The 57,499-nt window shown below is 37.7% G+C and overlaps 1 protein-coding gene across 1 annotated transcript; it reads right to left on the reverse strand.

The window, feature by feature from the left end:
• Positions 1-283: 283 nt before the first annotated feature.
• On the reverse strand, positions 284-28,358 carry LOC129282068 (bifunctional heparan sulfate N-deacetylase/N-sulfotransferase 2-like). The gene is made up of 6 exons (XM_064113112.1): positions 26,888-28,358; positions 21,253-21,495; positions 11,025-11,210; positions 9,292-9,420; positions 1,361-1,543; positions 284-416 (listed from the first exon to the last, which is right to left on the reverse strand). The coding sequence occupies exons 1-6, from the start codon at positions 27,995-27,997 to the stop codon at positions 312-314; spliced, it is 1,956 nt and encodes a 651-aa protein (XP_063969182.1). The 5' UTR covers positions 27,998-28,358; the 3' UTR covers positions 284-311.
• Between the last annotated feature and the right edge of the window lie 29,141 nt (positions 28,359-57,499).

Here is a 57,499-nt window from a genome sequence, read left to right on the forward strand (position 1 = left end):
TTTTACATAGGACTGTACATTACTTAGTTGAGAATTTTCTCTTATGACCAAAACTGCTATTCAAATTTGTAGAGCAAAATTATTCCCTGTATTTCCTTTTCTGCATTTCCATATCTTCAAATATTTAAGAAAGTTTGTTGACATCTATCCTCTATTTTCCATGTTCTATAATTGACCTGTCGGCAACAAAAATTCATTAAATTCTTGATGAAAAATAATCATTCAGGAAAAAAAAACTGAAAAAAGCCACAATTAATTAGAATGGTTCAAAAGGAGTTTTTATTAGAAGTAAATGAATAGAAAGATTTTTGCTATATACCTGTTTTTTGAGGACCAAGTATGAGAGAGTTGGGTAATCTGGAACAGTCTTTGTTCTCGGCCCATACTTCCATCAGTCTGTGATCATCACAGGGATTCTACATGTTAAAATGGTACATCGTGAACAATCTTTAAGAAATGGGCCAGAGCTAGAACATAGGAATCCACACAAGAACTTTCCATGTTGGGTTGGTCTAACTTGCAAGTTTTAAGACTGTGTTCCAAGCCCATATAGTACATGAAAAAACCTGAGCTTTGACCTGAAGGATGGGTCTAAACAACTGATTTATGACCTAATGACTCAAACATGAATTATTCACCTGTGCTATTGTAAAATCCTGCAAAATTGCCACATTTAAAAAAGGGATCTCTTTAAATAACAAATTTGCTAAGACATTTGTTTGAGTAATGAATAAGAGGAATTTTTTATGTGGATAGAAGATCCCAAATGCAACGTTTCATGGTGATGAAAACTCGCTTTCAAATTAAAAAAATGTACAAGGAATATGCTTGACCCTTCATTTACTTCCCTCTCTACACTTTCGCATGATCATTTCATTATTTCTTGCAAAAATTTGATATGATTATTTCGATAACAAGAATTCTGGCACACTGTCTTTCCTGAGTCAAGAAGTATCCGCAGAACCTATCAGGATATTTGGATGCTCATAAACTTGTAAACCTGGGGGTGTTTCACAAAGAGTTATGTTTGACTTAGAATCATACTCATCAATTGATGGTTATGATCTGGGCCCTGTTTCATAAAGACTTGTTATAGTAACATTTCGATAAAAAATTGACCATCAGCCAATCAGACAGAAGGATTTCAGTACCTTTTAACTGTTATTGTAAATTTGATATTATAACAAGTTTTTCGAAACAGGTCCCTGAACAATGATGTGATGAGTTACACATCACACACAACTGGGAATATAAGTTTGATTTTTAGTCAAGCCTAAGTGTTTGTGAAACACCTGCCTATGTACCACCCATAAATGATTCCAATTCCTTTGCAGACTGGCTACATCTGATTAATACTTACACCCCAGAGAGGTTGCTTTTCCTGCGGATACAGCTCAAAATATTTCTTGGCAGTGGGAACAGGGGGAAGCGTCTGAAGCCTGAGGTTGGTGTAGGTGTGAACGAACTGGAAAGCGTGCTTGAACATGTAGGTAGCCAGTCGGTCGCTGCCGTAGTTGGACATGTGAGTCATGAAGATGTTCACCTGGAATGAGATGACGATTTCGATTTCGATTAAAGTGTGAACATGCTGAACATTATGAAATACCACATGGACTTAGATTATGAGTGTAAAAGCTTGGTCCCACTGCACTTACGGATGCAGAGAGGATGTAAAACGAAAAAGAATCTTGCCATCCGTTGGAAAACGTAATGTATCTGTTGTGTATTCCTTGCATACATGTTCTATACGCTCTATATCAATCGAGCATCCGTCCACTGTTATTTCATTGTTCGCCCATTTTGTCCCTTGTCTTGAGCAGATGAAAACGGATGGAGCCACCCCGAAATTCTGCTTGTCCGGCCAGTGGGACCAGGCCTTCAGGGAAAGAGTGGCATTCAAGGACGTGGAGTCAAGGTAGATATGTCTTGGTACGCAAACCCAAAATTTCTCTTGATTCTCTAAGCTCAGTTCTTTCAAATCGAGTTTTTATTTGCTCAGACTGATAAACTTTATTTGATAAACTTTGGTAAATACAGAACATGTGCTCAAAAGTCAGGGAACCCCACCACAGAATGCACTCCTTCATGCAGAGAGTTCAATGTAGACAACAACACTACAATGTCCAGAGCCCAGAGAAACAAAAATATTTTATCACCTGACTTCACAATTAAATATCTAAAACATTGCCGACCTGGAACACTTTATTACCTGTATAAATGTATGTTCATTTTCTGGTGGGGGTTTACTAGCTTTTGGGCACCACAGTATATGTTCCCATCCTCGCTTTGATAGAAAAAAATGTAATCATTATCACCTAAGTGTATACATGAGGGATGTAAAACTCTGTCAAAGGCAGCATTCAATATATATATTACTGAATGTTTTTTTGAGCACCCCTTCTCCCCCACCATACTTCCTTTCCTAGACAGTGTATGTATTGTATCTGAGTTGATTGTAATTCAATCTCAAGCTTATAAGAGCTGCTGATTCGCCACTCTGTCAGTGTTACCACAGTAGTCTGAAATCAGAATGAGTCAGTCTTTGTATGAACAAGGTACATTATGAAATTGTATTCAAATTATATTGATTAATGTGCAAGTGTCCACATTTAGTCTAAATTGTCTATTTCTGAGGGCTCTTCTTAAATAAAGAAAGGCAGATTAGGGGAAAGGCTGGACTGCAACCTTTGGGGTCCTGTATTGCAGGTTGTGTCCACATGCAAAAAAGGTTTGATTGGTTGAATTTTATTGGAAAGTGACAGTCAAAATAGCTAGTCCTAATAATTACCATATTTTAAAAGGGTGCGGAGCCTTCTATTTTGTAGCTCTCATGTACTCTATATGTCAGTATAAGTTGTGGAATGACCTGTGTTTTTCAGAGCAATGGCTAAACAGGGTTGAATTATAAAGGCTACTTTCATTCATTTTCTATATAATATTGTTGTAGATTATGCCATTGTTTAGTCATTAAGGATGTGAGATAACTTGGCGATATACACGTGTTTGATTGAAAAAATCACTAGATAGTATGCCAGAGACATATTGTAAACTTGTTTGTAAACTTGGTGTTCAATATTTGACACTGGCCCCAAAAGTTATCTAACTTAATTTTCATAATTTTTGTAATGTAATTTTTTGTTTGTTTTTACATTCATATTCATTAACTTGGTGTTGCTTCATGATGTTTGACAATGGTTGTATATAAGTGGACATCCTCAGAATGGATGGACTTGAAATTATGTTAAAAATAAAACCACTTTGAAAGGGAATCCATAGGTAGGCTTATAATAAGAAAAATCAAAAGAATACATCTCTCAAGTTATTTAACAATACCATGATTTGTAAAAAAAAATTCCAGTCACCTTTATTTAAATCAGATGAATAATTAATTTTAGTGCGGCAAACTCCAGGCCATTCCTAATAATAATACCAGGTATTTTGGTAATGTGAAAGCAAACTACGCGTAGTTTCCCCGAAAGAAAATACCCGCTAAATAGTAGGTACTTGGCAAAATTACGAGAACTTTCGCGGGGATTTTTCCAAGGTCGCAGGTATTTTGGCAATGTGAAAGCAATTTACGGGAACTTTTAGCCCAGCGTGTCGTTGGGCGCGGGCGCCGTGGGTGGCTGCTGGGCTAGTGGTTTTGAATCTCGCGCCTTGCCTGCTTATTAGACCATACTGCGCATGCTCCTAACTTCAGGAATTTATCCCGAAGAGTATGTTTCGGGGCGGTGTGAATGCAGGAATAATTAATGGGTATTTTTTAGCCTAAAGATTCTTGTGATCGAGGCGGTTTGAAACCACCTAAAGTAATGTCTGTCCAATTGCATTTTTTTTTCTTCAAAGTCCATGTTTGATTCCAGAAAGCTTTAATGTGTAGAATAGAAAATGTTGTCATAAAAATCTATGAAAATAATGTTTACGAACACATATGCTATTAAAGGAAAAGGTCAGCTTGGATATATAGTGCTCGTTGAATGAAAGCAGGAAAAATAAAGAAGATTTGGATGGTAGAGTTTGAGAAAGTCGTATGAGAGTCATAAGAGAATTACCTAACCTCCTTATTTCCAAACTTAACTATGAATTCAAAAGTATTCCTCCTTTCTGCGGTCAAGAAAAATGTCATACAAAATTGGCAAAGGGTTGTCAATAATGAAAATCCATATAAAGTGTAATACACTTGTAAAAGATAATTGTGAATTGGTGAAAACACAAGCTACACTGGCTATTTTGTTCCTTTCCCATAATGAAAATGGTGAATAACGAAGGGGTATTCTTCAATTGAAGTATATGAACATTCTTCATCATGCAATGTTAGCAGAAAGAAGATCGATTGTACATCCAAATCTGGATGTTACCTTATTATTTCAAACTGCTGATGCTTGCTGATGGTTGAATGACTGCATGAACCTTTAATTTCCACAAACGTTACAGAAAAATCAATGTAGTGTAACATTTCATTTTCATACCAACAATACTCCTTCCACAAAAAAAAAATACAAATCACAATTCGTTTATAAAGCGTAGTAAGGTATAAATTAAGGTACAGGTTTAGGAAATTAGATGGGCCTGCTAAGAATCAGAGCTTATAGACTGTAGGACACTAAGAATGATGCGATCAAGCAATCAATACTATAACGATCAAAAGAGCAATTTGAGAATGCATGCATGTAACAATGAAAGGAGAAACATATATTTATGAAAGGAAAGATAACAGGATGTTTGATTGTAATCGTAGAAAGGGACATTTATAAGAGAAGGAAGCTAAAGAACTTGGATACTTGTTGCATGTAAAGAAATCCACCAACATCTCATAATATTCAGAGGTCAGTTAACCTTGCCCCTGTGCATTGTGGGTAATCATGTGTGTCTTAGTGGTGTTGAAAGAGCAAGGGGGCTTGTGAGAGGGGGCAGAGCGATATGCATCATTCAACGTACTTCAGACGCCTGATGGTGAGATTAGGGGGAGCTCGATTAGGACGTCAACCTCGAGAAATTGAATGGAAGGGAAATTGGAGGATGAGTATTCTATCAGATTACTCGCTGACTCTCCCTTTGAGATGTCTGTCAAAAACCAGACAGGGAAATACATACGTGGGACTGAATTACTGAGATCGTTCAGATGGAATGCATGACATGATCAGGATGTTTTTCATTCACCCATAAAAACTGTTGCATAACTTGATACATTCATTGTTTTATAGGCAACATGTGTTGTACATGTCATTCCGCCAAGAATTAACATGCCCATGTACATTATCAAATCATGAAAGCTATTTTAAGACAAAATATAGGAAGAGGGATTGGCCGGAGAGAAGAGACCGTAGGAAAGTGATAGTGGAGAAAAGGAGAGAGGGGGAAGAAATAAAGAGAAAGAAATAGAATGAGAGAACGAGGAAGAGAGTGATTGCAAATGAACGTTATAGGGGAAGTTCACTCTCACATAAGTTGGTGTTGCTGTTGAAATCATAAAAAATTAGAGAAAAAAATGAAGGTGTGACGAGAATACATCAATGACTTGCAGAGTCACAATTTGTGACATTACATTCGAGGAGCTATTAAACCCATATTGGTTCATGATGGTAATAATCTCCCCCCCCCCCTGAAGCTTGATGAAATAATGTCTCAAATCAAATATTGAATGCACACGTAAAATCATTATTGATACTTCCTGAGATAGTGGTATATTCTCATGGAATTCATATCATACGATTTAGTCTGCTATTATTGGTAGTTTTTCGCTAAACGTGAAATATGTTTATCTCATTTTTCAATTTAAATTGAAACCAGTTTTACATGGGAGCAAACTTACCCTTTAAAAGGATACCAGTACTCTCTGTTGAGTGTGTTCATATTTTTTTATTTGGAATATATATATATATATATATATATATATATATACATAGACTATTGCAAATGTGTTGTGTTTTCTAGATGTCTCTTAACAGTATTTAAGTTGAGCTTGCTATTAAGGCAGCCTAAATCAGCTTGCCTGTTGGGTTTTCTACTTTAGTAGCTGTCGGCCTAGACACATGGCTTAACTTGAGTGCGATAATCTCTATATTAGTTTCCTGTCATGGTTAATTGATAAAGATGTAACTACTTCTTCCCTGGCAGATTCCGATGATATTTTAAGCCGATAAACATCAACCAGAAATCTTTTAATCCTGTCATATGAACCAATGTTTGATGATTTCCAAGTACGATCTAGCCTTTCAGTGATTAGTAGTACTTGTGTGGCTTTTACATTGATAACTTATGTGGATATATACAAGTATTAGGTATCAGTTCTGTTGAATATATATATACCTGCCAATTGTCCCTATTAAATAGGTGTATTTTGGGGAAACCTCTCTGTTCCTGGTTTTTAATCATTTTTCTGCAGTAAAGGACAAAAAAGTCAGTAATGTTATTTTTTTTTTAATTATATCATTTTTCTATTTGCTGCCAGACTTCTATCTTGTGCCATTTCCCAGTTATATGCATGAGTCACATATCAAGATAAGGCTGATGCATGCTTCAGAATATCAGTCTAATTTTACACATCATATTTATTGTATTTTTCATCATCATTTTCAACATCATCATCATCAATTTACAATCTAATATCAGGTTTAAATTGACATATTTCTTACAAACGAGAAAATCTAAAATGATCATTGTAACACATCAGGTATATTTACATGTACTTTGCATATTTTCCTATTTGATCAGTGAGCATCGATTTAAATTAATTTATGATATACTTTGTTACATATATGTCTATATTGAAATTTGTCCGTAGTACTATAAGTTATTTTTACCTTGTTATTAATGATTTTGTTAGAAATGTAAACTTTTGCAATTCAGCTTTTGCCGCAAAGAAAGTATTTTTAATAAACCATTTTGAATTGAATGAATGAATTGAATCATCACCACCTTCATTTTCATCCTCATCACCATCACCACCGTTGTCATCATCATCATCACCATCACCATCACCATTACCACCACCACCACCATCATCATCATCATCATCAACACCATCATCACCACCACCATCATCATCATCATCCTCCTCCTCCTCCTCTCCATCATCATCATCAATTCAATTTTTTCCCAATAACTTTTGAGATTGGCATTTAGATTCCTCTGTTGCCCCATGTTTCATCTCGTTGGATTCTACTGCAACTTGGGTAAAGCTGTGTGCTGTTTTTTAAATTTTGATTTTAATTTTTTACTTTTATGATTTTGCAATGACAATGATCCATTCCACAGGTGCGTGTGACTCATATAATCCAGTATTGGCTGTTGGATATCATATTCAAAACATAAAGCCATTCTGAAAATTAAATATCTAATTAAGAGAACTTCTATGAAAAGCCAAGAGAGAGTAAAATCTCAACTTATCACTGGAGATTGTAAAAGAAAGTTAAGTTTATTTCTCATCATTCAAGTAAAATCATATAAAACATATATATTCCTGCACTCTACCACTGTGTGTAAGTTTGTGTAATTGAGTTTTAACAGATGTGTATCAATTATCGATGTCTAGGACTGACATTGAACATCACCATCCATAAGACATAACCAGGGCTTGAATTTCAAACCTTTGCATCAAGTAGTAACTTCCCCCATGTAACGTGGATTACAGGCTAATACCACAAAGCAAAGCAATACAAACACTTTTTACCAAATAATCCATTTCAAATTAAAGCTCTTTTGAAGTAGAAAACGATGGTAAATGGTAAATGATGGTGATTTTTTACCTTATAGCTAAGAAATCATAAATGCTTGTAAGCAAGCAACCAGAGGACCGACTGCTTAAAGTCCTCTCCGAGGGACCTGGTAATGAGGATTGATGCTTATCAAAGGGCACTAGCGCATCAAGTGGGAATCGAACCTGGGTCACCGGAATTCCGAAACCCTCGCTCTCTACCAACTGAGCTATCGAGGAGTGCATCTGATTTTCAACAATACTTCTAATCTTAATAAAACACCCTCCATAACAACTGGGCCCATCGACTGTCCAATTCAGTCAATATATGAATAGGCATGATCTTGACAATAGCCAAAGGGAAACAGACACCATCTACAAATATCCTTCATGTTATCCCAATAACAAGATTGTTATCATTAAACGACGATCTCCATCAATGCTTGTCGATCTCGGTTTATTATTCCGCAATCCTGATCTCCAAACAGGATGGATGCTAACGATGTTGTGTCTCTCTCTCATGATTGCTATAAAATGAAGTCATTGGCTGCACAGACCATCAGGTCCTGCACAGAGCCTAGATTTCAAGAAGATCATAATGATCTTTAAGACAAGTCTCTGTGTTGTCTTGGGCCACAGATGAAAAGGTAAAATATGAGGGAATGAGGAATATCATCATGTACAAGAAGATGATCTTAATTTCTTTGGAAGACAAGCAAGGCATGGAAAGTCTCAAATACAAGCCCAGGGCATGAAAGTCAATTTACAGTTGATTCAAAGTGGAATTTGAAAAGTTCCACCGTACCAATTAGAGAAACTGTTTATATTACATTGCATATGGTAGATCAATCTTCAATATTGTATGCTTCATCTCAAGGTCACTATAATGACATAGAAGTACATCTACTTGAGACAACAGTACATGAATGTCAACAAAATTGTGTGTTTTGCTTCATACATGCAGATGCTCAATCATTTTAAAGTTGTTTTCACCAGGCGCTTGTCCGCTGCACACCGATGTTGAGTGTCATAGTAAATGGGTCTTGCCTGATATATCAACCTTGATAATCAGCAGTCTCTAGAAAATGCTTTGAGTTTTAACCACTCATCAGTCCAGAAGCTTCTCATGCAGTACATTCATTATTTAATTTAATTCAAATGCCCACAGTTTTGAACAATTAGAAACCTAAAATATTCTTATTGGGTGAATATTCAAAACTATAAACCATGAAATAGTCAATATTATATCCCTTTATTTAGATTGTTGCACTGTGAGTGCACAAAAGGAGGAAACAAATAGGTTTATTAGGGAAAAACGTTTGCCATGTTCATATTCCCTGCTGACGTCACGCACAGTCCATTTTTTCCCTAGGAAAAAAATGAACTTTACGTTTTTCCGACCCCCCTCCCCCTATAGGCGTACTGCGCTCAAACGTGTACACTGCCACACATGGCAGCTTAAGCCTTTGTGCACATCTCACTGGGTGTGCCTAGCTAGCACGGGGGGGGGGGGGGGGGCAGGGGGCTGCCATCCGAAGAATTTGATGAAATTTTTCATAACCATGAAATAGTAAAAGCAATAAACCACTACTTACAGGGTTGCTAACAATTGTTGCAAAGAGCTCTCCACCCTGGATGTTGGCATCTAGAGCTGTTTTGCCTCCGTTGTATTCACTGAAGAAGTTTGTCTTGGTGAACAAAGAACAGGTTTGTCTTGGCAAAACCTACATGTAATAACATAAACATAAGCATCTGGTAAGGCGTAAGCTATGGAATGGTATGAATAGTACAATTTAAAAAATGAATCTAAACAATAGAAATCCATCCTAGAGCTTAAGCATGATAGTGAGTGGCGTTGGTTTAAAATTTTAAGCAGTTATGATTACATAATAATAATATGCAAAATTTATATAGCGCTTAATACAAATGTTTCCAAGCACAGCATACTATTACCCCGGCTTTAGCACAGCTACCCTGATCGGGCGCATTAAAAATAAAGAGAGTTGTGAATCTTTGAAATAATTTTGAATTATGATCAATCAAACACAAATAGAGAACCCTCACAATCTACCATCCTATAATTTATAAAGATTGCCACAATTCCCTCTATTAAAACTGACAACAGAATGTATAACATGCATATTTGCAATAATGTGTAACTGAAGTTTTCCAGAAAGCAAATGAAAACTTCTTATTTTTCAATGCAAGCCTGTGAGATTTCACGTGTTAAAAATATGTTAAAATTGATGAAATCTTTCAGAGAAAATTGTTCTTACTTTCACTGGCCTGTTCTGATTATCTTTTCCCTATTTTTTATTCATATATTATTTTTTTTGCTGAGAATACTTAATATCCTCTCATTATCTCAGTCTTTCATGTGAATTAGACATATTGGAAATTGACTGTACAAAGTAAAAAAAAAAAAAAAGCATGGTTGTAATTCATAAATGCATTCTTGAGCTATTTGATACAAGGAACAGTTTTGGAAGAATGGCCAGATTTGTCCACATTTTTATAAGTCATTGTTATACAAATTCCACAAACAATGTATTAAGATGACGTCTTCATGTCTATAGCTATTTTTCTCTTAACTCTTCAAGGCTTTATGATCTAGTTCAGAAAGCTGAAACTCAACAAAGACATCAAAAAAGATCAGCAACCATACTTGAAAGACTTCTCCTTCATCTAAGATTTTGGAAACCATTACAGAGATATAACTTGCATCCTTTAATTCTTGGATTAATTGTGGTTTCCCCTCTCTTCATAAGTAGTTGAATAATGAGCTTAGTGTTGTAATCATATAATCAGTTAACCAAACTTAACAAAATGTCAAAATTGGCTTCTCACCATTCTTTATGTGTAAGGTCAGGTAAAATTAATAGATGTTGATTTTTTAATTAGCAGGGAGTACCATTTTATTGGATATTTCATTTTTTTTTAATCTAACTTCTTTACAGTTGTCATCTTCTGTATTTTTATCTAGCATCCCATTAAAAATGAACATATAAAAAAAGGACGTGGCTGCAAAAAAAGGGAAGAGGGAAGGGACTATCAACAACTTCTTTCGTTGAAGACCAAACTCACTGATATAACTTCGATTATACATCTCATTTTTCTTCACTCACATTTTAAAAGATAACACCTACAAAACCTAGTACAAGTGAAGAAGGACAACACTTTGGTTTAACACTTGCAAAGTGATACACAATGGATGAAAAGAAGTCTTGATAATTGGGCATGGATCAAAACTGACTGAATGATTTGGAGGTAGGGGTAGATAACCTTTTTTTCTTAAAATGAACATCATTCAAGTATGAAATCAACTTACCATGATATCCTTATGAATAAAACCTCTCCTCCTGTGGGAAGGGCGGAGGTGAGGGTACTCTTCGGTGCTTGTGGCATCGATCCCCCAGACCTCCTTCCAAACATCATAGAGGTCCTCATGGACAGGGTAGACACCGGAGTGATGGGGGGCGACAGAGTACCCCTTCATCATTGGGATGTTGTGGTCCTGGGGTCAGAATGAGGAGATGGGGAGCGAGAGAGAAGAAGACGGAGATATGGAGGGATGGAAAGTGACAAGGGAGAAAGCAGGCAGATGGAGAAGAAATGAGGGAGAGAGAAAGATATAGAAAGAGGGGTAGGAAGAGAGAAGATAAGAGAAAATAAAAAGAGAGAGAGACATTAGTAAGCAAAACTTGAAAAATTAATCATTACAAAAACTGTTTAGGGTCCTTGGTCTGTATGACAGACCCTCAGCAACTGGCCAACAACTACACACATACTCCAGACTTCATTTTTTAATCCTAAATACGAGTGTAATTAAAACTACTGTTGTTGAATTAGGGGGGGGGGGCAGTCAAATGTATTGCTGTACACACGCGTGGCCAAATTATTTCCAAACACCCCCTAAACAAGTTTTTCTCTGTGTGCAAAATAACCCCCGAAACAAGTTTTTCGCGGGCTTTATTTACACATTTTGGCCCCTAAACAAGTTATCGCCAGAATATGACCCCGGGGAAAAAGCTTAGGGAAAAAAAAACATACCCTTAACACGTTTGGCTAGTCTTTAAAAAAAAGCTTTGGAAAAAAAACATACCCTAAATACGTTTGACCCCGCGATTGACCAGTCTTTCAAAAGGACCCCTTTTTCTTGAAAATCAGTGTTTTTGATACCCTTAACAAGTCCATGCGCGGCCCATGTCCAAAACTGAAAAATCACCCCTTTAAACACGTTTTTTGGGTCACGCATGTGTCCAGCAATATATTTGACTGGCCCCCCGGGACACATGTAAGGGGCAGACTGGAGATATTTTTTGTTTTAAATATCGCGTGCAAATTAAATGACTATAAAATTCAATGTGGAGCACTTCTCTTGATGATGACTTGAATTTGCTCTGTCCCACAGAGTGTGTTTCCTGTGTTTTGATAAAGCCTGTGATAAAATGAAACTAAGGCAGGATATCCACCTTCAGTCAAACAATACTGTAAATGGCAACAATATACTGCTGGAATTTTGAAAATCGCATGATGATAACCAGTTCTCTGGCATGTGCACCAAACATGTCATATTAAATGTTCATGTTGTACAGTCTAGTCTACTTGTATCATTTGGCGTTTACTGTTCTCTCTGATATATTTCAGAATGCAAATGACTGCACTTATACACAAAGTGAATTAATTGCCCTTTTTTCATAATCATCAGGAAATTAGTAATTAATGCCATGAAAATAATTATTTGATCCATAGGATGAGTTTACCTGATCTCCCATAAAACCAGCATTCACCGATGGACATGAAGGAGTATATATGCAGCCAAATTGTGGTTTGTTTTGTTTGTTGTTTGCTTCAATTATATGTTTAGTTTTTTTTCTTCATTTTTCATTTTCTTGTTGAGACAGGGAATGATGGATATAGCATAGAGTGACTGATTGCTCTCCCAGTCATTTGACCTTGCAGTTGGGACACTACTTGCTAAACATGCAATTTCACTGAAATGTTGCCAAAGGATCACTTACACCTCCCCCGGGGGGGCCACTTACATTGACGAGTGGATACCATGCGCGACCAAAAAAACACGTAAAAAGGATGTCTTTTTCACGATAGGGCACGTTACGTACGTAACGTGATAAGGGTGTCAAAAACACAAAAATAATGAAAAAAGGGTATCTATTTCGCTAGGAAAATTACGTGTTTAGGGTCGATTTCGCGGGGATGATAAAACAAAATTAAAATGTTTTATAAAGGATGTCCTTTTTGCCCCAACACGTCGTGTTTAGAGTCCGATTTGCGCGAGGTGTACTAGGTGGGGTCGTACTAAACCAAATAAGGTAAAGCCGACGACCGAAGGACCCGTAACAATAAAACATTCCTGTACTTGTTTAGGGGTTCATTTCAGGGAACATTTGCCAAGAGTATCGTTTTGTTTCCAATACTTGTTAAGGGTAGGGTTTCACACGCCAATACTTGTTATAGGGTGCATTTTCCGAATATGGAAATTACGTGTTTAGGGTGCTTTTCGAGACCCCATGGTCGCGCATGGTATCCACTCGTGAATGGAAGTGGCCCCCCCGGGACACCTCCACTACATGCAAACATACCATATCACCAATGCAGTATATATACTGAATGAGTCTACATGTTTAGTCTGCAGGCACAGAATCTGATTGGTAGAACAAGAGGGTCTTGAAAAATATGTGTAGCAAAAGTTCAAACTTGGTGTGACTGTTAGAGGCCACAGTAGACAATGCCATTCAACCCCCCCCCCCCCCCATTGGCTTGATTGATTCACATGTGACAAGGTCTTGTGCATTCAAGCTATAATACCTACCTATCATAATATATCGTGACTACCCCCCCCCCCTTTCACTTTCTCTCAAACTACAGGCATATTTCCTAATACCTTGGTCACATTTGCTCTACGGTGGCCGTACGGCGAGTCGAAAACAGCTGTTTTATTAATTTTAATTCAAATCACCTATATGCAGATGATACAAAAAATGTTAAAACGGCTGTTTTTGACTCGCCGTACGGCCGCCGTAGAGCAAATGTGACCAAGGTATTATACCGGTACATCTAGGCCTATACATATAAAAAAATATATGCATTTTATTTATTCAGATGAGATGATGATGATGGTAATAGTGGTGGTAGCTGTGGTGATGGTGGTGATGATGATGATGATGATGATATGAAGATGATGATGATGATGATATGAAGATGATATGATGATGATGATATGAAGATGATGATGATGATATGAAGATGATGATGATGATAATGGTGGTGGTGGTGATGATGATGATGTGATGATGATGATAATGATTATGATGATTATGACATTGACGATATCAACAATGACATCAATTATCAATACCAATTAAAAACAATAATAAAAGCTGGTAAAAATCTGTACCAGCTCATGAGTTTACTGATTAATGAATAGAATGTAGGCCTATACATGTTGAATGCATGTGAATTTAAAATTTCGGAGACTTTAATAACTGTTTGAAAACAGGAATTCTGCCCATATGCATTCCACATGTCAGTTCATAAACATGTACACAGTCAGTATTGATTTTATTTTCCATTCTCCTTTCTTGGTAGAGGTCAATGTCTCATTATTATGGTAGGATCGATGTGGGGGTCTGTAGTAATGTATGCACAGTTTAGTTTAGTGTCAAGGTAGCTGTGTAACACCAACTGCCCTTTACAGTTTTCTATAAAATAAAATTATACATATCATCGTAGCTTCATGCTTTTTTTTGTATTTTTGTGTGAAAAAGACAATATTTATGGAAGAACTGCTGATACTTTTGGGAAAGGTTACCCACGTGTTATATACCTCATCTTAATTTCCCTAAGTCAGCAGATGGGTTGATGATAATGTTCAGACACACCCAGGCCATTGTTTTGCACGTACAGGATTTACAGTTTTCTGAGTTCAATTAAAATACACATTATCTTCACATTTTAAAAACCTTTTTGGAAGAACTGGTAATAAAACATGTATCAACAGTTGATATCTTAAAATCTCCGAAGATATGGCTCTATAAGGTAAGAGTTAGATGCAGGGGCCCATTTTATAAAACTTGTTATAATAACAAATTTGCAATAACAGTTAAAAGCTACTGAAATCCTTCAATCTGATTGGCTGATAGTAAACTTGCTATAGAAAATGTGTATTTTCAATATTATAACTCGTCTTTATGAAACAGGGCACTGAATTATAATGATCTAATCACACAAACAAAACCCGACTCCAAACCGGGTCATTGGAAATGACAAAATAACTTTTTGCCGGTCTGGGGTCGGCCTTGCCAGTGAGATAGTAGAGCACAACCCCACCCCCTCCAATCTGTACACTGTACCTCCCTACTCACTGCGGCATACATCTCCTTTTCCCTAATCCCATTCCTTTCCTCACATTCGATCGCACTGTAATCCCCTTATGATATCCAGTCTGCTCCATGCATCAAAACGGGGGAATAAACTGCCAAGTCACTCCGTGTAGAATATCTAGCTGTCAACAATTTTGGGTAGAATCCCACTTTGACAGCACTGCAATGGAAGGGGTTGGATTTGTTCCACATTGATAACGATTGCAGGACATAATCTAGTCATGGCTGATGCACGCATAACGCCTACATGTGTTTGATTTGATATTGATACCGTATTCGTACTGGTTTTGAAATACTTTGAGACTTGAAACGGAGCCTTTCTATTGCCAACCTGTTTCAGGTGCTCCGCAAGTTTACACTACACCACATCAAAACTCAAAAGCAGAACTTCATCAGCATTGCAGATGAACATATTCAAGACCAAAAGTACATGTAGATAAGCCTACAACATGAACATTTTGAAAGAACAGATCATTATGCATAGGAGCATTTCAAAGATTAATATAATATAAATTTCTGTGAAGCACCAAGATATGTTTTTTAAGTATTTAGCACTTTTATTTCAAATTCTGCTCATGAGATCTTTCTATTTTTGCTGCAAAGTCACATAATTACTGACCACACAAATAAATTCATACAGAACTAAAAGAGTTCAGCCTGGAAACGTTAGCTGTTTGTTTGGTCATCTTAAGATAAATCATTGTTCTTTCTAAAAAAAAACACATAATGATTTTCATCTAATTCCCTAATAAACATGAGTTCCATTCCAAACTGGCCTATAGTCCACTGTACATGTACTTCATAAAAATTATTTGCATAAATTTTGACTTTCACCTTTCATCACTTTGTTATTTTTTTTCTGCTTCTTTTATCAAATGCACTGAATTTGGGAAGTTTGTTCTCCTAAAATATACAAAACGAATACAACCATTCAGAACAAAATTACTGATTGAAGCCAAATTTTATTGAAGACTAGCATAATGTCTCTTCATCTGGCTTGCTGGTTTTGAGATTTCCACCGGTTACCAGCTCAACAATAGGAAAGGGTGTTAGATTACAGCTCTTCTGAGGTTCAGTTACACAGGTTTATTACAGAAGAACATTCAGGGAATTAAACAGGAGAGAACACAAGTACTTCCGTTCTGGGAAGGCACCAAGTGGTGGCTGGCTGATCCTGCTGCCTTGGAGGCTTTAAATCATGTTATTAATACCACTGCAGTTGTCGACTGCTGTTCGTGTGGAGAACACTGCCAGCGTTTTAGAAATATACACAAAACCATAAGTGAAAAGATAAAGGTCAGTTAGGCGTATGTACATGTAGCTGATATACGTGTACTGTTTAGTTAGGAAAAAAATAATTGAATAGACTATGAAATAATTAATTTAAAGTAATTATTTACATGTATATCTCATGTCATTTTTTCCCATCAATTTCAAAAGCAACATTATTTTTTCAGACATGATGGAACTGTTGGCTATCATTTCCTTTAATTCCATTCAATCCATACAAAAATATTGCCAAAAATCGATAGACAGGAATTCAAAATGAATTCTGACCGGTACACAAACCTTATAATTTGTAGTTTAATTGTATTAGAAAATCATCCAGTTTGTCCACAAAAATAGTGATAGATACAAAAGAATTGTGCCAAATTTTGTCCATATTAGCATCAGTATGGCTACTCACATATTCCAAGTTCTTGTCCAATCAACCTCTTTCACAAACACCAAATATATGATTTTAAATATGACATGTTATAATGATACAAGCAGCATGTTTTTTTTTAATTCTCCTTCGTATAGATTATCATGTGTTCTTTGATCTGTTGTTACTTTGTCTCCTGGCTACATATATTGATTAATTTATTATTGCCAGTGCCCCCTTAAAGGGATGCTCCGGGCTGAGAAGAATATGATTAAAACAGATAAAGAAAAATCAGACAAACAAAACACTGAAAATTTGATCAAAATCAGACTAGGAATAACAAAGTTATGGCACTTTCAAGATTTGCATTATTCCGGTGAAACATTTCTAGGAATGTCTTCATGAATATTCAATGAACAACTTGATGATGTCATATCCCAACTTGTTCTTTTGTATTTTATTGTATGAAATTAGGTTTATTCACATTTTTCTACCAAGAACTGAAAAAAATAGATTGACGACTGATTAGATATTCATTGCTGCAACTTATTTCATTATAAAGGAGTCACATTATTCACCCATGTATGAAAAAAATGAAACAATTATAATTTCATGTAATAACATAAGAAAAGGAAAGTGGGGATGTGACATCATCAGCCCACCTAATGAATGACATGCATATAACTATTTTCACAAAATATTGCTAAACTTTAAAATTCAATAACTTTGTTACTTTTCATCCGATTTTTGATGAGATTTTCAGCATTTAGCTCTGTGAATTTTACTCCATTTATTTAGATATAAATATATTCAGTCCAGAGTAGCCCTTTAAATTTTTTTCTCTCTCCATACCATATAACTCCCTCATCTCCATCTTATAAACATGTATGCTGTTATTCAGTATGGGGCTATACCTATTGCGGCACTTGTAGTAAGCAGGCTGAAAAGCAGGCCCGATGACATCAACAGAAGCAAAGCTTGATGGAATGAATATTAGGATATTCTTGATAAACCATGCTAGCCCTAGGGGAAACCAAATCGTTCCTGCCTGCCTGTTTCTAGAATGCATAATAACTCAATAATACACTGCACTCACCATCCAAAAGATTTATATTGAATCTACTTTCTGAACCCCGGACCACTGGGAGAATGACAAATGTGCATATGCATAGGGGTGGGGTAGGCAATCGATCTACACGTACATGTAGGTGTACAATGTATTTTGCGTCTTTGGATGTTTAGGAAGATGCGCTCAAGTCAGCCTTTGTAACCCTGTGATCGCAATTTTACAGAGTTCGAAACATGATCATGCTTGAGCAATTTCTTATCAGTCATCATTGAAAGCATATATAGGCCAACATGTACTTAAAACGCTAAAAAGATGCATTATGAGATGAAATGGAGAATTAATATTTTTTCAAGAATGGTCTCATGTAGTGACTCTGTTATGTTTTAGAATGTTGATTTGTGAAAAGATGCACTGTTTAAAGCCATTTTTTTAATAATACTAACATAAAGATTGATTAATTACACTCCAAACTGATTAAAATTATATATACATGTACCTCTCTCCCTCTCACCCCCTTTTCTGTCTACAAAAAGTCGAAAGGAGGGTGCGCATTGGGGGAGGAGAGGGGGGCGCGATGATGGATGTGACTGTATGGTGTCTTGCGATGTCTAAGCGAAGGAGAAATGAGTCATAAATCATGGACTGGATCCGTAGTTGATGGGAAATGAATAATGCCTTTTATCTTGTCTTAGTCACTCCATTAACCACAGACAGGTCCCCTGTAAAGATCAAACTCTAGAGGAAGGGGGATAACTTCAAACATATACCACATGTAAACAATTTCTTAAAGCCTTAAAGGGTTATGCAGTCAACAAAATCTTTTTTTCACTGGTGTAATTTTAATGGAGGATTACTTTCATTAAATTTGAATATCAAACTGCCTTATTTGTAGGTGCTACACCTGTGTGTACATGTACATAAAGTTCATTCAAAAGAAATAAAAACACAACTTTTCATTTTATCTTTGATTTACATGTAGAACAGGTGTCAAAACTTGGACTGTTGGCCTACATGTAGATATCTTAGGTTTGATTGATATAAATGAGCGAGAAATTAATTTTTTCTGTTCTTTTACTTTCAAATAAAAACAAATTTGTCCAAAAGGTCTTTGGCAAAATATTTGGTCTCTTATTATTGTTCTTTTATCTTGAAGAGGAAAAACACTTCTCATTTTGGCTCTTTGTGATTGCTTTACTTCTGGCTACCTAAAAAAAAATTATGTCCCAATGCCAAAAATAATGAAATTTAATATATATGTAGGCCTACATATTTTACAATGAATGTATGATTGAACAACGTGTCATTTATTGTTTTCCAGAAGCAATGCAATGTGACTCTGCTTTGTGTATCCTTTAAACTACAGAGTGTATTCGACGTGTATTGTCAATGTTTCCTTATTATGCCTTTCTAACTTCCACTGTGAATTAAAATAAAAACCCAAATGCATAAAATATGAACATAAATTGCATGCTTCTGAGCTGTATGATCCAATTTATTAATGTGTACATGCATGTACATGATGGTGTACATGTAAAAGAGTTACTTCGTCATCATGATTCATGTAGTTGCTCAAAGGCACTATTTTGGAGACCTGCTTGAAGCTTGCAAGAATGTAAGATAAGGCCTCTGTCTTATTGACCACTATCAGAGCCATTGGCTTTATAACATTAAGAATGTTAAAAAATGTAAGAATGAAAAACTGTCTTGATGTCCTGTGAACAGCTAAAACACTAATAATAATAATATTGATAACAATGACAATTATAATAGACAATTGTTGCTGTGATTTATAGTACTGATTTTATCTCAATTCCAATTTAAATTTCTTTACAATTTCCAATATTAGTTTAAGTTCGAATTTTAATGACAATTCCAATTTCAATCTTAATTTTAATGTCAATTTATTAACACAAAAATATTTCATATCCTATGAACATACTGTATATATTATAATTGTCTATACATATATATGTCAGTGTTTGACTTTTTGTAAATATGTTCGTTTTCTATGTTATGTTATGTCTGTTCAATACCATGTAAAAATGCAAATTTCCATTTATCTATTTATTTGGACAATAAATACTACTTTATGAACATTATGAATGCAAATATCTCCAGGACAAGTGTCCATACCAGAATGTGTACAAATAATGAGGTGGGATTTGAACCCGCACCCCACTCAATGAAAGGCAAGAGTCGGTACCGCTTCACCACTGTGTATCCAAATACACCACTTCCTTTCAAAACTTACCACTGCAAACGGTTTGTTCTGCAGCATCAGATCCTTCAGCTGACCCTGGTCTTGAGGTGAGGTTTGAACTCATGCCCCACTCAATGAAAAGCATGTTTCATTACCTCTATGAAACATGCATACAAAACTTCCTTATACATGTAAGACTAATTATATAATCTCTTTTTGTTTTGCAGCATCACATTCTTCAGCTGAGCCTTGGCCTTGAGGTGGGATTTGAACCAATATCCCTCTCAATGATAGGCAAGAATCATTACCACTATACCACTGTTTCTAAGTACACCAGTTCCTTGCAAGCCTTACCACAGCAAATTGCTTAGATCCTTCAGCTGAGCCATGAACTTTAGGTGGGATTTTAACCCATGTCCCTCCGAACGAACGAAAGTCCAGAATCATTACCACTACACCACGATTTAAAATACACCATTTCCTTGCAAGACTTACCACTGCAAACTGTTCTGCAGTGGCTCATCAGGTCTTCCAGCTGAGCCCTGTTCTCAAGGTGGGGTTTGAACCCATGCCCCACTCAATGAAAGGCAAGCATCATTACCACTACACCACTCTGTTACCACAAATTCCTTGCAAGATTTACCACAGCAAATTGCTTATTCTGCAGCATAAGATCCTTCAGCTGAGCCATGAACTTTAGGTGGGATTTTAACCCATGTCCCTCCCAACGAAAGTCCAGAATCATTACCACTACACCACGATTTAAAATACACCATTTCCTTGCAAGACTTACCACTGCAAACTGTTCTGCAGTGGCTCATCAGGTCTTCCAGCTGAGCCCTGGACTCAAGGTGGGGTTTGAACCCATGCCCCACTCAATGAAAGGCAAGCATCATTACCACTACACCACTCTGTTACCACAAATTCCTTGCAAGATTTACCACAGCAAATTGCTTATTCTGCAGCATAAGATCCTTCAGCTGAGCCATGAACTTTAGGTGGGATTTTAACCCATGTCCCTCCCAACGAAAGTCCAGAATCATTACCACTACACCACGATTTAAAATACACCATTTCCTTGCAAGACTTACCACTGCAAACTGTTCTGCAGTGGCTCATCAGGTCTTCCAGCTGAGCCCTGTTCTCAAGGTGGGGTTTGAACCCATGCCCCAATCAATGAAAGGCAAGCATCATTACCACTACACCACTCTGCTACCACAAATTCCTTGCAAGACTTACCACTGCAAACTGTTTGTTCTGCAGCATCAGATCCTTCAGCTTGGCCTTGGTCTTGATGAGATGGGGCTGCATATGATCCCACATATGAGGGAACCACCAAAAGTGCTTGGCCTCCTCCAAGAGCTTGCGGTCTCCTGCGTTCTCCTCCTCATCTCCATGCTGGTAGTACTTGCCGGAGAAGCCCAGGTTGAATCGGAAACCTTTGACAAGCTCCTGCAACTCCCCTTGGACCTTGATCATGTTCTGTGAGGATCAGAGAGAATACAACAGGTGATGACGAACATTTATCTGAAAAAAGTAACTTCATATAGTCATGACACATTGGAGGGGCAAAAAAACAACAAATGAAATGCCTCATTCACTTTTAAATCTGCAGTACATGTTTGCAAATCTCAGAAATTCATTCAAGCACATACTGTACCAGTTGCGAAATAAAGAAACTTTTCTAGATCCATTGTGGGTGAAAGCATATGAATGAAAGTTATGAAAACATAACCATGGAGATGAAATTTGTCTTGTGGCTAAATACTGTTAGTATAAAGTATTTTTATTCATTCACTTTTTTTTATCTACATGTATTTTTCCTATTTGATTTTTTGGGAGAATATGGTTTGAAAGATTCATACGTAACCCCTGCCTCCATACCATTCCCAAGGTGATATGCAGGTAATCAGGTATCATTATTAAACTTTAGATTGTTTTTCCTGTTACATGTACATTTGTTTAACCAAGTCTGTCTTGAGCCAGTATTACAGGCTCTCTCTATAGAATGGTTTCTCAAATGAAGGAAGGCTTTATTATTTACATACTGTACGCAAGAAATTCAGTTGATGACAACCTGTACGGCAAAAATATTGTTTTAAGTCAGTCAAAGATCCTGTAAGCCAGGTTCCAAACTGGGACATGATCATGTAAAAAAAAAAGACAGTTAATACAGTAGTTCCTCGAGGCCTTCAGTTGCCTCGATATAATTAGTCATACACAGCAGGGAGACAAATCACATTTCGGAAACATTGTCACAGTGCTGCTCAACATTGCCAACTTTATTCCCCCCCCCCTCCCATCCCTGGAACCTTGTTTTCTCTCCCTATAAACTCTCTTTGACAATACAACTACATGTACAGCGATCGATTTTATGCATAATTTTTCACCCAAGGATCCACTGACATACTAATTTGTGAGGTTTGCCAGACATAGCAATATTACTATTTTAGCTCAAACGGCATGTTGACCCATTTACACTTACAGTATGGATTTTCAAACTAGGAGGCCTTTAGACAAATTACATTTCAGAAACACAGTCATAGTAAAAACTGTCAACTTTATTTTCTCGTTATCGATCCACCCTGCCTCCAACCTCCTTTTGAAACCCCAAACACTGTTCATTATTAAAAACAATACAACTGTCTGTAGCCACTAAATCTATGTGCATATTTTCTCAACCAAGAATTCCCTGACACCCTAAAGCTTGTCAGAGATTGCCGGACATATCACCAAGCAAGGTTTTTTATTATGGAGGCTGATTTCAACTAGTGTAGTTTGGACCTTGGATATTAGTTTATCATTGGCATGCTATCCTAAACTACTTCCCTCCAGGAGAGCATTCCATCACCATTTTCCTCAGAAATGTTGTCACCTCTGACAACTTTCCTTGATTTTGATTGGCTGAGAAGCATGATTCCTATGCAGGGAAACAAATAATTATTGTTTCTCTGGGGCTACTAATTTGCCACATTTTGGGGGCAATTTCGCCCCGAGCCCCTGTCTAATTTGTTTCCGTTCCTAATGTATGGTAACTGTCGGATAAAACTGAACTTGTTGGGTAAATTGTCCAACAAGTCCTTTCATAAAATGCTTCCCAGGTCCCTGTGTGAGAAAAGGGCTATACATGTACATGTACTTCATTTCATGAACAAAGGATTTTATAATAAGTTTAACGGCATATTTTTAGGAATGTGATTTACAATGAAATATAGGCCTACTTTTTCTCAATTTGAATGTTTAGATGCCTACCTAGTATAGCAATACTACATCAGGGCTCCACACTAACCCTTTTTTCTAATGGTCCAACCTGTTCATGTCGGACCAGTAGATACCATGTTTTTCAAATTTTTACTGGTCTGAACCTGAAATTACTGGTCCCCAAAAATAAAGAAAACCATAACAAAAGACGTAAGTTTATTTTGCTGTCTTGTATTGCTTTTATTGCCCCCCCCCCCCAGAAAAAAAAAACATACAAACAGTACACACAACATGATATATGAGAGCCATTTATTACAACTTACAAAAGAGGAGAAAATATGACTTGTATCAGCTTTTTTACAGGTCATGTCGGACTAGTAAATCTGGGTATTTCTGAAAAGTTACTGGTCTGGGACCGTCGGACTGGTGCCAGTGTCGCGCGATGTCTACATGCATGTCGTCTGTCCCTGTGAAGACTGCTGACTGGACATAACCAAATACATCAATAATAATTTATGAAATTGATATTTGATAGTGTCTTTTTAAAAATATCCACAAGGAATGCCAATTGTGTCTGATACCTCTACTTGTTCTCATTGCCATTTCTAACTTCCTTTCTCTCTGGTTTGTAGCTCAATCAGCGCAGAATGAAAAGTAGGTCTTACGACTGACTGAAGCGCAGGATGCACCATGCAAATCATCATTTCCTCACTCCAATATCCTGCACAAAGCCATCTTCATTTGGTTTGCTCCCACCCTACAAGCCCCAAACTCACATAAACTTACTTAATGGTAACAAAAATGTGCATGTTGTTGTATGTACATGTACATGTAGGCCTACATTTTTTTGGGTATTTTTTTTATTGAAAGAATCAAACATATTTACATAGAGAAAAAAACATAATCGTATTACAATTTCTAAGTAAAAAACGTAAAACGAAAAAGGACAACACAACACACCACAATATATACAAAACTGGATTGTCTCCCTTTTGTGAATAGACTTCCCCACTACCTGCAGTTTCGCACACTGACAACACGCACCGCCTGACCAGAACCAGCTTAGCCAGGCGGAGTCCGCGCCAGTGCTTGGAAAGCCCTCCTTGCGAGTGAAATAAGAATGTGCAGCGGAAAAATCTACCCTAATTAGTAAACCATTTTATGAACAATGTCTCCCTTATTACAAATTTATTAATCATACAAATCTTCAATCTTACTGCCAGATGGTCATCGAAGATGGAAGGTCATACCTAGATGAAGTTTTATAAATCACACTTGGCCACTGGCCAACTGACCATACCGGTGATTGAATGCCTGAAAATAATGAGTGCTACACCGTGTACATCATACCTTCAATCACATTAATATATTCCATGCCCATGCACTTTTGAAGATTCTTCATCAGAAGATAAAATTTTTTAGATTTCTTTTTCACGCAAAAAAAATCTAGCCAACCAAAATGTATGTTTTACCAAGAGTTCATCCAAATTAATCAAAGTGGTTCATGTGGTTGGCTGAAGAGCATAACATATATATCTACCAGCCATATTTTGTTTACTTCGGTTGTGCATTATACATGTACTACATATGTTTCAATTGTCATTTATCATGTTTACAGTAACACCTCCCTCTCTTTCATCCTGAAGTATTTTTCCTTTCTCACTCAAGTACAGTACATTACACCATTACAATTTCCTTCTACATACATGTATACACAAGGCTATAATTAGAGTATACACATTTTGTATCTTTGAATATTATAGTACAGAGACTCTCATACATGTGGATAACTAGATTTTCAGCATGAAATATTGAATCTGAAACGGCACCACAGACAATACATGTTCACGTACATGTAAATACATAGAGCTGACCTTTCTCTACTTTAGATTTTAAATTTCTCAGCCCTTTGCAAAAGTAGAATACACCTGCCCCTCCCCCATTCCCGCTCTAGACCTTCACTTGATCACTTTTCCTTCACATATAACATCTACATTGCAGAAAGTTTCATATGTCCCCTTCCTTTTCCTTTGTCTCGCACAATAGGGATATTTCCTTTCACTGTGTGTAATCCTCTCGTCATTCAGCGAATGTGAATCATATCACCTTCCTCATCCTTTCAGATATGACAATGCCAAAGTTTTAGAAACTTTACGAGTAATCCTAGATGTCAACCGAGTCAAATAGGTGCAAAACGACTTTGGAGATTACAATAAAGATCTAGAATGTGTTTTGCGTTTTTACAGATGGGTACCAATCAGATGATAATTTACATCTGGGACCGACCTTCAATGTAAATGTAGATATGTAATATATCTTGCTCAGCAGGGTTATACAAAATGTAAGTGCCTTGGCAGGGTATCAAACCCTAGAATTTCATGTATCCAGTCTTTGCATTAAACCACTCGGCCACAGTAACTCCAAGTGTAGCTTAACATACATGTACACACAAAAAATGTTTTGTTCTAATATTAGCATACTTGAATACGTTTTAAAAAATAAACTATTCCTACACAGCGGTGCTAAAAAGTTAGCAAACCCCATCACAAAATGTACTACTTCATGCCAAGTGCTGAATGTAGGCAACAACACTACAAAGTTGGATGAGCTTAGATAAACAAACTTAATTGAATGTAATATTTTAGCACCTGACTTTAAATATCTATAACAATACATGGCAGAACTTGAACTTTTAAATATGTTTATTACATGTATCTGGTGGGGTTCACAAACGTTTTAGCACCACAGTACATACAAGTACAGGTGTCACGCGCGTAAAACATTCCCCATAGACTTGTGTGTTAAAATGGCACTTTTTAAAAATTCATAAAAAATAAAAGTGAAATTAGAGGGTCGAATTTTTACTACCATTGGATAGGATATATATCTGACATTCCATATCTGACCAGAGAAGGGTATCGTAGCCAGCTCATTTTAAAAATAAATCGCCATTTATGAAGATAACTATGATGGGATCAAATTTATCACCTGAAACAGTAAAATAGCCCTAATTCTTCCGCCAGTCAAAAAATAGTTCCAAAGTCTTTTTATATCTTCCCAATTTGGGCAAAGGAAGTTCAGTAGTTACAATTTCTAGAATCAGTGTTAGATTTTCAATTATTTTCATACACTTTGGTCAATCAGCAATCTCAAATTGAAAAAAATTTGAATGGGTTGGGTCAAACAAATATCTTTAGCTTTCCTGTTGTAATTAGGCTCATGGAACCTATATATCATACATGTGAAGGCAGAGACCAGTAACATTACAGTGTAATAGCAGTGCATGAAGTGCACGTCTGTAGAAGAAACTGTAATACCTGCACATGTACACTGTAGGTACAAACAACGTGGGCACAGCCATGTACAGTGTATGTGTTCAGTACTGGTAGTTGAGGTATACAGTATTCAATTTCAGTTTCTGATAGTAAAAAAGTAAAAGCACAGAAGTAGAAGTAAATGGTACAAGTATGTGGAAATGCAGGAATTGCAGGTAGTAGATGTGCAAGTGGTAGTAGAGATGGTAATAGTGGGTGAGGGCTTGGGAGAGGGTTTAGTGTACATGTACATGCAACAATGCTTAGCAAGAATGGCAACCATCTTTTTCGTACAATACCCATTTTCAGTAGTAGGCAAATGATTACAATAACTTACATTAAATTGAATGACTTCTTACCTCAACATCTGAAACTTTGAGACGAATGCCAGTCTTCCCAACAAAGATGTCATCAATGTCGATGAGAAAGTACCGATCCAGATCAGTCTGGAGCTTCCCAGAAGTCAAATGAGCTATGCTGTCCAACAAAAGCATCATGTGCAAGAAGTGGTTTGAAGAGTAACCAAAGAATATCCTCTTAATTCCATCCATCCATCCCCTGTCATACACAATGCATATCTTATTACTCAGTCTGGCTCTCTCCTCAGGGTTGGTAACTACTTGGGGTGGTACTGCTAAGTGTGCTTCCATCACAGGAACGTATGTTGAGTGGTTTGTTCTGAAGGTGGTCCACTGGTCGCCTGGAAGATTACCGAAGAATCTTAGGTTGGACCTTATGATGCGAGGAACATTGCTGCTCTGGTTGACAATAGGGTTTTTTAACCTCACATGTTGTTCGATATACAAGGGAAAGTTTCTGACTTGGGCAAAATCGCTTGTCATCTCTGGCTGTGTAAATATAATAATACCAACATTAAATGCTCTGCAGTACTCTTGAAGAACCTTCGTCTTGACGCTGCTTAGATGCCCATAGGATCTCAGGCTCTCAAAAATGATAACACTAAATATGCCCTTCTCATCATGGGTAAATGAAGGCCATACACTATCATGCACCAAAGCAACTTTCACATTGAACCTGTGCGAAAGCAGAATATTTACGAGGCTTCGTCCAGAGTCTGATGCCTCAAGGAAAACTAGTACCAACCCTTCTGTGTCCTTGATATGTCTCTCTGCCATTTGATAAACTGGCTCTCCTTTTAAGAGCCTCTGGTGTAATTTAGTTCCTTCCTCCTCAAACTCCGGAGGACTGTCCATTGGTGATCCACCATGTGCTTCATTAGCTAAACGATGCCCGCTGGTTTTAGGCGACTTAGTCCTTGATATAGAAGCGTCTGGCAATCCTCTAGACTGCACATCCGGTAGATTGGTCTGAGGCCGCACTTGGATGACTTGCATGGTGAGCATCCACAGAGAGGTCAAACTGACCGCAACAATGACCATGAAGCACCGACGTGCCCGACCTGGGATGAAACAGCGGCGCACTGCCAACTTGACACTGCTGCAGATCATGGTTGCCGTTATTTTCTGAATCAATCACGGAAGAAATGCTATGTGCCCTTCTAAACGCACTTGCTGGTTATCGAGAGACTACATGTATATGAATTCATTGTCTGGTATTAAATCTCTGAATTGAATTCAAAGGTTTTCAACAGCTATCGCAGGTTACAGCTTACTAACTCTCCAGGTGCTCTTCAATCTCATAAAGTAATCTTTAATCAGAAGAGCCTCCATCTTCATCAGATTCCCACGTTGTTCTTCTCCTCTGCTTAGAAACAGCTTCACATGATTGTTTGGGTTAGGTTAGATGTTTTCTAAACAAGACAGTCCACTGCAGTATTTCCCATCTTAAAGAACTGTCCAAATCATTACCTAAAAAAAATAAAGAAGAAATAAAGATTGTTAATAGATCATTGAAATAAATGAGAATAAATAAACTACAAGTTACAACCAGAACAACATGCCCGAACTTTGACATGTTAGTTTTTCTGCAATATTTTTCATTCTAAAATGTTCCCAAAAATATTTGCATCAATGTTTGTTGAATATTTGTCTAATTTTAACTACAATGTTTATTTTCAAATTCATCTCAATATTTCATAAAATCCTGAAATGTATTGCCATGTTTTGCAACCGCGATTCAACAGCCATGCACGTGAAATTCAACCCGGAAGTTGCAGTGGCCATTCCCTCACACATAATGTTCAGACCCCCTGTCAAATGAAGGCAACCTGCTAGCATGCCATCGACTGATTTCTGTGCAAATGCAATGAGGACCTTTGCGTTTTTCAATGGATTGTTTTTTGATTTGTCATTCTGAAGATACTGTAGTGTCAGTAGTGATATGACTGGGGGATTTCATCAACATTTTCGTGTAACAAGTTGTCAGGTCTGACAACTTTCCTTGATTATGATTGGCTGAAAGGCACTATTCTGACGGGTTCTTTCATGAAATGCTCCCCAGCCAGGTCCTTTGCATGACTATTTCTTTCATTCAGACTATGTCTATAAAAATGCTTGCACCCGGTCAGCCTGTATTAAATGCATGCACCAGGCCATGTGTTTAATGATTGAATGGGATAACTTCTTGGTTGGTTGAATTTGAGCATGAAAAAATGTGGGAAAACTCATTGGTGGGTGAAATCTGAGGATTGGGATTTTGAATGAGGATTCATGTGGGGCTTGTGGGGAGTAGACTTTCAAGGTGTGTCCTTGAGAGGACCATTGATACTGAGTATGTAGTACCACTAGCTTTGAGAGAAAGCTTGTGAACTCAGAACAAAATCACAGATTTCTTTAGTTTAGTTTTAGAAAAAAAATTTGTTGACCCTGTTTCGAAATCTGAGATAAGTCAAAGCTTGCTCTGGAAATATGACACAGATACAGATTCTGCATTTTTAAGGGAAAAATTTGACTTTTGGAGTTGAAATTGGGACTTTCATTTGGTGAGTGATAGTGCCTAATTGTGTTTAATGTGTGCAGTGGTGATTGACTGTTCTGACTTGTAAAAAAATGTCTGACATGTTGAATCAAACCAAGACATATATTATAAATCAAAATTTTTTCGAGGAATATGGAAAATACATGACATGTAGATGGCCAGTTCATAGATTTAAAATAAGATGCAAAATGTGACATTTTAGCAACTTTTGGTAAAGGTATTTGTTTTTTTTACCCTGCCAGTTAACCATATAAATGCCTGTTTATTAATAGCATTTAAACATTTTTCAAAATAAACATAATGAGTCATGCGACTTTGTGAAGTTCGAGTCAAGAGACAAGTCAAGAGAATCGAGAACTGGCCTAGCTACCGTAAGTAACGGTCTATTAACCGCACCTTTTTCTCGGCGGGATAGAAGCAAAAGTCGGGGGTGCGGTTTATCCACGGTGACAGGTCTGAGCCAGCCCGCTGTAACCCCTCCCGAACATGTAAGACGCCTGCCAGTTCACAACACATCGAGTGGCCGGGCGTAGCCGCCCAGGGCAATGTCGTTTAGAGGGGTATGAGCCGCGGGTAATGAGAAGCAATTATTTCGATTATTACAAATATTGTCCATAACAAACGCACCCACCTTCATGACACTAATTTCGACTTTATTCTCGGTTCAAAGCAACGAAGTTCCCTTTCAAAGAGACGCCAAGCATACTCGGTAATATTTTGTCACAGCTGAGCGAGCGCGAAAGTTGAGTGAGCTGAGCTAGCTTGCGTTGTATTGTGATTATAGTGCGACTTAAGCTGGCGCTATTCATTTTAACCCTCGATCCCCTCCAAAGTCCCGTTTCGCGCCAGCTTATTTTTTCTTTCCCGTTTGCTTTTCATAAGATACCATGTACACCACGCACGAGAGAGACGGCACGAAGCCTTAAAAACAACTGTAAAAAATGCCAATTTCTTTGTTTCTTGAACCTTCCTGTAATCCCGTATCCAAAATTCATGCTAAGACATCGAATGCTAGACAAATTCTGAAAGTGATTGTGAGTTTGTGATGCAAGAAATGTGAATGTTTCTTCCTCCTACGCCGGGAAAGACACAGATCATTATTTGATAAGATGTACTGGTAGTGGTACCGTATCGTAGTTTGCAATGTACAAGAACGGCATTGCTGTGTGTGTGTACACTGTGACTGTGAGGTGAGTGAGTGTGTAAGTGGCCAATATTGTCGGACCTTTCTTTCTTGCTAACATTTGTAGATGAATTGATCAAGAACAGCAGATTTCCGCATACCGGTAATCTCTTTGGATACTTTGAAATCTTTAACTTAGTTTTTGTTTCTTCGTATCTCAAATATAATGTGAGAAGGATTTTTTATATTTTTTTATATTTTTATTTTTAGTCCAAAGTTGGGGGTGCGGTTAATCCACGGGTGCGGTTTATAGTCCGTTACTTACGGTAATCATTTACACGACTCATGTCAATTGGAATTGGATGTACCCAACCTGGATGTACCTCCCGGGGGGCCACTTACATTGACGAGTGGATACCATGCGCGACCAAAAAAACACGTAAAAAGGATGTCTTTTTCAATAGGGCACGTTACGTACGTAACGTGAGGCAGCATAGCTCAGTCGGTTAGAGCGCATGTTTCGGATAAGATCATAGATCTCAACTACTATGCTCAACGTGAGGGGTTCGAGTCCCGCTCATGTCAAAACGCATCTAACAAAAAATCTGATGCTATAGTGTTGTGTGTTAGCGTGCCTCCCCACTGTATTCAGTGCAGGTGTGAATGCAGTTGGAAAACACTCCGTCCATCGGAAAGGACGCAGATGTTGGTCTCGTGTATAGTAGAGTCACAACCTATGCATGTTAAAACCAATACACTATTCGTCAAAGAGTAGGGTGTTCACCCGGTGTATTGCACCTGTCGGTCCCGGCAAAATTCAGGTCAAGTCAATCTTGACGTTCATATGCCATAATAATCAATATAATGATTGTGGGCATTAACGGAAAGAGAAGACAAGATAACGTAATAAGGGTGTCATATAAACACTAAAATATTGAAAAGAGGGTATCTATTTTGCTAGGAAAGCTACGTGTTTAGGGTCAATAAAAAAATAAAAATTTTTATAAAGGATGTACTTTTTGCCCCAACAGTCAACACTACGTGTTTAGAGTACGATTTGCACGAGGTGTGGGAGGTATGGGGCCATACTAAACCCAATGATGTAGGTATAAATAAAGGTATAACCGACGTCCGTGACATAACAATTAAAATATCGCTGTACTTGTTTAGGGGTTCAATTCAGGGAATACTTTCCAAGAGTATCCTTTTGTTTCCAATACTTGTTAAGGGTAGGGTTTCACTAGACCAAAAGCTTCAGTCTCTTCCCTCGAACTACCAAAGATTGGAACGAGTTAAACATGGACACAACATTGATAAACTCATTAGACTCTTTCAAATCCAAACTCAATCAAAAACCTAGCAAGTGACCTGCTTAATTGGTGATTTCACACACATCAATAAAGTTGGCGGAGTACAGCAAGTCTGCATATGCCGACTTAACCCAAGACAAGACAAGACAAGACAAGTCTCTGTATTTTGGTTGTTCCGCTGAACTACGTTGGCTCCACTCACCAATACATACCGTAAGTAACGGTGTATTAACCGCACCTTTTTCTCGGCGGGACAGAATCAAAAGTCGGGGGTGCGGTTTATACACGGTGACAGGTCTGAGCCAAGCCAATCTCAGCCCGATACCACTACCAGTTTTCAACTCGCGTCGGGTGGCCGAGCGTAGCCGCTTGGGGCAATCCCGTTTAGAGGGGTATGAGCCGCGGGTATAAAAGGGAAGCAACTATGACTACCGGTATCTGCCGTAAATGTCCCTCAAAGTTATATCACGGTAACAAACGCACCTACCTTCATGAAACTGACTTTTTTTAATGGTGTGACTCTGTCTTTGTTGTCATTTTTTAGTACGTCTCAAAGAGTTCTTTTTAGATGCACCCCCTTCTGATCCCGAGCCCTTCTACAAGAAAAGCACATGGATTCCACCTAAGAATAGAGTTCCTTCCCTTGAAACTTACATCCAAGCTGTCTCATCCCAAGTTCGCTCCACAGATACCCTCGACACCAGAGCACATGACAACCTTCCTCGAGAAGAACGCCAGGCTCTCTCATCACTCAAAAACAGGTCCGACATCATCATCAAGCCTGCAGACAAAGGATCAGCCGTCGTTGTTATGGACCGCCAGCAGTACATCGATGAAGCCATGAAACATCTCAATAATCGATCTCACTATGCACTCCTCGATTCTGACCCTACTTGTAATTTCTCCCTACAGATCCAATCGACACTGAATGACATGAAAGAACGCGAGTATCTCTCTGAGAAGGCCCACAAATTTCTCTCCCCTACTAATGCTAAACCTGCCCGCTTCTATCTCCTCCCGAAGATCCATAAAACCTGGCAACCCCGGTCGACCCATCCTCTCAGGAAATGGTTCCTCAACAGAGAACATCTCCCTTTTTGTTGATTACCACATTAAGCCCCTTGTCTCACGTGCACCCTCTTACATCCACGACACTCCAGACTTTCTCAGGAAACTAAATGACATCAAGGACCAGATACCCGAGACTGCGATCATCGGCACTTTCGATGTTTCTTCACTGTACACCAGCATTCCCCACGACGAAGGTATCCAAGCATCATGTGAAGCCTTGGCCGCCAGTGGCCATTCCAGTCCCCCCATATCCGATATCAAATCTCTGATGTCTCATGTACTAACAAAAAACAACTTCACATTCATGGGCAAGCACTACCTACAGGTATTCGGTACAGCAATGGGCACCCGGATGGCTCCTTCATTCGCCTGTCTCTTCATGACGAAGCTGGAACAGCAGATGTTAGATTCAGCCCCCTGTCGCCCATGGATTTGGTGGCGTTACATAGACGACATTTTCTTCATCTGGACCAGGGATGAAGACAGCCTCCATACATTCATTGACCACATCAATTCCTTCCACAGGACCATCCAATTCACTTCTGATTTCTCCCAACAGGAAACCCACTTCCTTGATGTTACAGTCCAGAAAAAGTCTAATGGTATCACCACTACCCTATACTCTAAACCCACAGATACCCACCAGTACCTCCACTCATCCAGCTGCCACCCCCGTCACTGCAAAACCGGCATCGCTTACAGTCAAGCCCTCAGACTTCGCCGTATCTGCTCCGAGGACCCTGATTTTTCCTTCCATGCCAGGAATCTGCAGAAACATCTCTGTGCTAGGGGCCACGGGGCCAGGGCAGTCCAACTGGCAATTAACAAAGTTCGTTCTCTCCCCAGATCTGAAGTTCTCAAACCAAAAAGTGACAAGGAGACCACCGACAGAATACCCCTTGTGACCACCTTCCATCCCAATCTACCCCCTCTCCGCAAAATCCTGTTTGATAACCACCACATTTTACACACTTCTGATCGTCTCCAACAGGCCGTTCCCGATACTCCCCTTCTAGCATACCGACGCCCACCGAATCTCAGGGACCTCATTGTTCGTGCTGAAGCGCCCTCCCTCACTAACCATTCTTCTCCCATACAGCATGGCACCTTCAAATGCACCAGCAACAGGTGCATCATATGTGAAATACACCTTCACGAGGGCGATACTTTCACCAGCAACTCTACCAGCCTGTCTCACCAAATCAAGGGCAACATCACATGCACTACCACTAATGTTGTATATCTCATCACTTGCAGAGTTTGTAGGGTACAATACATAGGGGAAACCAAGACCACACTCAAGAAACGATTCTACGGGCACAGATCCACCGTCAACACAGCAAAGCTGGACACTCCAGTTGGCCGCCATTTTAACCTCCCCAACCACTCCATCACTGACATGATGCTACAGGGCATCGAATCTTTAGGTACCCGTCCTGACTCAGTCCGTACTAGCAGGGAGAAGCTCTGGATGAGACGACTTCGCACCACCCAACCTCATGGCCTGAACATCCAAGAGGGGAACGACTGATTTTTCTTTCCTATCCACTTTCAATTTATATATACATATAATTTTTCCCCTCAGCTCTTTTGAATAGTTACATTATAGTTTCTTACTCTACTTTCCTCCCATATCTCATACAAGCTCAGCTCCAATTTTTCCTTCCTTATTCAGGCGATATAATAATTATTTTATATATATATATATATATATTTGTTTTTTCTCCACTCACCTCTTTTAGATTTACCACATTTGCTTATTTACATGTATACTATGGTTTCTTCATAATACACCCCCTCTCTTCTATATTTGCTTTTACCTTTTTAGGCAATTTGCTTCCTCTTTTTCACATATACAGATTTTTTTTTCTTTCCTACTATATAGTCTTATGTTTTTTCCCGTCACACCTAGCGGATTACCATATCAGTTACACCATATGTGTATATATTTATATATTTTTTCATATACATTTCTTTTTTGGATATATTTATATACATATCACTTATAGATACATATTTACACTTACCTTCTTCTCTTAGTTTGTTTAATGCTTTATCATATATACTTATATGTCTTTTGCACATTATCAGTTGTTCCCCATTCTTTTTCTTCTTTTTTTCCCCCCACTCTTATGCACCAGTTTATTAAGCCTTTCTTTGTAACTTGTTTGACCCACCTCTCACTAATTCTCTAGTTATTCATCCCTCTATCACTGTTTTGTTCCAGATCCTGTTTGATGTTGCCTGCCTCATTATCTTAATCCCTCTTGGCCTTACTTACACTAACTTCCCTTTGTATCTGCCTACTCCTTTTCTTTCATCCCCTTCACTAACCTGATTGGTCTTCTCTACTCACTAATGCCCCTTTTGTCTCCTTGTTTCTAGTGTTGCTGTAGCCTGTTTGTGGTCTATATTATGGTTGTTCCACTTTATATGTTTGTCATTTTGCCTCCGACGAAGATTCTGCTAGGATCGAAAGCTTAGGCCCCTTTTTGACTTTATAATTTTTTAGTCATCGCGGCAAAGTTCAGACGCCAATCGATCGCACAGCGCGGTGCAGCTAGCCGAATGAGACATGCATGTGTAATGTTTATCGCAACTTCAGTAAGCTGGCGCTTTACCTTTCCGTGGAAGTTATTTTGTTTGACAAATTATTGGTATTATTTGACAATTAATTTCTTTCATTTGCCTTTCCTTCATTTCTCTCTATCATCCATCATCTCAAAATCAATCTTCAATCCCCATCTTCACTCCTTCCGACTTTTTATTTTTAATTATTATTCACTTTATTCCCGCCCAGAGCTCCCATTGAAAATACGGTATACCGGTACTAGCATTTTTTTTCCTATTTTGCTGTCTGTAAGATACCGCCACACACGTACTGAGAACTACCGGTAGTGGTTCAAAGCAGACAAGAAAAACACCTGAACAAAATCGCAAATTTCTCGTATCTTGAACCTTCCCGTATTCCCTTGTCTAAAATTCATGTCAAGACATTGAATGCTAGACAGAATTCTGAAAGCAAAAGTGGGGCTGTGATGCAGGAAATATGATATGAACGATCTTCTCGTATGGGTGAGCCCCCATGTTGATGCTGGTATCGGTACTTGCAATGAACACCGGTACCATGTGTGTGTGTGAGGTGACTCGGAGTGTGGAAGTGGCCAATAATATCGGCAACTTGCAGATAAGTGACGAAGCACTGATTTCCCATCATTTTTTACCAGTAATTCTTCGATATTTTTTGGTTCTTGACTCTTTCTTAAATACGCATATTAGAGATAGAAAGTAAGTTTGATTAAATCTTTTTTTTTATGATTTTTTTTTTTTTTTTTGATTTTTTTTTTTTTTTTTCCATCCGAAAATGGGGGGTGCGGTTAATACACGGGTGCGGTTAATACACCGTTACTTACAGTAGACTGAAAAGTTGCTGGCCCGTGGCTACAGACAACGTATTAAGAAGTAACGTTTTGTAGGTCGCGATTTAAAACTGTTTTTAAGCAAAATTTACAGTTTCCTGGTTTCCATTATCAGGGAAATATAAATAACTTAAGTAATTGCGTACCTTGGACCGGAGTTATTGAAAAAAAATCCTCTGGATGATTGAGAAATCTTTCATCTAAGACATTTTCACCTAAGCTGACGGTTTTTCTTGCAAGTTGCCATCTTGAATGACGTCATTATCCTTATTAACTTTTCAATGTCTCGATATATCGAATGTCGTCTGCTACCTGTGATCATAGCGGTTTAGCTCGCATGTGGAGCAGATCGCATGATAATTAATATCGAAAGCAATATCGATATCACATTCGTAAATTGTTGATGCACTCTCCATTCGTTTGTAAATATCTCATATTTGGGCTGCCATTTTGGGAGGGATTTTGGCGTCCAAGTCGCAAGTAAACATCGGTAAAGTAACATTTTCGTACCTTTTAATCTATTTTGTTGAAAGTTATTCATTGATTATATATGAAAGATTGATATCTTGTAGTTTATTAATCCTTAGAGTGTAAATTCAATGTAAAAAAGCATATCGAAGTGTGGACAGTTAATCGGCAAAAGGGAGGATGAGATAACACATGTATGCGAGCTCACACTAACACACTACCGTCGGTGAATGGGGATGATAGTAAAATGTCAGAAATTGTTGAATAAATCCCCAGAAAAGACGGTTATTCCTGTCTAATAGTCCTACCTGTAGATTCCCCACAGGTAGGGTGGTTGCAGTGAAGTGGGAAAATAGTATACTTGTTTAGGAATTAGGGTGCTTTCCGAGACCCCATGGCCTGGTCGCGCACACTCACACGTATTGCGAGGTTATAATTTATATACTAATATACGCGGGTCGCGCATGGTATCCACTCGTCAATGGAAGTGCCCCCCCCCCCTCCCCGGGATGTAGGATGGGGGGTCGGGTGTCCGGACACTTTATATTGTTGAAGCCTTCTTTTTTGTCTTTGTATTACACTAAAAATATGAATTCAATACTTGTAATCATCTTCTATTTTGTTCTTTATAATTAATATTTCCTAACATTTTGTACTAAAAAATTACGAAACTTCGCTTGTAAATTTTTTCCAAATGACTTTCTAAAATTGATCGTCCGGACACACAACCTGTCCGGACACACAACAACTGGGTATACCTGTAAAGGCTGTATTTACCTGTAATTCTGCTGATGCCTGGATGCCAACCTGCCAACATCCGCACAACCTGACACACTAACACACCAAGACTCAATGTCCTACAAACAGGCACAGCTACATGTATCATTATCAGCCGGCCCATATGACCACGTCCATGATGTCAAATACAGGCATGACTATTGAAATATAATTGCGCCGTAAGTTTCCCGTACTTTGATGGGAGCAAAATCGCTCTCCAAAAAGTCAGCGGCTAATGCATGAGGATCATCTAAATTCTAATGAAGCTCGCGTTTTGTGAAGAGAAATTTATATATCATTAGAATGAAAGGAACAACTGCAGAATACCCCGCACGACGAGAGCATGGATGTTTGAATCGACCAACGACCTACGATGTGATGAAAGGATGTTGGAACAAAGCCGAGTTGTGACTAAAATTCGAACTTGTTTACGTCAAGCCAACGATTGATTACGCGATTTTTGCATAGGGCATGCCGCCAACGAGCCAACGATGCCAACGTTGTGAGATTGGCATGCTACCAACGAGCCAACGATGCCAACGTTTTGACTTGCGTTGGCTTGCTACCAACGAGCCAACGATGCCAACGATGTGAGTTTGGCATGCTGTCAACGAGCCAACGTTGTGAGTTTGGCATGCTGCCAACGAGCCAACGATGCCAACGTTGTGAGTTGCATCAATTGGCTTGCTGCCAACGATCCAACGGTGCCAACGTTGTGAGATTGGCATGCTTCCAACGAGCCAACGATGCCAACGTTGTGAGTTTGACATGCTACCAACGAGCCAACGATGCCAACGTTTTGACTTGCGTTGGCTTGCTACCAACGAGCCAACGATGCCAACGTTTTGACTTGCGTTGGCTTGCTGCCAACGATGCCAACGATGTGAGTTTGGCTTGCTGCCAACGAACCAACGATGCCAACGTTGTGAGATTGGCATGCTTCCAACGAGCCAACGATGCCAACGTTGTGAGTTTGGCATGCTGCCAACGAGCCGACGATGCCAACGTTGTGACTTGTATTGGCTTGCTGCCAACGAGCCAACGATGCCAACGGTGTGAGTTTGGCATGCTACCAACGAGCCAACGATGCCAATGTTGTAAGATTGGCATGCTACCAACGAGCCAACGATGCCAACGTTGTGAGTTTGGCATGCTGCCAACGAGCCAACGATGCCAATGTTGTAAGATTGGCATGCTACCAACGAGCCAACGATGCCAACGTTGTGAGTTTGGCATGCTACCAACGAGCCAACGATGCCAACGTTGTGAGTTTGACATGCTACCAACGAGCCGACGATGCCAACGATGTGAGTTTGGCCTGCTGCCAACGAGCCAACGATGCCAACGTTGTAAGTTTGGCATGCTGCCATCGAGCCAACGATGCCAACGATGTGAGTTTGGCATGCTACCAACGAGCCAACGATGCCAACGATGTGAGTTTGGCCTGCTGCCAACGAGCCAACGATGCCACGTTGTGACTTTGGCATGCTACCAACGAGCCAACGATGCCAACGTTGTGACTTTGGCATGCTACCAACGAGCCAACGATGCCAACGTTGTGAATTTGGCATGCTACTAACCCTAACCCTAACCCTAACCCTAACCCTAACCCTAACCCTAACCCTAACCCTAACCCAACCCTAACCCTAACCCTAACCCTAACCCTATGCACATAGTACTTTTTTAGTAGGAACATCGTAGGTCGTTGGCTCGCCAACGGTATGCGCGCGAGAGTACAAGCATGCGCGCGTGTATTCGTATGGCTCGGAAGTACAGTACCGGTACGGGTCGTATCGTAAAAACTGACAAGACAACGAATCTTCAGGATCGATCACGTCGAGATTGATTCTGATTCTTCACATCGTAGGTCGTTGGCTCGCCAACGTTGAGGTAATGAAATGTGCGGGGTATTCTGCAGTTAAGCCGAATGAAATTACACAGTTTATATAAGTGAGGCAAGAAAGCATTAAAAACTCACCACTTTCTGATGTCTAACTGCTGTTTTCTCGATTATTTAAGCTAGAACTAGAAGGATTCTCTTTTCCTTGGAATAGCCGACATACGCCAGTGTATACGGTCGATAAACGCGCACATAAAGCTAGCTAGCTAGAGCTCGACGTACGTACGTGTGTGTACACATACGAGTATCCGTCCCATTTTCCCTTGGCTTTATCATCTATAGCTGCCACCACTGTCTGATATATTGTTATTTATATTCCATAAATGCTGGAAAAAAAACCCAAAACATACAAACGCACATACATAAATGTCTCCATGGTAAAACATTGTTTGTTTTAACAAAACTGTTCTTCCCTTGCTTACATGATCCCGTACCAGATGATGATGATGATGATGATTAAAGATTTCATGCCTGAAAAACCCAAAAGGAATTTTCGACTTCCAAAGGGGCAAAGGGGCTAGGGAAGTAAATGGCATTTTTAATTAATTTTGTGCCATGCCTTCATCTTGTCTTGTCATTTAGTTATCTTGTATTGCGTTCGTTGTTGTTGTTTCTTTCATTTTTCTGTTCAGTTTTATAATGTATCATTATGTATTCATATCATGTCCACTTTAAAATGCAATAAATAGATTAGTTTGGCTATTTTTGTTTCATGAATTTCTATATGGATACCTTCTCGGTAAGTTACATTTTAATAGATGCATTTTAGAAGCTTTTACTTTTGGTAGTACCCTTTATTTCCCCACGTCGAGATGATAAGGGTGTATTTTTTCTTTTTTTTTACTATTTTTTTTTTTACTTGGGCCTGATGTTGCCATCATAAAATGATGAAAAATTACCCATACAGACTGCCACATAATAAACCATAAATAAATAATGTGAGTGACAATATAGTAATTAGATACGGGCAGTCAACCCAAACCAAAGATAGCCAGGGGCCGAAGCCACTTCTGCGTGGGATTGAAAGGGCCCCCCCCCCCCTCACAGCCCGTACGGAAGCAATTAAGCTAGGGTCGTCATCCCAAAAGGGAGCCTGGTTAGCTAGGAGCCAAGCTAGACCCGGGAGCTGGACAACTTGCGAAATTTCAATTTTGAATTTCAATCCCGCCTATTATAGTCCTTTAAACGTTTAGATTTGTGACTATCGACCAGATACTGATACACAATACCTTTTCATTGTATTTTTGTTTGATTTTAGAAATTAGATTATAAACAAAAATATTTAAATAAACCTCAAAAGTTTGTTGATTCCTGATAGAGGGCGTGATTCCCCTTTGCTTTCCCCGTGCCCCTGGCCCTCTATGAGTTCACTTTGAAAAGCAAGGCACATGATATAATTTCTTCTGTAAAAAAATGAATTAAACAAATAAGACTCACGCGGCTTACATTTTAATAACTGCTTGTTGCTTATATACATAAATAAAACTAAATCATATAGCTGGATGAAGATGTGACATACAAAAGGCCTTTCTTTCCTTTTTTTATTCCTTCTTTCCTTCTTTCTTTCATTACTTTGTCTTTTGTTCTTTCTTTCTATATTGCTTGCTTCATTTCTTTCCTTCTTTCCTTCATTCTTTTTTTATTTTGTTCTTTCTTTCCTTCCTTTCCTTCTTTGGTTTTTTTTTCCTTCCTTTACATTTTTTCTTTACTTTTTTCTTCCTTCGTTTCTTTTATTCTTTCTTTTTTCCTTCTTTCCATCTCTCCTTTTACCCTTTCTTTCTTGTTTTATTGCTTCTTTCCTTCTTTCTTTTTCTTTTTTTCATTACTTTCTGTCTTTTGTTTTTTCTTTCTTTATTGCTTGCATCATTTCTTTCCTTCTTTTTTTCTCTTTTTTTTTTCTTTCTTTCTTTCTTTCTTTCTTTCTTTCTTTCTTTCTTTCTTTCTTTCTTTCCTTCCTTTTTTCTTTCGTTCTTTCTTTCTTATTTTTGTTCTTTCTTTCCTTCCTTTCCTTCTTTCTTTCTTTAGTTCTTTCTTTTTTTTCCTTCCTTCACATCTATCCTTTCTTTACCTTTGCTTTTTTCTTCCTTCCTTGCTTTCTTTTATTCTTTCTTCCTTTCTTTCTTTTTGTCTTTCATTCATTCATTCCTTCATTTTTTTTTTTTGGGGGGGGGGTAACAAGAAAGGACAGCAAAATAAACTCACGCCTTTTTTTAATGTTTTCTATATTTTTTGGGACCAGTAAATTTTAGGTTCGGACCAGTAAAAAATTGAAAAACTGGGTATCTACTGGTCCGACATGAATAGGTTGGACCAGTAGAAAAAAAGGGTTAGTGTGGAGCCCTGCATACAGGGTGAAGAATGTAAATAAGCCAACGCTGATCCGATGAGGAAAACTTTATACATAGACACATTTTTGTTCTCAGTTCGTTTTAACCACCAGGTGCGACGCCAGAGTATTTGATCGGGGTATTATGTGAGAGAAAAATGAAGATGCCAAATTTTGTGCTGCATTAAGTGAATATTTCATAAAAATTATTGTATTTTGAGCCTATTCGTCAAAAATTTATTAAACTTCTACAAACTTTTATACAAGACATAAAGTTATCAATTAGAAAATTGGTTCTAAACTAGTTATGTTAGCAAATTGAACAACGATTTAAAAAAGTGATGAATAAGTATAATTAGCTGCAAAGTTTTTTTTAACATAGAGCATTATGCCACTTATTTGTTTATTTTTCCCATGGCCGCCGGGGGGCACATTGTATAAAAGCCGAATACTAGTATAGATCAACGCAATTGTAACGATCTCGCTTGACATTGTTACGTCATGTAAAAATGTAAACATTGGAAAGTTCGTTGACACCTATGCGCAGCGTATCATACACGAACCGCGTCGCGTCTGGTCTATTTTTAGACATATGCGCTTAGCTACCCAGACATGTATTGTGACGTCATAATGAACGTCTTTGGAGAAGACAGCGGACGTAAAATTCTATGACACACGGGTACTTGACAAATCAAAAACTTTGTTCTTAAAGGTCAAGTCCACCCCAGAATAATGTTGATTTGAATAATAGAGAAAAATCAAACTAGCATAACGCTGAAAATTTCATCAAAATCGGATGCAAAATAAGAAAGTTATGACATTTTTAAGTTCCACTTATTTTTCACAAAACTGTGATATGCACAACTCAGTTGCATGCAAATGAGACAGTCGATGATGTCCATCACTCACTATTTCTTTTGTTTTTTATTGTTTGAATTATACAATTTTTTTATTTTTTACGGATTCGACAATAAGGACCAACTTGACTGAGCCATATAGTATTAAACAATGTTAGTCCCACATGTTCAGAGCGGAATTGATCGTTGTTTCACTTGACAATGAGGAGAAAATTAGAATATTTCATATTTCACATAAAAAAAAAAAAAAATAGTGAGTGGATGACGTCATCAGTCTCTTCATTTGCATACCGATCAGGATGTGCATATAACTGTTTTGTGAAATTAAGCGAAACTTTAAAATATCATAAGTTTCTTATTTTACATCCGATTTTGATGAAATTTTCAGTATTACGTTTGTTGGATTTTTCTCTTTTTATTCAAATCAACCTTTTGTTGGGGTGGACTTGTCTTTTAAAGCCGCGGTCTGAAAGAGATAGTTCACAGTGACGAAAATTTTGCTTTAGTCATTAATTACTTTCTTCTTCCGGCCCTCCTCCGATCCTGCTTCTCCTTCTCATCCTCCTTCTTCTTCTTCTTTTCCTTCTCCTTCTTCTTCTCCTTCATCATCATCATCATCTTCCTCTTTATTCTTCTTCTTCTTTCTTCCAGCAGTGTTTATCAACATCCAAGTATCGTCTTCCAAAAGCTGTTGGTTATCAGCGCTTTATACATATTATACCAAACTGAATTCCCCATAAAAAGGGGGTAATTATAAAAGTAAATTCATCAACGATGTAAAACTTTATTATGGTATAGCGTTCTCTTTTGACGAACTCAATCAAAATTCGCTGATGTTTCTCTCTCCGCTTACCCCATGCGTGCATATCAATGACGGAAAACGTCCAAAACAGTGGACTATGCGAAATCGCAATGACGTCAATTGCCCATTTAGAACAACATAATTTTATGTATACGATCTTCCAATGAGAAAAGGGCAAGCCGAAAAAATACAGAGATTTTCCTCAGGAGAGTGATCGAAGTCTTCTCTAACGATGTTACATTGATGAACAGTATACGAGTGAGTTATTTACATTCATTGAAGTGATATTAGATTTAAGGAGTACGAAAAATTACATTTTTGAAACGATTTTATCAATTTGTGTTTGCAAAAGGAGCTCGACAGCTGCAGCTGCACATCAGAAATCACACACAGACTTCCATCTCGGTACAGGCGCAGTGCAGCGCGTCTCATTCATCATGAAGTCTGTGGGCGATTGCTCTGTGACTGTCCAGATCCAGCTCAGCTGATTGTGAATTTGTAAATTATTATAAATATAGCATCTAGTTGTGATTACCAACACATGTCCATTATTGTATAAATACCAATAAAAAATGCACATTAATGAGCATGATGAGACACTATTGCTCATTTCCTTTTTTTTCCAAGTTTTTCAAATGATAATTGGTCCTTTTTTTAAAGTTTTTAATCATAATGTTTATGACATGTTGATGATGGTGATTGGCACTGTGTTGACATGACTTGGACTTTTTAAAAATGTATGATGACTATGGCATGTAAATGTAAGCACTTTGAGCTTCCATGACTCCTCATGCAAGCTCATGAAGTAACTTTTAGTCGTTCTCAGCAATATTTATTAGTCCTACAAGAAGTGACCGGGAGTTACAGGCTCGCGCCTTTATCCCGTACCAGATGATGATGATGATGATGATGTACCATTGTTTGCTGTGTGAGATGAATCCATTGCATGTGTGTGACTCTGTGTGTGCCACTGCACTGTATCATTCAATTTCAATAATTTTTAGGGCAAGGCCACTCTTTTATAAAAAGACTAACTTAAAATGATAGTTATACTATCATGACTATAGGGCATATATATTTTATAAAATATTCATGATGTTATATCCAAGCCCATGGCCAATGACACAAGTCAAAGTAAGCCCATCATTTGCGATAACCCAGGTTTTTCAAACTACAGTCCGACCTCTCTTATCCGGACACGTTGGGACCAGCACCAATCCGGATAAGGGATTTATCCGGATCTGGGAGACCCAATATTAAATACACGCAGATGCTGCCTGCCCAACATTAACGGCGGTAGCTACACGTTATTTATTGTAGTGGACGTACAGACAGTATTCACTGCAGTGTCAGTGCAAATTATAGGCGGTATTTTTACGGAAATGAAATCGATCGATGGCCAAAACTGTTGGATAGTTTACCTGCTAAAATGATTGAGCATACCTCGAAAGAGAATGACTCAATGAAAGTTTTACAATTAGATCATCGCGGTGGGTATCGCAGCTTCCCAATGTCAGCCATTGTTATACTGACTGTAGGCTCAAACATGATAGATGGCGCTGTCCGTATTGAAGCCTAGCGTTAGCTAGCGAGACACGCATTGTTTTTCCCGGGAAACGAAAAGAGAACGTGATGAAATGTTTGCGCTGCGCCCTGATTTACTGGAAAATTATCCTGCCTAAATTCTTTCAGTGATTTTCATGAAAAATAATGTTGTAGGTAGACTATATTGGAAAATAATTAATATATGTAATCAAAGTGAGTTTGCACATAGGATTGAGTTTAGATTAAAATCTCATTTCCTCACATACTAGATTGAATTGAAAAAAAAAAAAAAAAAATCTCGGCAAATGTGCGTCCGGATAATAGAGAGATCCGGATAAGGGGAGGCCGGATAAGAGAGGTCGGACTGTACATGTACATGTACAATTTCTTTTCGGGCCCCTTTGATTAAGTTACTGTTATGGTAACTTTGCTATCCTACATGTAACTTCCATGAAATCATTGATATTTATTGGCTGTTAAGCATGGTTACCATGCTACTACTTACCATTGGATAGCAAAATTATTATAATAGTAACTTTTATGCAATGGGGCCCAGATCTGGCAAATAATCCAAAATCACAACTTTAACGAGATTGTTATGGTCGCAATTATCATGAACATTGGCTTTATCTTGATATCTCAATTGCTAAGGTGGGGGTGGGGACACTCATGTACATTGTGTTACAAAGATTTGCCAGTTTGATGACTCCCTTTTTCAGACCTCAATTTCAGTTCTCCAGACATTTTGTTTCGCTCAAAGGTCACACAGAAGCTGCTCAGACCCACTCTAAAGCTTGGCCCATTGTTTTGGAAGATATCTGTTCGTGTGCAATGCCAATGGAGGAGCGCGAAATGCTTGCCCTATATTGTGCTAACAGTCTTGCATCCATACTTGGCACAAGCTTGCTAGCTGGCCTACTATTCAGTGACCTCCACCATGTCCACCCATAATTCACACCTTGTAGTCAGTACTTTAGACTCACATGTCAGAATTTTGTGAGGTACACCCCTGCCAATACATTATTCAAATGTTCAAGACAAAGACATGAGGGGTCGATCTATTGTGCATGAAACAATTGTTCTACCCCCGTCAACTCTTTGAACTTTGGCGCAACTGACTTATGGACTTCATGGTGGCCTCAAAGTAAGTTATGCCTACAGACATTTATTAAGTTTAGTATACTAATCGCACCTGAAAATCGTTTTGTAGTTAGTGTTTTAGCTCATGTGCCCGAGGAATCTTCATATCATCTTTTCACTTGCAAAATTGCATAAATTACTCCCAATTTATTGCTTTTTACTGACATAAATTTACAGCTGGGTGCCCGACTTATAAACGTTGCCATCTGATACAGGTGACCCAATGTACGAAGAACCCCAGCATCAAACTTCTGTTTGTAGTTTTCTCATGTTCCTGGATTACAGACATGCACAGCAATACCCTTTTTGTAAATTATTATTTACAGATGCATGCTTTAATCGGGTATTATTAGACTCTGTTTACATTTGGGAAATGACATTAATTTGACTTCATCTAAAAACGGATGTGGCTAAGGACTTGATCCTCACAGACCCCAGAATCTGTTTTTATTGGAATATTCATATGGAGCTGGCTTTCATGTTTATTCATCAATAAATAGTTGTATTGTTCAAAATCATGGCATTGTAGATTATTTTTGTCAAGGAAAACTAGAACGGAAAAATACATGCCAAATGGGAGACCGATATTATTACATCTTTTTTACGTCAATTTACATGTATCATTCAAAATTGTACAACAATTTAAGAAAATGTATGTGAACTAAAGGAACCTTCCAGTAAATCCCACTTGCTCATAAAGACCCTATTTTTTATCGCTTATTATGAAGAGGATTAAAAATTTTTTTTACATTCTTTGAGTATATATAGTACAGGGGTTGAAAAACAGTTTAGGATACAACTGATAGTTTAAGTAAAACTCTCTCTCTCACTTATTTGATATACTTGTGCCAAATTTTCTAATTTCTTTCAACAGTAATTTATCTTTGCCTCGTCCCAGTTTCCAATGATAAAATGTGACCTGAACATCTGATTTAAAAAGAAAATACATGTTACAACATATGAATGTACCAAAATTATATTTCAGACTGAGAGTGGGTTTGTATCAATGGGAATGTGGATTTATCTGATGAGAAAATTGATATATTTTGAGCACAGTGTTCTTACAGTTTGTCTCTTAAATGATGTCCCACATTACCTAGCATTCAATTGCATTTTGCCTCTTTGTTTTAAGGAAATTCACCCTGAAGAAAAGTTTGTTGAAAAAATACCATTATGTTGAAGGGTTGAGGAAAATCCATCAAAGATTAAGAAAGTTATTAGAATTTTAAATGTTTGATTTGTGATGTTATATATATGTACGAGCAGCTTATATACATGTAAGATGGATAAATTCAATTTTTTTAAAATCCATGATGACTATTTTTTTGTCTGTTGATGTAAACAAGGTATAACAACAAAATTTTTCAATATTTTGAGACTTTTGAGAGAATGACATTTTACTTATCTTTTTATTAGGGAAGCTGCTCTGATATGATGTCACAGATCAAGAAATTGAAAATATCTTTTTAAATCTTTGATAGATTTTCCGATTATTTCTCGGCTGTTTTTTGCACTAAACTTTTTGTGAGGGTTAATGTCCTCTTTAAGCCCACATACTAAACATACATGTAGGTCAGTGAATTTGACCCAGGAAGTAAAGGTCAACTTTGGAAAGCATGCAATAGATGTCCAAACAGGAAGAAGGCTCTTGTAGAATCATAATTGAGATGTCGATTGCAATCAATCAACTTTTTAAAATGTCTATGGTTGTGCAAAATCACCTTTCAAATCAAAACGCATCTTTTTCAGCTTTTGTGTTTGTATTTTTAAAGAGGATTATATTTATGACTGAAAAATAATTATTGCATTCAAATGTCTGTGAAAAAAGTGTTTTTTTACTTGCTTTAAAAATGTGTTGATTAAACACAGCCTATATCTGTACTATTTGCTCAGTTTTTGCACCGCTATGCAGAGCGAATTCAAATGACAAACACCAGCTGGGACGTCTTTGTCGGATATTGGTGAACCGGAACGGCAGTTCCTCCTTAGTTTCAGAGTTGATTAATAATTGCAAATATGTCATTTGTCTAGAGTCCAGGACGAAATTGCTGTTTTGATTCACCAATTTTCGACAAAGACTTTTGGTTGCTCATTGTCATAAAGGGCAGTTGACGATACATTTTCTATGTTCTTCAAAGTGTTCTGCGTCCGATGTGAAATCACCCTATAAATTATTTTTGTACATTTTTATTATACAAAAATCTACAAATTATTGACAAAATCTGTTCAGATCATTAACTTCATGCTTTCTTTTAATTCAATTCATGGGATTAAACATTGCCACCGGAGATATCGAAGCAGTCTTGGAGCTCTCATCCCTTCTAAATTACCCCACAATTGAAAGTAGGTCCCCATTATCTTATTCCACACACCTCGCCAATGCCCTGCTTAGGCCACCGCCAGAGCCGCGATTATCATAATTGCCCTGGTCCTGCTACCATGCACTTGGCATAAATTATGCAGTTTGGTTTGTGCCGGTAGAGATATGCAGTTGTCAGTGGTGAAAGGGGGATTTTGACATCCATCCAGCCATGTACACAAATGCTCCATGTCTTTACATGATTGTGTATGATTCTGTGTGTGTGTCCCTACCCTGCGACTGCCTGCCCTTCCCCCATCCTAGTGAAGGGGTGTGTTTGATGTATGTTCCCTGGATAAGAACACCTTCATGTTTTATACATTATCTATTCGTGACATGATTTATTGGTTGGAGGATTAAAGGGAAATATGAATATTGGATTTTGATCTATCAGAAAAATTTGTATAGAATTAGAAAAAACATGACTTGTGACAAGAACATAATACAGATACACTTTGAGGCCTAATAATTTATGTCCTGTGTAAATTATATTGGATAGATACTGTACATGTACTCTATAGGCTTATGTGCACTCCAAATACCATTTTGGCTGTTAGCATTAATGAGAGCTTGTTGACATATGGGCCAATATGTGTTAATAACTATGATCTTATTCATACAACTGCATTCATGTATGCATTGTAGAATTATCACAGGTACATACATGTACATGTATACTTTGTATAGTATTACATGTATATTTTGTATGTATTGTGTTACCTTTGGAGACTTGTAATTAATGCAGTTTATGGAGATTCTTACTTATAAATCAGTGAATTTTACTCATTGATTGGTACTGATTGGCATTTACATACATGTACATTGTACAGTATGGAAACATTTATTCCTAAATGCCTTACAAAAACATGTATGCCACTAGGTGTACCTACTGAGATCTAAATATATGTAAATAACTGTATGTGATTAAATTATATCAAATTACATAATGTAATATGTTATTCTATAGTAAGTAGGCCAAGGTGAACATGGACAATGTGAGCCTATATTGTTCAGGCATCAAGGTCACAGCGTAGGCCGACATTTGATGTACATGTACATGTAGGCCTATAATAGAAAATGAATGACCTGTTAGTTACTGCAGGTTCTTACTAACAAAACAATTCCCTGGTTTAAAGATAAATTCCAGTTTTGGTAATGATCTAAATATTACTTTTTACAGAATCTAATATAATGACCACCTAAGTGTCTGTTTGTATGAATAAAAAATATGTGCAAAAGGATTCTAGAAGAAATTGTGTAATTGCTGAGAAATAAGCAAAATAAGCGCGGATTCGGTCACTTCCGTCGGGTCTTTATTTTAGCAATAATAATACACTGTCCCACGTGTGCCTATCTGTGTTGGTGATCTTCAGCGTGAACATTTTTAGCGTAGATTTCAAGATTTCACAAAGTTCAGTTTATGTAACTGTACCAGATCTAGATCCTCGATGATATACTGACAATTAAGCCTTGTTTTACATACTTTCTCATGAAATCAGTGTTTACTGCAACTACTGGAATTTCTCTTTAATGTACAATGTACATGTATGCCTTCATCCTTGTACACATAACGTATACACGAGGTAGCGAAAAAGTCCTCTGCTCATATTCTCTAGAAAACATGTTAAATGATAGAACTTGCTTTCAAAACAATTAATTGTGAACAAAGATTTGGTTAGGTTGTGAGACTTCCCAGTGATAATGCATTTTTCTAATGTTTTCTTCGCATTCAGCTGATCTAAGGCACAAACATGTTAGCACATATAGGTGTTTATCAAGATGACTTTGTTTACATTTGACATTACACAGATTCTAAGAATAGAATCAGTGATTTTGTTCTCTAATTAATCAGGAATAATGTTGGAGAAGAATCAAACAATGCACATAATGAATAGCAGTGTCAGTGAATCACCTATATTTTTTGCTTTTCTGGTATTGGTGGAAAATGACTCAGGCTTACGCATCAGTTCGACCAAAGTGTGATTCAACGCCATGGTCATTATCATGTTCTTTCTCTCTTTTCTACATGTATGTCACTCTCTCTTTTCGGATACGTCTTTGGATTGATCCATTTTGTTACCTCATTAATTCTCTATTGTATCACATGATCTCCATCCTTCTCTCGATCTTTTCTTCTTTCTCTTTCTCTCTTGCTCTCTCCATCTTTATATCTCTGTTCATCTTCTCCTCTTCTCTCTTTCTTCGCCATGACACATCTTTCTCTCTCTACTTTTTTCTTGTCACATTTTCTATTCCATCAAAAATTTAATCTTCATCTCATCATCTTCCATCTAAATGTGTGTTATTTTCCTCATCACATTTTCATCCTATATTTTGCACTCTTTTTCTCTCTCTACCATACTCCAATTTCATAAAGGCCATGTACATACATGTACATCTTTGAACGTTTGTATCACTTTTTTTGTTCCCTCATCTCATGCGTTGTCTGATATATCTTTCTCTCTCTTTTCTTTTCGTATTTTTATGCCAATCTGTGATATCCCATCCCTCTCTCTACCTCTCTGCTTTATCGTTCTGTCTCGTCTTCACATTTAACTCATACCGCTCCTCCATCCCCATATCTTTATCAGTCTCCCTTCCTTCTCGCTCCTTTCTATTTCTCTTCCTTGACTCTCCTTTCTATTTCTTTTCCATTCTCTCTTTTCCTGTTTTCTTCTTTCTCTCCTTTCTATCTCTCACTTTTCTCTTCTTTTTCCTTTCTCTTTTTGATACATGTATCTCATTCCTTTGTTTTCCTGTCTGTCCCCCTCCTTTCTATCTCTATGCATTTCTGGTTATCTCTCTTCGTGTACTATCTCTCTTCCTTCGTTGTCTTTTCTTTCTCTCCCCATGTTTACCCAATAACATTTTCTATCATTTCTGTAATCTGAGTTGTTTGTTTATTTACTGTGATGTGTTTGGGTTACCACAGTCTAGCCCTCTGCATAGAGATTGGCTGAAAGATTGTTGGTGAGCAGCGATGAAAGGGCAATTAAAGTGAAAGTTCATGCATGTGTTCTGAAAAAAAAACCCAAAAACAAAGAGAAAAGTGATCTTTCTATCTGGTGATAAATAATTCATTTGTTCACCTTGAAAATATACTGTACCTGTAGTCCTGTATTTCATATCTCCCCACGTTCACATCAATAACACGTATCAATTAGATTTGTGATTCTATCCCTTCAAAATCTCGCGATCCCTCCTGTAGATTGGCCCAGTTTTTGTTATGGTACCGTAGTCAAATAATGCATAGCAAGTAGGATCTGCACGATACCCATCTATCAATAAATCCCGATTTATGCAAGTAGCGAGGACAGATTGTGTAGCCGTGGATGGCGTGGGCATTCTTCCTCAGCTTTGTCTATCGGCCCCTGAATTTATTAGGAATGGATCGCTACTAGGCTGTAGCACTGTACAGATAGAGATAGACAGCTAGAAATAAGAAATTCATACTTGAGAAATCGTAGTCATAAAGGCTGACAGGATTAGGAATGGGGTGAATTTCAAGCCCTGATTTTTTTTTCTCTTCCCTCAATTTGGAGGGCTGTTTCGCAGATAAGGTATCATTCTGTTTTCCCTTTTCTGTACATCTGGTGATGCCTTCCATTTTGTGGAAATTGATTGTGGTGTTATTTAAAGAATACATTTTAATAGGTACTCTAGTTTGTATTGCCTGTCAATTTTCTCTCGTCATTTTGTTCTACCAATCAAAGTTAAGTTTTATATTTGTTTAGACTGAAAATTGAAATAGATTGAAGTGTTCCACTTGATCAAATTTTCATGTAAAAAAAAAAAAGTTAATTGCAGTATTTTTGTAGGTTTTCCATATAAGTACAAGTCTTGTCAAACCTTACACAGCGTATTTATATTTACATGTTCGAATCCTACTTTTACTTGCCAGTTTCTTTTATTTGTTGCTTTTATGCTTCAAATGCATATTTCATTATGGAATCAAGTTACACTTAAAAATACAGCGTACTCTCCTACAACAATGCTATAGCCATTATAGGTTCTCCCAACTCACTGGTACGTGTATGTGCAGGCAAAGAGCTTTTGCTTTTATGAGAAACGCAAGTCCATATAATTTATAGCATTTGAGGAGAACATGTAAAAAAGTGTCCAACTGATTGTGAAGGGGATGGGTGTGTGTGCATCCATGGTTGTGTTGAGTGAAGAAGTCTCTTTGACTAGCTGCATGGCCAAGCTCTTATAGAAAGCGAGACGTTGAAGAGGAAGAGAAGAGCGTAAGGGGTATGGGGTGAGGATGAAGGAAGGAGCAAATGAAGGTAAGAGGAAGGGAGGATGGTAAAAAGGAGACAAGGATGTTTTTCTTCTTGATATACCTGTAGTATATTTGTCAATGTGTTCTGTCATTCAGTGTGAAATGAAGTAGCAGCATTTGAACATAATTTTTTTCTAAGATATTTAAAGAATGTACATGCACAGTATAAGGATATTATATCCTTGGGAACGTTCAGGGGAGCATTTCATGAAAGGACTTATCAGACATTTTATCCGACGAGTATCGTTTTAATCCGACAGTTACCCTGGTAACAGTGACTCTCAGCCAATCATTCTCAAGTAAAGTTGTCAGACCTGACTGTGACAACTTGTCGGACGAAAATGTAGATGAAATAACGCTCCCCTGATGTTGAGAGACGAGAGCAAAAGGAGCTTGCAATATTTCCCTATTTTTTGTAAAATAATTTACAATACTTAATCATACTTATGTATGTAACAAAGCACTCCTCTTTTCATTTTTTTTTGTCGAAATAGTGAGGCTACACTTTAATAAGAAGAGGTTTTTTGGTCACCTGAATTCAGAATTTTCATTGACTATTTATTTGTGCAAATAAGAGCTACAGCCATTGCTGAAGAGAGATTGTAACATGTACATGCATGCGTATCCCCCTTAGATCTATCTAGGTCTATCAATCCGTGTAACTCCAGGATTTGGGAAGTCCTGATTTCCTCACGAGGTGCTATCAGATTTACATGTATCCACCCAGTCTCAGAAATTACCTGGTATTTTCTGTTCAGGATTCTACTTAGAATCAAAGCAAGATACACAGCAAAAGAAGTACATTATTAATATCAGGTTCCATGGCATTTGCTCTAGCGACAATTGCTCCAATGGCAAGTGTGCACGTTAAGCCAAACATATAAACCTAACCTCCAAAACTAAATAAATCCTTATCCTTATCTTTACATTTTTCTGAATCAAAAACTCTGTTACAACCCTAATTCTAACCCTATGTCCTCTGAGATATACATTTGTAAAGACCAGAGCAAATAATGTTGTGTCACTATCATAGTGGTATTTACTGCATGTTTGGAAATTTATGTACATGTAAAGAGCATTGACAAAGTAGGTAGAGACCTTCATTTAGGTAAATGTATCAATGTCATACATGTATGTAACCGTTGAAATTACAATCCCGGTTCATGTACATGAACATGACTGGTAAAATTGCAGAAGGTACATGTATTAAAACGTGTGTGAAGGAAAATCATTTGAACAATAAGATATGAAATTGTGTTTAAATACAGGCACTGTGATACCGATAGAATCAGAATTCTCCAATAACATATCAATTTTTTGACATTCTAACAAGAATGTTACACTTGGGCTCTTTGTATACATGTCAGAGCTACAGTCTCACGCATCCAGGGTCCATCTCACGATCTCATGCATGGCACCCATTTTTCTCACGCATTGGGATCCGACAGAAAAAAAGAGAGAAAAAGTAGCATTATTCGCTAGATTATACGCACTGGCCGACCGCCTTCGCACGCCGCCGCTTCTACCCTGGCACTTGAGACGAATCGAGAGTGCAGTCAGCGCACAGCTAGTACGTGATACGATGAATCGCGTGTGTGCATCGCATGGTTTTGTAGTATGGATCGATATCATGATGAAGCCCATATCTCGCACACGCGCGTTGTGCGCGCGCCTTTTCGAAACATACAAGTGTAAGTACTGGCCGTGCGCGCGCAGAGACGCAGATTCAGGAAAATCTCACGCGTAACATTTTTTTGAACTTGGCATCTCTGACATGTGTAGGTTAAAAATTAAAAAACAGATGCCTGTACATGTACAATAAGAAATGTACATTATGATGTGCTGTTGGCTATACAATTAAAGGCTTGTAGAATTCACACTTCAGTTTTCTAATCGTAGAGTCGTAGGGATACATATTTGCAACGTAATTGGCTAGTCCCCCTGATTCTTTTACATAATCGCCCACCAGCTCCTCACATGATTTCCACCAGTGTAATTCAATTACCATTCCCAATGATTTTTTAGTAAACGTAGAAAACAGTTACCTAAACAGTGCAAACTGTTGATGACCTTGTTTGTTTCGAGGCATGCAAAGAGAGCAATTTCTTTTTTTCTTTTTTCTTTCAAAACTTCCGTAGGAGAAGAGAGAAAATACCCACCTTCCTATTCTCGGCAGCCCTGTGCTTCCTATGCCAATAGAAGCAATTAGACAGCAGTAAGGGCCCTGTGAAACAGACAAATCCGATGCAGACGCAACCGGCAATCGTTGGGCTACAGACTCTTATGAGATTTGGTTTGTGACCGGGATCGGGAAGTTCATGATTCGTGACATTCTGCAGGAGTGAAAGACGGTTATGTTGTATGTTTTCAGGTGTTAGACTTGGCAGGTGAGGTGATCGACTTCTTGGGAGCGTTTCATGGAGCATCTTGTCAGCGATTTTCATTGACAAATTATGCTCTCAGCCAATCAGATGCAAGTATTTCAGTAGCTTGTAACATTTTTCAGTGATTTTTCTCTGACAAGTTTCTTCATGAATTGCTACCCTGGAGTCTCTACGAAAATTGGTTTTACATTTTCACATCTTGTCTGGTTCTCTAAAGAGCATGTTCACATTCACCACAAAAATAATTAAACAAGTCTCGTATAAGAGATAAATATTGAATATGAAACTTTTGTAGAAAAAAAGGCATCTTGAACTGCGTTAGAATCATGATTTAAATGAAAATTGTCAGCTCTATTCTTGTCGAGAGCTCTGTTACATAAAAATTACAATCACTTGTAAAAAAATGCTTGTATTGTACTGTAGAAGCTGTTATTTTCGCGTACAGAATTTTTCGCGAATCGCGGGGGTCCCGACATTTTCGCGGGTTGTTAAATTCGCGATCGGAAGATGTAGAAAACATTTCCACAGCATTTAAAAGAAGTAAAACTAGTGCAAATCACGTGCAAATTTCTACTCCTTAAAGTATCCATGCTGATGTGTCTTTTGTACATAAATATGTCCCTGTAAAAACAGTTACAAACTGTGGAAAAAGGTGGCTTAAATTTCAATTTTTTTACCTTTAGATCTGAAAATTCATCATGCCACAGTTTGATCTGTAATTTATAGGGTTAAGCAATCTTTAGAATTGTGTTTTGTTCTATTCATTTTTCAAAAAGTTGGTAAAAGTGCAAAAATGTGGAATTTTGTGAACAGAATCTTCACTTGTAAAAGCTCTGGTCATGTGACTTATGAATATTAATGAGTATGCAAATAGCTGCCAATACGTGTGTATAGAGTCAATCAAATGACAATAATATCTAATTATTTCATGGAAAATACATTTTAATATTACAGTGAGTGTATAGATATTGATAAAATAATGTTAGAAAATACTTTAGGCTATGATTTTGTTTGAGAAATTAAAAAAAGTGAAATTCTAGCTAACTTTTTGAATCACTAACTGTATTTTCTCTAAGCCTTATTTTTTGTACATATAGAGGTGCATATCTCCATTTTCTCACTACACAGTATGTTTTCAATAGCAAAGCTTTGCTGTTGGGGACATTGGCACTGACTAAGAAGTGTGTCAATATTTTCGCGTGTTGTTAAATTCGCGGCCGATCGGCAATTCGCGAAATCCGCGAAAATAAAACCCCCGCGAAAATTACAGCTTATACAGTAATACATTTTTTTATTTGTATAGATTTGTTTTGTTGTAGGGCCTATATTGTGCTACATAGTCTTATTATTTTAGGTAAAACATTTGGATGACAGTCTTTGCATGCCGAATTATGAATTTTGCTTTTACATTCTTTTGAAGTACATGTATGGTATCATATGGTAAAATTAATTTCATGAATGCCAACAAAACATGAATGCAATCATACAAAAAAAATTGTGTCTGAACTTGTCTGAACACAGGGTTAATTGAACTTCATCTTATTTCACCTTGTGGGATTTTCTGCAAGATTGTTTCCCCTGTCTACTCTTTTTATTCAGTAAAGGTGACACTCTATTATAGACTTTTTACATTAAAAAATATTCTGTGCTCACACATTGTCTCTGTGTGATAAAATCTCTGCATAATTTATTTGATTTTAAATAATTTCACTTTTACTCAAAGGAGCGGGCCTGTTAAAAATATATAAAACTTTATATATTTTTTAATGTTTTTAAACAACTCCCCCCGAAACTAATGTGTAACCATAATGTACATGGAGGTCATAATGAGAAGATATGGGTTTCAAAGGAAGAGCTTGATCTGTAGTATTATGTAGTAGTAATCCTTGCAACTTTCATTATTCTGTTTTATGTAATATGAGAATAATCCACAATATCTCCATTATACATGTACATGTAGATAGTCCTGCACAATTTATAGAAATTAATTATCCAATCTTCTGTATATACTTGTCCTTTGTGGGATTTGCGATTCAAACAGTGTCTCTGATTGGAGGATGCCTATTGTAAACAGATTGTGTTGAGAAGCTATTAGTCTGCTTGCACAGACCCTGATTGAAACTTCACTCATCAAATGGGTCTGGAGACAAGTCTATCGCAATGCCAGGTGCACAAATCCCAATCAGGGCATTTAGGTTGTAAATTCAGACCACTTTCCTATAACACAACAGTTTGAGCTTTAAAGTAAGAAAGCTGTTGGGTCCCTCTCCCTTTTTTGTTTCTGCTTGCTTGGGTACCATTCTTAATCAG

Source organism: Lytechinus pictus, chromosome 18 (assembly GCF_037042905.1).
Source record: "Lytechinus pictus isolate F3 Inbred chromosome 18, Lp3.0, whole genome shotgun sequence".
Classification (NCBI taxonomy): Eukaryota; Metazoa; Echinodermata; class Echinoidea; order Temnopleuroida; family Toxopneustidae; genus Lytechinus; species Lytechinus pictus.

Excerpts from the sequence above, each read along its gene's own strand:
- LOC129282068 (XM_064113112.1), bottom strand. The coding sequence starts at position 27,997 with ATGATCTGCAGCAGTGTCAAGTTGGCAGTGCGCCGCTGTTTCATCCCA. Across the intron at positions 9,421-11,024 it reads TTATTCATAAGGATATCATG|GTTTTGCCAAGACAAACCTG; the intron begins GTAAGTTGATTT and ends TATTACATGTAG. Across the intron at positions 417-1,360 it reads AAAAGCAACCTCTCTGGGGT|AATCCCTGTGATGATCACAG; the intron begins GTAAGTATTAAT and ends TTTAACATGTAG.